This window comes from Anolis sagrei, chromosome 5 (genome assembly GCF_037176765.1).
Source record: "Anolis sagrei isolate rAnoSag1 chromosome 5, rAnoSag1.mat, whole genome shotgun sequence".
Classification (NCBI taxonomy): Eukaryota; Metazoa; Chordata; class Lepidosauria; order Squamata; family Dactyloidae; genus Anolis; species Anolis sagrei.
The window spans coordinates 196,565,596-196,625,884 of NC_090025.1; the positions used below are offsets into that span (position 1 = coordinate 196,565,596).

The window sequence follows — 60,289 nt, forward strand, 5'->3', positions numbered from 1 at the left end:
TTACTTGTGGTAGCCATTCATACCCGCAGACTTAACATACCACTGACCCTTTATCCAAGAGTTTGGGTATTGGTGGATTCAACCATTCACAGCTTGTTTTCATATTGAATGAAAATAAAGCTTCTTTGATTCCCCGTAAACAAGATCATTTTTATTGATAATCTGTGCAGATGATCCGAAATTGCTCGTTGCTATGAATCTTGGCTTGTTGTTCAAGTTGAGATAATAGGAAAAAGTTAAGGTGTGTCTGATGGGAACCAGCCATTAGCTGCTCAATGACTGGTCCAAACTGGCCATTAGCTCATCTGCCATTGCTTCATGCCATTCTGTTTGGACCAAAGGTTGTCAGAATATTGACGTTTGTCAGTGGAAGGATTGCTAGATCAGCAGACACTGTGTTCCAAAATAAGGACTCTACAAGCTTTCAGTTACAACAGAAAACTAAGTTTACTAAGTACATCTATACACGTCTATTCACAGCAAGCTACAGACAGGAACTCCTAGGCATAAACAACAGTCTCTGAACATCTGCTTATCTGACTTCTGGCTGAGACCAGTTCCTCCCTCTTCTTCCCAGCCAGAGAACACGTTATCTCATTTCTGTCAAGGTTCGTTTCACTGCCTCAGCACAGTATTTTCTAATACACAATAGAGCAGAATAGAATCCATCTTGAAATGCATCTTAATCCATCTTGAATTACATAGAAACACATTGAAAAACACACATGCATAACTAAATAATCCTGACAAAGGTGATGTTACAGGGTTGTCATTTCCTATTCATTGGGAGGGATGGGGACGGATCCCACAAGTGCCCAGATCCTTGATGGCCGAGATGGACCATAGAAGGAAGCTGCAACGAACTCTCCCGGATCCCCTGTTCTCTTCCTTCAGGATCAAATGAGACCGATCTCCAGCCCCTGGTTCTGCTACATGGGCCTCCTGGTGGCAAGCCTTTTTTTCAGATGGGGAGCCTGCTATCGAGACATTTATCAAACTGACTGCAATGGCGGTAAGTCGTTTTTCATTTTAGGTATAACATGACATTACCACTTCTGATTGTCAGAAATTAGGTTGGAAGACAACTGGTGCTCTTCTACACTGCCATATAGTCCAGAATATCAAAGCAGATAGTCTGCAATATATGATCTGTTTTGATGGGTCTACACTGTCATATAATCCAGTTCCAAGATGATAATATGGATTTTATATTGTTAGAGACCCTAAATTGGGTTTTCTTAGGCCCACATCACGGGAACACATAAGGAAGGAGACAGTCCCAAAAAAAGATAAAAAAACAAGGTTTATTTTAGTTTCTTCATGAAGAAGACAGAGAGCCTGGCAGCATACGCAGATGCTACCCTTCAAGAGACTGCTGCGCCCCTCCTCTGCTTCTGCTGACTTTTATACTCAAGTAATAGGTCATGGAAAGTACTCTCTTTCCAGCCCCCCTCCCTTGACCTTTTGATGGAAATTACCTTCTTGTACCTGCAGACTCTGTGCTTAACCGCAACCTTTGGCTTAACCACAACACATAGACCCTTTCAATATGGCAATGTAGAAGGGGCCTGAATCATTATAGAACTCTTCTTTCTCCCAGTCTCCTCCTCCTGCCTGCTTCCTCTTCTTTTCTCTCTCTTCATATCTCTTCTTCCATGTTTCCTTCTCTTCTTCTTCTTCTTCTTCTTCTTCTTCTTCTTCTTCTTCTCCACCTTCTTCTTCCCTCCTTCTCCTTCTTCTCTTCCTCATTTTCCTTCCCCTCTTCTTCTCACTACTCTCCTCTTCCTTTTTTCCACAATTCTCCTCCTCGTTCCCCCTTCTTATCCCTCCTCCTCTTTCCCCCCTCTCTTCTCCAGTCTTCTCTTCTTTCTCCTCCTTCTATCCCTCCTCCTCCTCTTCACTTCATCTGCCTCACATCTATCTCATCTTCTTCCCAATCTTCTCTTTCCTTCTTCTTCCTTCCTTTTCCTTCTCCTCTCTCTTCCTCTTTTTTCATCTTCACCCTCTTCTGTAATACTATGCGAGGTTCTGGTTAAACAAACAACATAAGATTCAAACAAAGTCCTGAAATTGACACATAGAAGGTCCAAAGCAAAATTCTTTGTAGGCTTATAGTGTTAGAACACAGTAGCAGTTGGGAGTGAAAGAAGAAGGAAGGAGTTTCCACCACACTCTGAACGGTCAGAGAAGCGTTAGCAGCCCTCAGAATGTCTCATCCCTTTTTATTCTCAGTATGATAAAAACTCAAAAAAATGCACATGAGTCAGTGCATTAGAAACAAAAATATAGCTCTATTCACTGTAGGTCAAAAACACAAAGCAAAAACAGAAGAATTGTTCTCACCAATATACAACAAACAATATCTCCAGTGAGTCTTACTCTTTACACCACGATATGCAAACACATAGCAAATTAATACAGTCTCTCTAGTTATCAGTAGAATGTCCTTATCTTGCCATAAACAAGCAGTTTCCTTGGCACTCCAAACGGCTTCAGTCTTCAGCTTCAGAATGCTGCGTAACCTCTCCCAGCAACAGCAAAGGTTTCTTCAGCTCAAAAGAGCCATCAAGCTAAGCCAACTGCAAACGCAAAGCTTGCAAACTTAATGCCTTTTTGTATGCTGAAGCAGATAACACACCCAATTAACTTGTGCCACTTGAAAAGGTTCTGATCATCTCTGTTACTTAGAAAAAGCCTGTTGTAAACCCCTAGTAGCAACTAAATTCAAACAAAGTCCCGATATCAACACCTAGACCATCCAAAGCAAAAGTCCTTGTAGGCTTATAGAATTAGCACACAGTAGCAGTTTGGAGTGGAAGAAGAAGGAAGGAGCTTCCGCCACATTCTGAACAAGAAATCAAACTTGCTATCAGAGTTGCATGATAGAAAATGACTGTTCCAGAATGTTATATTCAAAAACAGCTGAAGCAGCAGAGAGATTGCACAGACAGACTACAAGCAGAGGCATAACAGCGTTGCTCAGATAATTCATTGGAACTTGTGCCACAAAGACCATCTGCCTGTGACAAAGAATTGGAAAGCCGGAAAAAGTTACAGAGACTGAACACGTCAAGCTACTCTGGGACTTCTGGATTCAGACAGACAGAGTTCTGGAGCACAAGACTTCTGACCTCACGATCGTGTTAAAAAACAAAGTGTGGATTGTCATTGCAATCGCAGGTGACAGCAGGATTGATGAGAAACAACTGGAAAAGCTGACATGATATGAGGATTTAAAGATCGAACTGCAAAGACTCGGACACAAGCCAGTCAAGGGGGTCCCAGTGGTGATGGGCACACTGGGTGCAGTGCCCAACAACCTTGGCCTGTACTTAAACACAATCAGCGCTGACAAGATTACTATCTGCAAGCTGCAGAAGGCCACCTTACTGGGATCTGTGCACATTATTCGCCGGTACATCGCACACAGTCCTAGACACTTTGGAAGTGTCCGACGTGTGATCCAATACAACAGCCAGCCGAGTGCCTGCTGTGGACACATCTTGTTGTGTTTCTAATAATAATAATAATAATAATAATAATAATAATAATAATAATAATAATGTTGTTATGCATTTCTGGGCTTGGCCTCGTGTATACAAATATAGATAATAATAATAATAATAATAATAATAATAATAATAATAATAATAATGCTTCTCTGGGTGCAGGCTGCAGTTTCCCTCTTTTAGTCCATACACAGGAGCCTCATCTCTTATTAAACATTGCAACTATGCTCCTGCTCCCAGCTGTGCAAACGAATAGCTTTTTCTCTCCACTGTTTTGTGTTCCTGCGCTTTTACTTGTATGCCAATAAATATATATTTCATTACAGTATCCAACTGCTACAAGCAATGTCCCAACGGGTGGGTGTTCTATAAGGACACCTGCTACGGATTCTTCCCCGACAATGTCCCCTGGGCTGAGGCGGAGGTAAAAACCTGCTTCGTGGAGTTTTGTCTGTGTGTTTCCAAATAAAAGACAAGGGCAGAGCACAGTCTGACACCATGTTAACTGATACGGGATCCTGGGAGTTGTAGTTTTACCAGGTCTTTAGCCTTCTCTGCTAAAGATGGTTGATGCCTCACCACACTACAGCCCCAAAGATTCCATTCAGGGGGATCAAACTGCATTAATACTCCAAACTTGAAGTCCAGGTGAAATGTTTTATTCAGAGTCTACCACGTATACTGTCTGCTTCATTGCTTAGAGTCACAGAATCCTAGAGTTGGAAGTCATCTAATCCACCTCCCTTCCGCCAGGCGGGAAATAACAACTCAATCATCATATTGTTGAAGGCTTTCATGGCTGGAATCACTGTCTTGTTGTAGGGTTTTTTGGGCTATATGGCCACAGATATATAAATACAATTTTCCTAGTTCCAACAGACCTCACAACCTCTGAGGATGCTTGCCATAGATGCAGGCAAAACATCAGGAGAGAATGCTTCTAGAACATAGCCATATAGCCCGAAAAACCTAGAACAACCCAACTCAGTCATCCCTGCCGATTGGCAAATGGCCATCCAGCCTCTCTTCAAAAACTACAAAGGTATTCACACTGAGGCTGGTATAAGTTGATAATAATAACAAGAACGTTTATTGAACAGGCTTGAAATATTCAGGTACAAATTCTTAATGGTTTCAATAAAAATACTGGTATAAAAAGCTTGTGGTTGCGTAGAGTAAAGATCTTTAAAACTTCTGGGTTACAAGTCTTAAAAGTGTCAACACAGAAAATTACTTCAGGAAATAAATCTCTGAAAGCAACTCCCAAAAATCCCCCTTGGGAATCTAGTCAAAACCCCTGAACAAGACTTCCTTAGGAAAAGAACAGACCACTAACAGGGTGCTGCTCCACACAGCATTCTAGCTATATTCTCAATAGCTATTCTGAATACTACACACAAAAGACTGACCCAAACTTCTTCAAAACCCAAACTGCTCTCGCTAACACCCACACTTCTTCTCTCTATTATTTCCAAGCTCCAACTGGCAAACTGGGACCTCAAACCTCAGTTTTAAAAGACATTTTTTCCTTCAGATCATTTAGCCTTTACCCCCATCTTTCTAACCAATCCTAGCCTTCTGATTTTCCCTCCTAGACTAGAACAAACCCTCTCAAGGCAAACCTAACTTAAGATGGCTTCTCCCTGTTTCCCTTTTCCAAAATGGATGCTGTAGCGAGGGAGAGAGACTATTTTCTTATTAAAAACCTCTTTACTCTTATAATGATTCAGTTTCTTCTTTTATATTAGCTGGGACTTTCTGTGTGCTGTTTAACCTTTGTACAGACACTGAGACACACTTCTGTATAACAAAGTAACACAGTTTATTTATAACTTCTGGCTGCAACGCTTGTGGTTACATTTGTGTTTTGTTGCAATCTTGAGGCTTACAGTCAGTATAATATACTTGGTTTACTTTTCTGAAATAGACTTTCAGTGTTTCACATTCACCAACATGTTACTTGCTTTACACACTCTTGACTGAAATTATTTTCTGACTAAAGCACCACTGGCTTTCTTTATGTTCCTAAAACTTGAGCTCTATTTAACTAACTGCTTCTATACATCAGAAATCTTTAACACATCTTCATAACTGCTTATTTCTAACAGGAGTTCCTAACTCTTTTCTCTCACAGAAGTTCCTAACTGTCTCTCACAAACAGGAATCCCTAACTCTCTTCACAAACAGCAATTCCTCACCGTCTCTCTTGACTCTCTAACTGCCTATTTTTAAACTTTGGCTCCGCCCTTTTGGAATGTTCAGCTCTTCTCTTTCTCCAACTGTCATTTTGGCCTAGCAACCTGTACAAATCCTGGGCCTACGCTAATCTGCATATGACCAATCAGCTTCCATATGCAAATGAATCCTATCTCTGCTGTTGCTACCCTGTCTGTGCCTATTCTTCCCTATCTGCCATATGTAAACATAGAGCTGTACACCAAAAAATTAACATAGAGTAGCAATTCCGCTACAGATGCCATGGCTTCACCAGGCCCACTTCCCTAGGCTTTTGCCAGCTAGCTAAGGTAAGGGATTCATTACACCATCCTGCCCAACCGTTGTCATGGAGGAAAACACACTCCTGACAGATGGCCATCCAACCCCTATTTACAAACTTCCAAAGATGGAGACTCCACCACTATCCCAGACATTCTAAATTGCACTACCGTTGGATGGGACCTCCAAAGGCCACCCAATCCAACCCTCTTCCATGCAGGAAGACACAATGCAAGACTTCCCAACAGATGGCTATCCAGTCTTTGTTGAAAAATCTCCAGAGAAGGAGATACCACCAGAATCCAAGGCAGACACAGATTCCAGGGATAAACATTTCATACTATCAGGAGGTTCTTCCTAACGGTTAGGTGGAATCTCTTTTCCTGCAGTTTGAATCCATGGTCCCATTGGGTCTTAGTCTCCAGAGCAGCAGAAAACAAGCTTTCCCCTTCCTCCTCAATGGGACCTCTTTCAATATGTCCATCATGTCTACTCTCATAGAATCATAGAATAATAGAATCAAAGAGTTGGAAGAGACCTCATGGACCATCCACTCTCAACCTTGTCTTTTCCATGCTAAACAGGCCCAGCTCCTGCTCCTCAAAGGGATCCATGGCTTCCACACCCATTTTGGTGGCCCTTCTCTGGACCCCACCCATCTTGTCCACCTCCTCTTTGATTTGCATTGCCCAGAACTGGACACAGGGTTGTTATTATTCCAGATGAGGTGTGACTAAAGCAGTGAGACTAGAACTTAACTTGATGCATCCTACTACACTCCTATGGATGCATCCTAGAATCACGCTATTGATTCATGTTCAAATTGTGATCTAAGACTCCTAGATCCTTTCCACATGGATTGTGTTCCAGGTGAGGTCTGTCGTCTGTTCTCTTCCATCTCCTGCAGGTCAGGTGCTTTCAACACAACTATGGACACCTCGTTTCCATCCTTGATAAGGAAGAGATGAAAATTGTAGGCAAACTCGTCGACTCCAGAAATGAAGATTCTGATTATATTTGGATTGGGTTGCATGACCCCCAACAGGTGCGTCTCTGTCCTAGTGTGATGCTAAGTGCCTTTTCCAAGAACATATTTACAAATGTTTTGGTCCAGACACAAAGGACCTCATCACATTGAGAGGGGGAAGCATGGGTGACCATCCCTCAGCACCGAGATTAGGGTGCAGTGGGCTGTGTGTCAGCTGCATTAAAATCACTTCTGACCAAAAGGTCATGAGTTTGAAGCCAGCCCGGATCAGAGTGAGCATCCAACTAATTGTGTAGCTTGTTGTCAACCTTTGCAACCTGAAAGACAGTTGCATCTGTCAAGTAGGAAAAATAGGTACCACCTATGTGTGGGGAGGCTAATTTAACTAATTTACGAGGCCATAAAAAGACTCCAGCAAAGCACTCCAGCTATTGCAACTCAGGGTAAGCTTCACCTTGCTTCCAAACACCACCACACAAAAGCTGGAGTTTTATAGTTTATTGAGGAAAAAATCCAAGTCAAAATAAAGAATAAGCATTGCAAAGTTCCAAAGATTAAGGTAAAATAGTTCCAAAGATCTTCAGGTAAAAGTAGGAGACACAATCCTATTGGCAAAGTTTAAACCAGAGTCCCAGGTACAAGCAATGAAACAATTGCCTCATGAATCACAATGCAAGAAATCCCAAGCGTGCCGCTTTCCAGGCTAAGGTTATTCCATGAAGCTTTCAGGCTAATAAGCTACATTGAACTGACACTTTCCCTTGGTTTGCAAGAAGCCTACATACCTTTCTAACATGAAAACATTACATGAAATCATTGTGATGACCTTTCACCGAGCTGGCCTCTCGTCTGCCAGCCAGGCGAGAACTCCGCCTGACCTGGAGATCAAGACGAGCTTGCCGGGTCAGGTCACTGTCAAGGCTTTCAGTACTTTCAGTATCAGTGTGGGAAGGAGGTGAATGCCTCCCCACCTGTTTGCTATCTCCTTCGTTAAAATTCCTTTTTTCTTGGGAACCGCTGTGTTGATGTTGACTCTGCACTGTCTGTGCTGTCTGTGGGAGCCGCAGGCCCAGAGATCTGAGGCACAGAAAAAGAGCCAGGGATATGAATCCCATCATCCTCATCATCACAGAACATCTCAGCCACAACACCAGCAAAAGCATGCAGGGAATGCGGAAGTACTTCATCAGTGTCGCAAATGGATGATGAAAGCGACAGTTCCCCTGGCGGCCAGAAAAGTTAAATAGCCTCTGACTGTCTGTCTATGTCGTGTGTCTTTGGCATTGAATGTTTGCCATATATGCGTACATTGTAATTTGTCCTGAGTCCCCTGTGGGGCGAGAAGGGCGGAATATAAATACTGTAAATAATAAATAAATAAATAGGCTTCACCTTGCTCAAGCACTCACCAGGAAGCCAAGTGTTGTAATAAACAGTTTATTGAAAAAGCGCACACAGTAAAAGAGTAAAACATCCTAATATGGAAGAGAGAAATAGTCCCAAAAGCCAGAGATAAATCTCCAATGAAAAAGTTAAAGCATGAATATTAATCCTTTCTCCCTCCTTGGAGAAGCACCTGTTAAGGCCAGACCCTGCTTCCTTGCAGCCTGCCAACGCATAGTTCCATAAGGCCATAACTTCAAAATGCTAAAATGCATCCTTTCCCTAAGCACAATGCCAGGGACCAGATCTCTGTTTTCCATACAGCAGAACCTGACTCCCTGCACAAAATCTAAGACTCCAAAAGTGCACTTCTTCCTCTTCCCTTGAGAAAGAAGCCCCAAAGTGTCCAGAATCATGCTTTTCCATAGCATATCCGACACTCTCCAAATACACCATCTCTCTCCTTTCCATGGAGTCGAGCATGGCAGGTGGAACAGACTCCTCAGGTCTGCCACACTTTGAGCATTATTAGACTGAGTCTTTTATAGGAATATTCTGCTGATGTTGTCCCAAAGTTGTAAATGAATGATAGATGTCTTCCATCCTGGCTCATTCTCAGTTTCCTGGCCAGATGTTGATCTTCTTGATTGGTGCTGACTGTGTCGGTGTGGGTGGCGCTACCTGTGTGTAGAACTTTAAAGTGCAAAGGTTTAAACTGTATAACTGTATAACAAACTTGCCTAGTTTATAAATGTATAGTTGGATTTATTGGTTATTTATAGCTGTCAATCAATGTTGTTTGCACCAGTTATATTGCTTCCTCAGCCTAATTGCTTGGCTCCACCTCTTCCTGGAGGAGGGCAGAGCTTTTCCTTTTCCATTCTACCATCAAACTTTCAGATAGTCTTGGCTCTAAAGCCCTTAATTAAGTTACCTCTCATCACCAATTCTAAGGTTTTAACGCTTGGGACTCATGTTTCATGTCCAGATCACTCTGGACAACGTTGAGGAGACCCAAGTGCCTTCAAACCAGTCCTTTGGTATCAAAAGGAAGACTCTCTGCCTTCAACATAGGCCATTGGACTGGGGGTTGTGTTTGTTCCGACCTTCACAGCCATTGAAAAAAGAGGGAACAGGAAAAGCTTCTCAGCTGCGAAATCTCCTTGGACCCAAGACAACCAGAGACTGTAATGAATATTTCCTTTACCTCCTTTGAAACTTCCAGCTTATTGCCTTAAAGGGATAACTCCTTGTGAACAATAAAACTTATTTTGAGTTATCTACAGTGTTTTGGTCCTTGGGAATTCCAGTTCTCTAAAGGAAGGCAAGAAGCAATCCCCTGGGGAAAGATGTCACGTCTATGTCTCTTTCACTAAGAGTTATAGCCCCCAGGCGGAATGGCATACTGACAAACACAAGGCTTGTGTTGACTTCCTTCTTAACATAAGGAATGTTGCAAACATTTCTGTTATCACTGTCCCAGTTCTTATCACAGCTTACTTTTAATTCTGGTTAGTAGGTCTTAATCACAGTCCAGAAAGCAGGTAGTTAGTCATTGCAGGCCTTAATATTTTACTGGTGTCTCCAAAATTATTAACTCCACTCATACAACTTCCATGCTTCCATTCATTCCCACACATCATTATTAAATTCACATTTCTCAAATCTCCACATTGAATGTCTTATTACAGGATGGCCCAGCAGGTCTCTTCCAACTCAAGGATTCTATGATTCTCTGACTTGCTCTCTTTCTGTGTCCTTGCAGAACAGGCGTTGGAGGTGGATAGACCAGTCCATCTCGTCCTATCGGGCGTGGGGTTGGAATGAGCCAGACAACAATGGAGGCAACGAGTTCTGTGTCTCTTTGAGCAGCAACAGAGGTGAGGGGGGTGCCCCCAAGGCAACCGGGTTGTACAATATAGGTCTTTCCAGTACCCCAAGGAAGGAAAAAGGGAGAGAAGAAGGAGGAAAGGAAGGAGGAAGGAGGAGGAGGGGAAAGGGAAAAGGAGAGAAGGGAAGAGGACAAAGAGAGGGAGGAGAAGGAAAGAAGGAGGAAGAGAAGGAGGAAGTATAAAATGAGGAGGAATGGGAGAAGGAGAACGGAGGAGAAAGAGGAAGAGGAGGAAAAGTTGAAGGGGAAATAAAGAGAGGAGGAAGAGAAGGAGGGGAGAAGGAGAATTTGGAAGAGGAAGAGAAGGAGGAAGAGAAGGAGGAAGTATAAAAGGAGGAGGAAGGGGAGTAGGAAAAAGGAGAGGAAAAAGAAGAGGAGGGAAAAATAAAGAGAGGAGGGAAGAAGCAGAGAAGGTGAATTGGGAGGAATAAGAGAAGGAGGAAGTATAAAAGGAGGAGGAAGGGGAGAAGGAGAAAGGAGGGGGAAAGTAGAGGAGGAAAAACTGGAAGAAGGGGAAATAAATTGAAGAGGAAGAGAAGAAGGGGAGAAGGGGAATTGGGAGGAGGAAGAGAAGGAAGATGTATAAAAGGAGGAGGAAGGGGAGAAGGAGAAAGAGGAAGAGGAGGAAAAGCTGGAGTAAAGGGAAATAAAGAGAAGAGGGAAAAAGGGGAGAAGGTGAATTGGGAGAAATAAGAGAAGGAGGAAGTATAAAAAGAGGAGGAAGGGGAGAAGGAAAAAGGAGGGTGGGAAAGTAGAGGAGGAAAAACTGGAGGAAAGGGAAATAAATCTGGGAGGAAAAACTGGAGGAAAGGGAAATAAAGTGGGGAGGAAGAGCAGGAGGGGAGAAGGAGAACTGGGAGAAGGAAAGGAAGGAGGAAGAGAAGGAGGAAGTATAAAAGGAGGAGGAAGGGGAAAAAGGAGAAAGGGGAGGGGAAAGAAGAGGAGGAGGAGGAAAAGTTGGAGGAAGGGGAAATAAAGAGAAGAGGAGGAGCAGACGGGAGAAGGGGAATTGGGAGGAGGAAGAGAAGGAGGAAGTATAAAAAGAGGAGGAAGGGGAGAAGAAGAAAGGGGAGGGGAAAGAGGAAGAGGAGGAAAAGCTGGAGAAAAGCAAAAGAAAGAGAGGAGGAAGAGAAGAAGGGGAGAAGTAATGAAGGAGAAAAAGAAGGAGGAAGTATAAAAGGAGAAGAGGGGAAGGAGAAAGGAGAGGAAAAAGAAGAGGAAAAGCTGGAGGAAGGACAAATAAAGAGAGGAGAGAAGAAGGGGAGAAGATGAATTGGGAGGAATAAGAGAAGGAGGAAGTATAAAAGGAGGAGGAAGAGGGGAAGGAGAAAGAGGAAGAGGAGGAAAAGTTGGAGGAAAGGGAAATAAAGAGAGGAGGAAGAGAAGAAGGGGAAGAATAAGAAAGAGGAAGAGAAGAAGGAAGAGGAGAAGGAATTATTGGAGAAGGAAGAGGAGAATGGAGGAAGGAGAAGAGAAGGAGGGAGATGGAAAGGATAGAGATGAGGAGAAGAAAAGAAAGGAGGAAGAGAACAGAAAACGTGAGAAAGACAGAAAGGAAGGAAAGTACAAAGGACTGAATATGTAGTAGAAGATAGAATATGCATTGATTCTGCAGTGTAGATGCAATCATGACGAGGGGAGAAGCCCCGGAGTCCTCTTGAGTCCATTTTGGTCTTGTCTTTTAGGATTTAAGTACTGGAATGACGCCGACTGTTCTTTGGAAATGGCCTATGTCTGCAAATATCCTCTCTAGCCGAAGCAGGCCTTTGTGGCGAAGCGCAGCTCTTGGAAGCACCGATCCCTGAAACTTGGGCACGCAGAACTATTGGGGTCCTCATCCAAACCTCTCTCTCTCTCTCTCTGCAGAGAGTCAAGTTAACTTTCCTTTGGTGAGAAAACGAATAAAATTCCATGCAACCTACCGTGTTGTTTCTCTCCCTGTTTTGCCAAAGTGTGGCCCGAATGGCCCATCACAGTTTTTGTTTACTTATTTCAATATCCTTGCAATTTTTCCCCCAAACAAATGCATCCAGAAGGTCCAAGCACAAAATTTGGGGAAGTTATTTATTTGGCCCACAGACCCATCATCCCTTTTGTTCCTTTTGTTCCAGCTTGGGAGTGATCCTGGACTCATTGCTGAGCCTGGAACCCCAGGTTTCAGCAGTGGCTGGGAGAGCTTTTGCACAATTAAAACTTGTGCACCAGTTGCGCCCGTACCTTGGGAAGTCTGATCTGGCCACAGTGGTCCACACTCTTGTTACATCCCGTATAGACTACTGCAACGCACTCTACGTGGGGTTGCCCTTGAAGACGGTTCAGAAACTTCAACTGGTCCAGCGAGCGGCAGCCATATTACTCACTGGAGCGACATACAGGGAGCACACCACCCCCCTACTGTGTCAGCTCCACTGGCTGCCGGTTCAGTTCCGAGCCCAATTCAAGGTGCTGGTTTTGACCTACAAAACCCAGTATGGCTCTGGTCCAGTGTATTTGTCCGAACGTATCTCCCTCTACGTCCCACCCCGGAATTTAAGATCATCTGAGGGGGCCCTGCTCTCGACCCCACTGCTTTCTCAAGTGAGGCTGGTGGGGACGAGGAGCAGGGCCTTCTCGGTAGTGGCCCCTCACCTGTGGAACTCACTCCCGGGGGATATCAGGGCATCGACATCCCTCCTGTCCTTCAGGAAGAAGGTAAAGACGTGGTTGTGGGACCAGGCCTTCGGGCAATCTGCTAACTAGGTAAGGACAACCAGACAAATAGGACCGACAGGACTGATAATTGCGGAATGGAAACTTTGAACTATGAGATAGCAAACATGGACCAGCAATAAGGAGTAATTGGTTTGTATGGGTTTGTATGAAATTTTTATTGGTTTTATTGGTTTTATCGGTTATAGATGTAATGTATTATTGTTGATTGCTAATTTATGCTATTTTGTTTTATTACTGTTGTATGTTATGGGCATCGAATTGTGCCTTGGATATGTAAGCCACCCTGAGTCCCCTTCGGGGTGAAAAGGGCGGGGTAAAAGTAAACCAAATAAATAAATAAATAAATTATGGAAGTTGTAGTTTAAGAAAGGCAGTTCAAGTGGAATCAAACAGAAAGGCTCCGTCTTCATCAGTGGTTCTTAACCTTCCTCAACCTTTTGTGACCCCTTAATACAATTCCTCATGTTGTGGTGACCCACAACTGTAAAATTATTTTTGTTGCTACTTCATAACTCTAATCATCCTTGTGGGAGGCTTCTCTCATGTCCTCGCATGAGGAGCTGGAGCTGACAGAGGGAGCTCATCCGTGCTCTCCCTGGATTCAAACCTGTGACCTGTCGGTCTTCAGTCCTGCCGGCACAAGGCTTTAACCCACTGCACTGTTGTAGAGCTAAAATTTAGGGGTCTTTGCCAGGAGGCAGAGACCAATTAGACTCATCAAAGAGTTCTTTTTTCCCTGGCGAGACAGAGAAGCATCCCATATTTTTCCCTGATTTCCCAATGAAAAGTCTCACCAGTTGAAGAAGAGCCATCGAAGATTAATGCGATTCAGCTGAAATCGGATGCAAAGCTGCAATCATTCGCCAGCAGAGCATGGGGAGATTACAGCAATGCAGTCATATTTATAGCAAATTCAAATTTGCAGAGTTCAAACTCCCCACACCGGCTTCCCTGTTGTTCCCTGCTGTGATTGGGTGATGGGCGGACACCTGGGAGGCGGCCCTCCCGCCCCCGGCGCCTCTGGACCAATCAGGAAGCTCCAGTGGTCCGTAGGATCCAATGGGGAGACCTCTGCCACCTGGTGGCGACAGCCAATCAGGAGAGATGGAGGCGGGATGATGGAACGCAAAGGAATCTGAGAAGGAATTTTTAAACAAAGGAATGCAGTGTGCTCTTGTGAGACAAAGAGCCCATACAGGGCTGTTTTGAGTGTTGTGAATCAACATGTGTCCTTCCTGGCTGTGAGACAGGGGAACAATGCCTGGGGTTAATGCTATCAATGGGAAGTAAACAAAAAGCAGGGGGGAAGGTTTCCCCTTATCTTACAGAAACTTTTGTCAAACAATTGTTTAGGCCAGGTGGTTCCCTTACATATTTAAATCATATGCAGCTATCTTCCCATCCAGGACCCCAGAGAGAGATTAATAATACTAATTATAAAAAGCAGACGATATGAGGACACAGCATGAATTCATAAGTTGTCTTGAAGAAAGTTCATGGGTAGAGAGTGAGTCCTTGAAGAGAGTGAAGTCCAGGAAAGTAGCAGAATTCAAAAAGTCCCCAAAGGGAGTCTATGGAGTTCCACTGGGCCAAGACACAAAGCCCTGCAGTGCTGGGATGGGAGCCGGTCCCATGGTCCTTGGAAAACTACAGCTCTCTCTCTCGAGAGAGAGGCAGAGACCCCAAGGTCTAGCCATTCCCAAAGTTTCATGGGGTCCTCATTGTTGGTTAAGGCCTTGACAAATTGACCAAGACTTAACCCCTATTGTGCAGTCTGGTACCTTTGTCCTTTGCAGAACTATAAGTCACCATCCCTTGTTGGGGGGGGGGGGGGTCATGCTCGGCTTCATTATCATCCTTGTGGGAGGCTTCCCTCATGTCCCCGCATGAGGAGCTGGAGCTGACAGAGGGAGCTCATCCGGACTCTCCCCGGATTCGAACCTGCGACCTGTCAGTCTTCATCCTGCCGGCACAAGGCTTTAACCCACTGCGCCATCGGGCATCCCCTGGGCAACGTCCTTGCAGACGGCCAATTCTTTCCCACCAGAAGCGACTTGCAGTTTCTCAAGTCGCTCTTGACATGACTTTTTTTTAATAACTCTAATTTTGCTACTGTTGTGAATTGTAATGTAAATATTTGATATGCAGGATGTATTTTCATTCACTGGACCAAATTTGTCAGAAATTCCCAATATGCCCACATTTGAATACTGGTGGGGTTGGGGGTTGATTTTGTCATTTGGGCATTGTAGTTGCTGGGATTTATAGTTCACCTCCAATCAAAGAGCATTCTGAACTCCACCAATGATAGAATTGGACCAAACTTGGCACACAGTTCTCCCATGACCAACAGAAAATACTGGAAGGGTTTGGTGGGCATTGACCTTGAGTTTTGGAGTTGTAGTTCAACTACATCCAGAGAGCACCGTGGAGTTAATAATGGATCTGGACCAAACTTGGCACAAATACTCAATATACCCAACATGGGTGGAGTTTGGAGAATATGAATCTTGACATTTAGGAGTTGTAGTTGCTGGGATTTATAGTTCACCTACAAGCAAAGAGCATTCTGAACTCCACTAACTATGGAATTGAACCCAACTTGGCACACAGAACTCCCATGACCAGGAGAAAACACTAGAAGGGTTTGGTGGGCAATGACCTTGAGTTTGGGAGTCAGAGTTCACCTACATCAGTGGTTCTCAACCTGGGGTCCCCAGATGTTTTTGGCCTTCAACTCCCAGAAATCCTAACAGATGGTAAATTGGCTGGGATTTCTGGGAGTTGTAGGCCAAAAACATCTGGGAACCCCAGGTTGAGAACCATTGACCTACATCCAGAGACCAAACTTGGCATGAATACTCAATACACTCAAATTTGAACACTGGTGGAATTTGGGGAAAATAGACTTTGACATTTGGGAGTTGTAGTTGTGGGATTTATAGTTCACCTACAATCAAAGAGCATTCTGAACTCCACCAATGATAGAATTGAACCAAACTTGGCACACAGAACTTCCATGACCAATAGAAAATACTGGAAGGGTTTGGTGGGCATTGACCTTGAGTTTGGGAGTTGTAGTTCACCTACATCCAGAGAGCAGTGTGAACTCAAACAATGATAGATCTGGACCAAACTTGGCAGGAATACTCAATATGCCCAAATATGAACATGGGTGGAGTTTGGGGAAAGCAGACCTTGACATTTTGGGAGTTGTAGTTGTGGGATTTATAGTTAACCTAAAATCCAAGAGCATTCTGAACACCAATGATGCAATTGAACCTCACTACCTCTGAGGATGCTTGCCATAGATGCTAGGCTTGGGTAACCACGGAAAAATTTGGTTCTAAACTCGTTTCATTTTTAGGGGGCCCTTGCGTTTTGTTTTTTGTAATAATTCTGAAATTTTCCTTTTAAAAATTTCAAAATATACGAAATTTCGTATAATTACGAATCGATTCGTTAATGGCGGACGCGATTGCGCAATATGCTAAAAAACCCTCCAAATGGGACAGGGGGAACTTCTGAAGCTTCCCTCTCCCTCTGTTGTTGACTGTTGGTGTGATCAAACAAACAACAACTATAAAACTTGCACCAGACATGGGAAAATAATTACGAAATAATTACGAAATAATTACGAAATAAATTGAAAAAATTGTTTCGAATCTAATTTACTCCTCACACTATTCCTGCATGGCTCAATATCGGATCATAAGCTAATTTAAATACGAATTAATAACGAATTATGAAATTAACGAACGAAACTGCCCAAGCCTAATAGATGCAGGCGAAACGTCAGGAGAGAATGCCTCTAGAACATGGTCATATAGCCTGAAAAAACCTACAACAACCCAGTGATTCCGGCCGTGAAAGCCTTCGACAATACTCTGCATATCCTTCTTGAACATGGCAACCGTCTTAGAAGGTGTTAAAGGACAGACACACGGAAAACCCAGTAAGCATAACTGGAAAGGAATTTATTCATTTGTATCACAGCCCAGAAAGGAGAACACCTGCTGACCCACAGACCCTCCGTGGCTCTATCATATGACAAGATTGTCAGCTAGAAAGGCTTGGATGGTCACAAAAGGGAGGCTGTCATGCGGCAATCCCATAGGTCAAGGTGTCAGGCATGTTGGCATCTTATTATGACTACGCAGGTTGAAATTTGCATATGTAGGATTGCTTTATGTAACAGTCCTTGTCATTCATTAAATCGAAATCTAGAAGGCAACAGAGACAACGTTACTCAACTAACTAACTTGGAGGTTGCTTCTGTCTCGAGAATCATAGAATCCAAGAGTTGGAAGAGACCTTCTGGGCCGTCATCCAGTCCAACCCCATTCTGCCAAGAAGCAGGAATATTGCATTCAAATCACCCCTGACAGATGGCCATCCAGCCCCTGTTTAAAAGTTTCCAAAGAAGGAGTCTCCACCACACTCCCTCCGGGGCAGAGAGTTCCACTGCTGAACGGCTCTCACAGTCAGGAATCATAGAATCAAAGAGACCTCCTGGGCCACCCAGTCCAACCCCATTCTGCCAAGAAGCAGGAATATTGCATTCAAATCACCCCTGACAGATGGCCATCCAACCTCTGTTTAAATGCTTCCAAAGAAGGAGCCTCCAACACGCTCCAGGGCAGAGAGTTCCACTGCTGAACGGCTCTCACAGTCAGGAATCATAGAATCAAAGAGACCTCCTGGGTCATCCAGTCCAACCCCCTGCCAAGAAGCAGGAATATTGCATTCAAATCACTCCTGACAGATGGCCATCCAGCCTCTGTTTAAAAGTTTCCAAAGAAGGAGCCTCCACCACACTCCCTCCGGGGCAGAGAGTTCCACTGCTGAACGGCTCTCACAGTCAGGAATCATAGAATCAAAGAGACCTCCTGGGCCACCCAGTCCAACCCCATTCTGCCAAGAAGCAGGAATATTGCATTCAAATCACCCCTGACAGATGGCCATCCAGCCTCTGTTTAAAAGCTTCCAATGAAGGAGCCTCCAACACGCTCCGGGGCAGAGAGTTCCACTGCTGAACGGCTCTCACAGTCAGGAATCATAGAATCAAAGAGACCTCCTGGGCCATCCAGTCCAATCCCATTCTGCCAAGAAGCAGGAATATTGCATTCAAATCACCCCTGACAGATGGCCATCCAGCCCCTGTTTAAAAGCTTCCAAAGAAGGAGCCTCCACCACACTCCCTCCGGGGCAGAGAGTTCCACTGCTGAACGGCTCTCACAGTCAGGAAGTTCTTCCTCATGTTCAGATGGAATCTCCCTGTTTGTAACTCTGTCTTAATTCTAATTTGTTTTGGTCTCTAACCCTCACCCTAACCCCACCTCTGCCTGTCACTCTAATTATGTCTCTCACACTAGCACTACACCTCCCTCTATCTCTGTCTCTTTGCCTGCCTTTGACTTGAACTCTATCTATATAAATAAAAATGTAATGTTCGTTTGTGGTATTCACAGAACTCAAAAACCACTGGGGGAATTGACACTAAATTTGGACACAGCACCTAACAACCCAATGTATATCCTTCACTCAAAAAATTGATTTTGTCATTTGGGAGTTATACTTGCTGGGATTTATAGTTCACCTACAATCAGAGAGTGGATAATGAGGAGGGAAATCAGTCTCTTGTTGCTTCTGATGTGGGGGATGCTGGGGCTGACTCTGAGGCGCAAGATGGAGACACTTTGGTCAATGAGTTTCGTGCAGACACTGACAGAGAGGCTTCGGTGCAAAGGGCAGATTCTCATGGGAATGTTTCTGTCAGGCTCACCAACGATGGAATTGAAACAAACTTGGCACACAGTTCTCCCATGGCCAACAGAAAATGCTGGAAGGGTTTGGTGGGCAGTGTCCTTTGATGTTGGAGCTGTAGTTCACCTACATCCAGAGAGCACTGTGCACTCAAACAAGGATGGATCTGGACCAAACTCTACATGAATACTCAATATGCCCAAATGTGAAAACTGGTGGAGTTTGGGGAAAATAGAATCTTGACATTTGGGAGCTGTAGTTGCTGGGATTTATAGTTTGCCTACAATCACAGAGGTGCAAGATGGAGACACTTTGATCAATGAGTTTCATGCAGACACTGACAGAGAGGTATCGGTGCAAAGGGCAGATTCTCATGAGAATGTTTCTGTCAGGCCTTGGGAGAAAGGTTTACTCCCTCCGCCTGTGAGCTCTCCAGATTCCAGTTTAGAAAACAGTCTGACACCTGATAAAGTTAATGAGGAGTCAGATAAGCAGAGTCGGCGGCTGGAGATTAGCCAGAATCGACAAGAGATCCAATGTTTACGTAGATCCGAAAGAATTTGTCAATTAAGGTCAAAGACTGGGGGAAAACAAAACCAGTTTGGGGGATTTAAGGTTTGCCTTTAGAAAATCTTGTCAGATCAGGCATCGTTTGGAAACCAGTCACAAGCCTAATGGAATTCCTGCTCAAGAGATCTCGTCTTCATGTTTTTTTCTAGCCTTTCAACTTGACTAGCAGCCTCTGGTCTGTTCTTGCTTCTTGGTTGATTCCTGTCTGGATAATCATTGACTTTGATTGAATCTTCATGCTTTTTGGACATTGCTTTTGATTGCTACGTTTGGACATTGCTTTATCTTGCTGCATTTGAATGCCTTACTGCTTTTTGGAATCCTATCCCTTTTTACAAGCATCTATTTCAACTGGATTTTTTGGCTAAGCTTTAATAAAAAGGATTGTTCCTTCACTCAACGTGTGGTGTGTTTATAGTCAGAGCGGCTGTTCCCTGTTCTGGAGTGCAACAAGGGGGAGTATAACTCCACAGAACACCGGTTGCCACCCTATAACCCGATTGGCTTCACAACTGACCTGGAGAACCTCACTCTTGTCTGGATTAGGTCTCAGCTTGTTAGCCCTCATCCAATCCATTGAGTCTGGTCCAACTTGATATCCCCCAAGGAGTCCTCAAAGACACCTTGAACTGCAAATGCCCACACAGCTGCCTGATGTTTTTTTGGAGAGATCTTCCCAGGGTGTCAGTCCAGCCTCTTTTTTCCAAAGAAGGGTACACCAATCAAAGGGGGGCATTTACACTGCAGAAGGAATGCAATTTGACTTCACTCTCCACTTTGTCTACCAGTCTTGGCTGCAACTGCCAATTGTCCCAGAGGTTGGATGGCTCACAAAAACGGCGTAGATGCACCCAAAGAGTATCCTTCTCATCCCAGGTTATTACAGAATGTGCATATGTATGCTAAGTCTTTACAAGGATCATTGCCTGTATGGGTGCGTGTTGAGGAAGAACACCTGGACAATTAAGCAATTAAGCTTGAGCCACTCCCTGAATCGAGTATAGTGCTGGGGTTCAGCCTGATCCTGATCTGTGTGAACCGGAGTCTCTGATAGTTTTTCCAACTGAGCAAGCTCTCCCTGACCCTGACAGTGTGGAATCTGTTGTTGATGCTGAGGTCAGCGGGGATGAAAATGAAACTCAACAGCTGGAGGAAAATGTTTTGGAAGCTAGCCGTGATATCTCTCCACCTGGGTTTTTTAATGAGAACCGAAGAGAACTGATAGTTAGAGACAGAAATGTTTCACAGTTTCTACGAAGGTCAAATCGTTTACAGGAGAGACAGGCCAAGGCTTCAAAGTCAAGGGGCGTTTCAAAGAATATCTTCTTTGGTTTAAGGGGCCTCCTGCCAGGTGTCTCTTTAGATCAAGCAACGTTTGGGACTGTGGCTGTGCCTTGGCAGAATTCCTGTGTTCCATGGCCGGTAATCCCAGAGGCTTCTAGTTTTCAAGTACCTGGTTAGCGAGAGGCTAACAGGTTCCTGGTTCTTGTATTGTGGTGTTTGGAATTTTGCTCAAGTTCAGAGATTCTACTGACTGCTGTGTTTCTATTGTGGCTTTTTTACTTTGCATTTACCTTTCTTTTGTAACCAATTTTTCATCAATAAACAAGGATTGTTTTTTCCTACAGTCCAGTGTAGTGGATTTAATCTTATGGTCTCGTTTCTTGATCTGGGGTGCAACATATATCATGAGAAGTTTTCTTGATGTATTCAGGGTGATCAGATTATTGAGAAGAGACTGGATGGGACTTCTACACTACAGGACTTGCTGATGTTCTGAACAATTTACTACAAGACTGCTTGCAACAAGGAAGAAGCAGAGAATGCATGATTTTAATGCATTGGATTTTGTGAGTTATTTTGTTGCAATGGACTAAGTTTATTTCCAAGGCTGGTTATTTTGTAAAGCTGCATATTTACCTCTGACTACTCAAGAGTAAATTTTGTTTTTCCTTTTATTCTGACTCTGTGTGATTCAACAGAGGGCTGGGAAGATTGCTGGGTAGCTTCCATATAGACTGATAAACCACAACACAGGTATGGGGAGAAATGGGAAATTTCAGGAGGCTAATGGTGGATTGATTTATGGGACCAGTTACCGCATGCTCAGAGAAACGTTGTTTTTCCCTGAGTCGCAAAGGGGGGAACTGAGAGTGACAAGATTTATGGATGCCTCAGTTCCTGAACCATTGCTGGCATCCATTGCCCTCAAGGCAAGGCTCCAGAGGCAAGGGTCATTTTCAAATCCTTTGGTATGAACAGCCACCTTCTTCTTGGAGAACTAGATTTTGGAAAGGCTCCTCACCTTTACTTAGCAGCTCCACACAGTGCTCAATGTTGTTCCAAATGTTGGGTTCTCCTGCAGCCCACGGCATATACAGGACCGGGGATTCATCGGTCCATTTGAACTCTCGGTTCTGTGGAGAGAGCAAGAAAGAGTGGGTCTGAGCTGAAGGGATGCCCTTTGACACTGTACAATCAATGCACTCGGAATCCTGGAATCTTGTCGTCTGGAGAAGCACCAGTACAAGGGTTCCCTAGCATTGAGCCATGGCAGGTCAAGTGCTTTCCAAACTGCATTAGTCATTCAGTGTAGATGCACGCTACATCAGCTGACTTTTTCTGTATAGAAAATGGCATTTTCTGTTTTTAAAAAGTTCCCTGCAAAAAAGAGAGGGGAAAATCAGAGTTTTCTGGACAGAAAATAGCCATTCTGGGCAGAAAGCAAAGTGAATATTTCAGTGAATATTTATTTATGTATTTATTATTTATAATTCGAACTTATATGCGGCCACTCCCCTGGGGCTCGGAGCGGCTTGCAAGAACAGGCTAAAATCTAACACAATTTAAAAACACCACCTGATGAACCAGCCTGGACACATCATATTATTTGAGAACACAGAAATGCTGGACCACACCAACAACCACCATGTCAGACTACACAGAGAAGCCATTGAAATCCACAAGCATGTGGACAATTTCAACAGAAAGGAAGAGACCATGAAAATGAACAAAACCTGGCTACCAGTATTAAAAAACTCTAAAATTATAACAGCTAAACAACAGAGAGGAAAAAACCAGGCACAGATTAACACCTCCCAGCAACAGATTTTCCCAGGCTCAGGCAGGCCTTCAAATGCTAATGAAGGTGATCAGCTAAACATTCACACCTAACTGCAGCAGGGAAGAGCTCCTTGCCCCACCCCAGCCATTCCACAGATATCTAAACCCATTTTTCCTACTTCCAACAGACCTCACAACCTCTGAGGATGCTTGCCATAGATGTAGGCGAAACGTCAGGAGAAATGCCTCTAGAACATGGCTCTACAAGAACCTAATTTAAAAACAATTTAAAACCATTTAAAAACAGCAATATCAAACATTAAAAGCCTGTTGAAACAGGTATGTCTTCCATGCCCTGCGGAAAGCTGATAAGTCCCGCAATGCACGGACTTCAGGTGTCAGAGTGTTCCAGAGTGATGGTGCCACTGCTGTGAAGGCTCTGCGCCTTGTTGCTGTTAGACGCAAGGTCTTGACACTGGGGACTTCCAATAGATCAGGTCCTCAGAACGGAGGGATCTCTGGGGTTGGTAGGGGGTGAGGTGGACCCTCAGGTACATCGGCCCCAGACTATGCAAGGCCTTCAAGGTGAGTCCCATCCCTTTGAAAGTGATCCGGTGCTCAATCGGTAACCAATGTAGCTGCAGTCAGATTGGGGTGATGTGGCATCTCATCAGAATTCCCGCAAGAAGCTGAGCAGCTGCATTTTGTACCAACTTGAGCTTCCGGATCACCAACAGAGGAAGGCCAATGTAGAGGGCGTTACAGTAGTCCAGTCTTGAGATGACCGTGGTCTGGATCGCCTTAGCTAGGTTGTCCCTGGACAGGGAGGGGGCCAGCCATCTAGCCTGCCGCAGGTGGAAGAAAGAAGGCGGTTCTGCTCACAGCGGAGAGAGACCTGGGCCTCCATAGTCAGAAAGAGAGGGTCCAAAAGGACTCCCAGACTCTTGACCAACGATGACGGGCATAGCGCCTCACCATCCAGGGTAGGCAGCTGGATGTCCCCACTGCCCAGTCGACCCAGCCATAGGATCTCCGTCTTTGCTGGATTCACCCTCAACCTGCTGGCACGCAGCCATCCAGTCACGGCCTCAATGAGGCACTGATGGAAACAATCGGGTACAGAGTCCGGTCGACCTTCCATCTTCAGCACCAGCCGAGTGTCATCGGCGTACTGGTCACACTCAAGCCCAAAACCTCAAGCCAGCTGAGCAAGTGCTGAATATGTGCATATGCCTATATGTTCTTTTCTGAATGTTGGAAATGACCATCCCTGGATCATGACATACTTACTAGGCTTGGGCAATCAAGAAAAAAATTGGTCCTAAACTCGTTTCGTTTCTTGGGTGCGCTAGCGTTTCTAAATTCTGAGGACTTCTGAAATTTAAGATTTCAAAATTTCAAAATTTCCGAAATTTCGTAAATTACGAATGGATTCGTTAATGGTGGACGCGATTGCACAAAATGCTAAAAAAAACCTCCAAATGGGACAGGGGGAACTTCTGAAGCTTCCCTCTCCCTCTGTTGTTGACTGTTGGTGTGATAAAACAAACAACAACTATATTATATTATATTATTATAATATTATTATATTATATTGTTGTATATTATATTATAATATTATTATATTATATTATTGTATATTATATTACAATATAATAATATTATTATATTATTATATTATATTATATATTATATTATTATAATATTATTATATTATATTATTATAATATTATTATATTATATTATATTATACAATTATAATATAATATAATAATATTGCCAATATCCGCTGGATAATGGAGAAAGGCAGGGAGTTTCAGAAAAACATCTCTTTCTGCTTCATTGACTCTTCTAAAGCCTTTGCCTGTGTGGATCATCATAAATTGTGGCAAGTTCTTGGTGGGATGGGCATCCCAAGCCCCCTTCCCTCTCTCCTGAGGAATCTGGACAAGGACCAAGGAGCAACAGTCAGAACTGACCACGGAACAGGAGACGGGTTCAAGATTGGGAAAGGCGTACGGCAAGGCTGCATCCTCTCACCCAACCTTTTTAACGTGTATGCAGAACACATCATGCGAGGATGTGCGGGGCTGGAGGAATGCAAAGCTGGGGTGAAAATGGCTGGAAGAAACATTCACAACCTCAGATATGCAGATGACACCACTCTGATGACCGAAAGCGAGGAGGAGCTGAGGAGCCTTCTAATCAAGGTGAAAGAAGAAAGCGCAAAAGCCGGGTTGCAGCTAAACGTCAAAAAAACCAATATTATGGCAACAAGAATGATTGACAACTGGAAAATAGAGGGAGAAAATGTGGAGGCCGTGACAGACTTTGTATTTCTAGGCGCAAAGATGACTGCAGATGCAGACTGTGGCCAGGAAATCAGGAGACGCTTCCTTCTTGGGAGGAGAGCAATGTCCAATCTCGATAAAATAGTGAAGAGTAGAGACATCAGACTGGCAACCAAGATCCATTGCCTAGTCCAAGCCATGGTCTTCCCTGGAGTCACCTACGGATGTGAGAGCTGGACCTTCGGGAAGGCTGAGCGAAGGAAGAGAGATGCTTTTGAACTGTGGTGTTGGAGGAAAGTTCTGAGAGTGCCTTGGACTGCGAGAAGATCCAACCAGTCCATCCTCCAGGAAAGAAAGCCCGACTGCTCACTGGAAGGAAGGAGACTAGAGACAAAGTGGAAGTCCTTTGGCCACATCATGAGGAGACAGACAAGCCTAGAGAAGGGAATGATGCTGGGGAAAGTGGAAGGCAAAAGGAAGAGGGGCCGACCAAGGGCAAGATGGATGGATGGCATCCTTGAAGTGACTGGACTGACCTTGAAGGAGACCCTGGGGGTGGTGACGGCCGACAGGGAGCTCTGGCGTGGACTGGTCCATGAGGTCACGAAGAGTCGGAAACGACTGAACAAATGAACAACAACAATAATAATATAGTAATAAAATATATAATATAATAATATATACAATACTATAATATAATAGTATTATAATAATATAATATAATATATTATAATAATATTATTATATTATATATTATATTATAGTATTGTATATTAGAGTGAGGCAAGAAGAAGCATGAGGAAAGAGGAGGGAAGCAGCAGAGCAAAGGGACCGGAAGTGGGGTAAATGCAAGATTGTAAAACTTGCACCAGACATACGAAAATAATTACGAAATAACTACGAAATAATTACGAAAATTGGAAAAATTGTTTTGATTCTTAATTACTCCTCACACTATTCCTGCATGGTTCGATATTGGATCGTAAGCTAATTTAAACACGAATTAATAACGAATTACGAAATTAATGAACTGGATCGCCCAAGCCTAATACTTACATGTCTTGAAGAGCCTTTCTTGGTGTCATACATTCCTATCCAGGTGGGTATGCCATCGGTATTAACTTGCTTAATATATTTTGTGATGACCAGTAAGTCCTCACGGTCATGAAATGAGGCAAGGTGTCCAGTCTCTCCGAACTTCTGGCATGCCACCTGAAAGAAAAAGCAAAACCACAGCAGTGGTGCTACTGGTTTGAATGCAGTTGACCGGCCAAACCCCAAAGATGCTTCTGTCCAATGGCTCCTCTTCTTCCTTTTTTTCCAAACATTTTTTAAAATTATTTTATCATGGTTTAATACATTTGTTATACATTTTTTTACAGCAGATACATATTATTCAATACAACCTACCATACTTTTGGCATCTAGTGTTATTTTTCTGCTTATACATATTGTCTATCTCTCACCAGACGGAGACATCAGACTGGCAACCAAGATCCATTGCCTAGTCCAAGCCATGGTCTTCCCTGTAGTAGTCACCTACGGATGTGAGAGCTGGACCTTAGGGAAGGCTGAGCGAAGGAAGAGAGATGCTTTTGAGCTGTGGTGTTGGAGGAAAGTTCTGAGAGTGCCTTGGACTGCGAGAAGATCCAACCAGTCCATCCTCCAGGAATTAAAGCCCGGCTGCTCACTGGAGGGAAGGAGACTAGAGACAAAGTGGAAGTCCTTTGGCCACATCATGAGGAGACAGCAAAGCCTAGAGAAGGGAATGATGCTGGGGAACGTGGAAGGCAAAAGGAAGAGGGGCCGACCAAGGGCAAGATGGATGGATGGCTTCCTTGAAGTGACTGGACTGACCTTGAAGGAGCTGGGGGTGGTGACGGCCGACAGGGAGCTCTGGCGTGGGCTGGTCCATGAGGTCACGAAGAGTCGGAGACGACTGAACGAATGCACAACAACAACATCTTTCACCACTGTGCTCCCATCTCAAGCCACAGCTTTTACATGTCATCTGTCCAAAATTTCAATTCTTCTTGTGCAGGTAACTTTCCTTCTCTGTTTTCATAGAATCAAAGAGTTGGAAGAGACCTCCTGGGCCATCCAGTCCAACCCCCTGCCAAGAAGCAGGAATATTGCATTCAAATCACCCCTGACAGATGGCCATCCAGCCTCTGCTTAAAAGCTTCCAAAGAAGGAGCCTCCACCACACTCCGGGGCAGAGAGTTCCACTGCTGAATGGCTCTCACAGTCAGGAAGTTCTTCCTAATGTTCAGATGGAATCTCCTCTCTTGTAGTTTGAAGCCATTGTTCCGCATCCTAGTCTCCAAGGAAGCAGAAAACAAGCTTGCTCCCTCCTCCTCCCTGTGGCTTCCTCTCACATATTTATACATGGCTATCATATCTCCTCTCAGCCTTCTCTTCTTCAGGCTAAACATGCCCAGCTCCTTAAGCTGCTCCTCATAGTGTTTGTTCTCCAGACCCTTAATCATTTTAGTCGCCCTCCTCTGGACACATTCCAGCTTGTCAATATGTATAAATATGTGAGAGGAAGCCACAGGGAGGAGGAGGGAGCAAGCTTGTTTTCTGCTTCCTTGGAGACTAGGATGCAAGGGAACAATGGCTTCAAACTACAAGAGAGGAGATTCCATCTGAACATGAGGAAGAACTTCCTGACTGTGAGAGCTGTTCAGCAGTGGAACTCTCTGCCCCGGAGTGTGGTGGAGGCTCCTTCTTTGGAAGCTTTTAAACAGAGGCTGGATGGCCATCTGTCAGGGGTGCTTTGAATGCAATATTCCTGCTTTTTGGCAGAATGGGGTTGGACTGGATGGCTCATGAGGTCTCTTCCAACTCTTTGATTCTATGATTCTATGATTCTATGGAGGGTGAGAAGAGCAGGATAGAAAGGCTGTAAATAAATAAAATAAATAGTGAGGTGTTCTCACAATTAAAAAACACAGAACAGCAGTCTATAAATTTATTTTTGTTTGGATTTTTTGCCATCCCTAATCTCTGTGAGGAGCCCTCCCTGGCCCAGCGGGTTAAAGCACAGATCTTCTGATCTTGTTGACCGAAAGGTCGCAGGTTCGATTCTGGGGAGTGACATGAGCTTCCGCTGTCAGCTCTAGCATCTGCCAACCTAGCAGTTCGAAAACATGCAAATGTGAGTAGATCAATAGGTACCGCTCTGACGGGAAGGTAACGGTGCTCCAGGTAGTCATGCCGGCCACATGACCTTGGAGGTGTCTATGGACAACACCGGCTCTTCGGCTTAGAAATGGAGATGAGCACCACACCCCAGAATCAGACATGACTGGACTTTATCTCTGTGAAAATGGTGGGCCTCCTCTCGTTATTGGAATTCTTTTTGTCTTTATAGCAGGGGCGCTAAGGAACCCTCTGAGACACAATAGCACATAGTTTTGCTCAGGAATTTCTGAGAAGCAAACTGTTGCTTGTCAGATTCCGGGGAAAGACCGTAGATAAATAAAACAAAGTACCATAAAATCAAATGACACAATTCCCTCTCAGAAGGCAGCTTGTTTCTTACCTCTGAATCCCCCCAAGTCAGCTGGAGACTGAAGAAGCCAAAACAGCTCCTCTTATAAGACATCCAACCTCTGGGACATTCGGCCAAGGCTGCGGCTGGGAAACAAAGAGGAAAGGACTTTCAGGAGCTCAACAAGATTTAGCTTGAGCTTGTTTGGAGGTTCTATCTAACACAAGAACAAATATCAACATTTAACAAAAGACAAACCGATGGGAAGACAAGTGGTTAACATACAACGACATCTTGAAAAAACAAGACAGTGTTGGGACTCAGCCTGTGTTTCAGCCTGAATCTGGGTTGTTGTAGGTTTTCCGGGCTATATGGTCATGTTCTAGAGGCATTTTCTCCTGACATTTCGCCTGCGTGGTGGAACGTCAGGAGAAAATGCCTCTAGAACATGGCCATATAGCCCAGAAAACCTACAACAACCCAGTGATTCCGGCCATGAATCATAGAATCATAGAATCATAGAATCAAAGAGTTGGAAGAGACCTCCTGGGCCATCCAGTCCAACCCCATTCTGCCAAGAAGCAGGAATATTGCATTCAAATCACCCTTGACAGATGGCCATCCAGCCTCTGCTTAAAAGCTTCCAAAGAAGGAGCCTCCACCACACTCCGGGGCAGAGAGTTCCACTGCTGAACGGCTCTCACAGTCAGGAAGTTCTTCCTCATGTTCAGATGGAATCTCCTCTCTTGTAGTTTGAAGCCATTGTTCCATTGCGTCCTAGTCTCCAAGGAAGCAGAAAACAAGCTTGCTCCCTCCTCCTCCCTGTGGCTTCCTCTCACATATTTATACATGGCTATCATATCTTCTCTCAGCCTTCTCTTCTTCAGGCTAAACATGCCCAGTTCCCTAAGCCGCTCCTCATAGGGCTTGTTCTCCAGACCCTTGATCATTTTAGTCGCTCTCCTCTGGACACATTCCAGCTTGTCAATATCTCTCTTGAATTGTGGTGCCCAGAATTGGACACAATATTCCAGATGTGGTCTAACCAAAGCAGAATAGAGCATGGGGAGCAGGACTTCCCTGGACCTAGACACTAGGCTCCTCTTGATGCAGGCCAAAATCCCATTGGCTTTTTTTGCCGCCACATCACATTCCTGGCTCATGTTTAACTTGTTGTCCACGAGGACTCCAAGATCTTTTTCACACGTACTGCTCTCGAGCCAGGCGTCCCCCATTCTGTATCTTTGCATTTCATTTTTTCTGCCAAAGTGGAGTATCTTGCATTTGTCACTGTTGAACTTCATTTTGTTAGTTTTGGCCCATCTCTCTAATCTGTCAAGATCGTTTTGAATTCTGCTCCTGTCCTCTGGACTATTGGCTATCCCTCCCAATTTGGTGTCGTCTGCAAACTTGATGATCATGCCTTCTAGCCCGTCATCTAAGCCTTCGACAGCCTGAATCTGTTATAGTGTTTTCCCCTTCTAATGTTTCTGAGTCTGACTTGGATGAGGAACCTACACCTCCCACAGCCAACCCAAGAAGTACGCTCACACATGATGATGGGATGAACAATGGCCACAACTCATTTATTGATAACAGGAACAAGGGTTGGCAGCCACGCATGGGTCCTGGATCACGATTGGGCAGCCCAATAATGCCCGATCATGCACACGCCAGGGTGCCACCGGCACAATACAGGGCAGACGCAACTCGGCACCCCTGGGACCACCGGGCATCCCCCCTTTCTGCTAGGGGGGGGGGGTACCAAACCAGATCCAGGTCCCATGCCCCACACCCAACAAGGAGTTGTGACAAGGAGCATATAACAACAAGTAACAGTTAACAGGTAACCAGGACAAGGTAAACAACCACAAAAGATAACTGCCAATGAAAACATAAACCGCATGCAGGGTGGGTGGGATGGATCACTCTATTCTGCTTTGGTTAGACCACATCTGGAATATTGTGTCCAATTCTGGGCACCACAATTCAAGAGAGATATTGACAAGCTGGAATGTGTCCAGAGGAGGGCAACTGAAATGATCAAGGGTCTGGAGAACAAGCCCTATGAGGAGCGGCTTAGGGAACTGGGCATGTTTAGCCTGAAGAAGAGAAGGCTGAGAGGAGATATGATAGCCATGTATAAATATGTGAGAGGAAGCCACAGGGAGGAGGAGGGAGCAAGCTTGTTTTCTGCTTCCCTGGAGACTAGGACGCAATGGAACACTGGCTTCAAACTACAAGAGAGGAGATTCCATCTGAACATTAGGAAGAACTTCCTGACTGTGAGAGCCGTTCAGCAGTGGAACTCTCTGCCCCGGAGGGAGTGTGGTGGAGGCTCCTTCTTTGGAAGCTTTTAAGCAGAGGCTGGATGGCCATCTGTCAGGGGTGATTTGAATGCAATATTCCTGCTTCTTGGCAGAATGGGGTTGGACTGGATGGCCCAGGAGGTCTCTTCCGACTCTTTGATTCTATGATTCTATGATTCTATGATCAGCTGTTGCAGTCACAGTGCCTGCTGGGGTGCCTGGGGCAGCCTTATAAAGGCTGCCCACATGGAGGGAGAGGCCAGCTCAGGCCTCTCCCGCAGCGGGCGTGGTCAGTTGTCCATTGGTCAATTGACCCGCCAGCGGGAAACCTTATTGTCCAAAGTGTCTCCAAGATGGAGACACTTTGGACAATAAGGTTACTATAGACTCTGATTGAGAAGAGTCAGGGAAAAGGCTAAGTTCTCATGAGAAAGTTCCTGCCATGGGAAGGCGGGAAAGTTTACTCCCTTTTCCAGGCTCCAGTTTGCAAGATAATTTCACACCTGCTGCAGCTAATGAGGAGATAGATATGACCAGTCACCGTCTGGAAATCAGCCAGAACCATAGAGAGGCCCAATGTTTATGCAGGTCAGAAAGAATTAAGGTCAAAGACTGGGGGGAGTAGAAATCAGTTTCTGGGACTTAAATTGAGCTTTTAGGGAATTTCCTTTAGACCAGGCATTGTTCGGTTTCAAGGAGATTCCATCTCAACATGAGGAAGAACTTCCTGACTGTGAGAGCCGTTCAGCAATGGAACTCTCTGCCCTGGAGTGTGGTGGAGGCTCCTTCTTTGGAAGCTTTGAAACAGAGGCTGGATGGCCATCTGTCAGGGGTGATTTGAATGCAATATTCCTGCTCCTTGGCGGAATGGGGTCGGACTGGATGGCCCACGAGGTCTCTTCCAACTCTTGGATTCTATGATTCTATGATTCTATAAGTCAAGTCTCCTGGATATTCTTGTTTCATGTGGCCTTGTCTCCAAGGTTTCCTGGCTTTTCAAGTGGATCAGCAGTGGCTATGCCCATGGTTATATATTGAAGGCTTTTGGTATTTCATTACATTTGGATCATTACAGCAAGCTTTTGGAACTTTGGTTATTATTCCTATGTTTGGACACTGTTTATGTTGCTGCTTGTTTGGCTTTTTGCTTTTGGACTTCTATCAACTTTAGATTCGTCTCTTTTAGTGGCTCCAATTATTCTTCAAATAAAGATGACTCTTCTTTCATTCAAGGTGTGGTGTAATTAATGATTAGAGGGTCCTGTTCCTGCTCTAGGGTGAAACAGATAAGGAGTATACAATGAAAATACAGGAGGAGCTAAGTATTCCAGACAAAGATATATCTTGGTTTCAATATAGACTAATTAGAGAATACTACATAAAGGACAAAAAACTGGATTTATGGACAAAGAAACTTTTTGGGACATGATATTGACCTCAGAAAATAAAACAATAAAGAAAATAATTAAGAAGTTACTAGAATGGTCTACAGAAACAGAGTTAGTTAAAGATTGTATGGTTAATTGAGCAGCAATCATTGGACATACAATTAATTTAGAAGACTGGGAGAAAATTTGGAATAAGAAAATGAAATACATATATGCATTTGACCTAAAAGGAAACTGGCTAAAATGATGTATAGATGGTACATCACGCCTCAGAAATTGGCTAAATGCTATCCAAAAACTAACGATAAATGCTGGAAGCGTGAAGAGCAAACTGGCTCCTTTTATCATATGTGGTGGACATGCAAAATTGCCAAATCATATTGGAAAAACATCCATGAAAAAATAGAGAAGATATTAGACATAAAGTTAGAATTAAAAGCAGAATATTTCCTTTTAGGAATAATAGATTTTGAAATGGATCTAAACAAAGATAAACTTTTGAACTAGAATAAATTACGCAAGATTGTGGAGAACGAAAGAGACTCAATCTCAAGAACAATGGTTAATGAAAATCCTAGATATTATGAATATGGATAAACTAACCCAACGGGTGAGTATAACAGACACACTATAATATCCTACAGCCGAACACCAGTATAACAAATCCCTATATAATATATCACCAAATATTACACCGCTGGACACCACTATAAAGGAATGTATGTGATATCACACCACTGGACACCAGTAAGAAGGAAAATATCACAACCTTAAGTTCTTAAATTTTCACCAGAACTTTAGCAACACTCCAGTGCCCTCTAGTTTTCTAAGTACTTTAGAACCATTTCGAACCATGGATTGCCCATGCCTACTATTTAATATTATTATTAATTTTTCCCTTCCCTATACTGTAGAATGCATGTTGTTGGACACCACTTTTAACTTCCATGGTTCACTGCTATGAAATCCTGGGAGTTGTAATTTTACAAGGTCTTTAGTCTTCTTTGTCAGACAGGGATGAAGCCTCACCAAACTACAGCTCCCAAGATCCCATAGCATTGAGCTAGGAAAGTTTGAGTGACACTACGTCATTCATTCTACAGTGTAAACCCCAAGTTCCATTGGATTTACTGACATGTTGACTTGCTGCACAGCCATTAAATCCACATGTTGAGTCTTCATTCAAGATTTGACTCAGTGGGTCAATTCCAGTTGGAAGCCTTCTTCAAAGATGAACAACTCCTGGGAGTCCTTCTGGTTCTGGAGAAGGTTCTCCCTTTTGGACAACCAGTCTTTGCTTGGCTTGGCTAATTAGGAGAGCAACATTTGGAGAGCTCACCTGGGACCTACCTGGTTGAAAAAGGAAGACAACCCATAAACCCGCAAGGAAGAGATAGGAGGTCAAGTCCAGACCCATCTGCACCTGAGGAGAGGGAAGAAAGAATAAAGTAGTTGTTGGAAGAAAAAGAGGTACTGCATTTGGGCAGGTGACTTATGATGCATTGAACTTTTCTCTGCAATTGAGAAGTCTTGATTAGGCTTGGGCGGTTTCGTTCGTTAATTTCGTAATTTGTTATTAATTCGTATTTAAATTAGCTTACGATCCAATATTGAGCCATGCAGGAATAGTGTGAGGAGTAAATTAGATTCGAAACAATTTTTTCAATTTATTTCGTAATTATTTCGTAATTATTTTGTAATTATTTTGTAATTAATTTCGCATGTCTGGTGCAAGTTTTATAGTTGTTGTTTGTTTTATCACACCAACAGTCAACAACAGAGGGAGAGGGAAGCTTCAGAAGTTCCTCCTGTCCCATTTGGAGGTTTTTTTTAGCATATTGCACAATCGCATCTGCCATTCACGAATCGATTCGAAATTTTACGAAATTTCATATATTTCGAAATTTTTAAAAGGAAAATTTCAGAATTATTAAAAAAAACGAAATGCAAAGGCCCCCTAAAAACAAAACGAGTTTAGAACCAAATTTTTCCATGGTTACCCAAGCCTAGTCTTGATGTTTCTTTTAGGAGGAACAGAAACTTGCCGCTGGCATCCTATTGGTTAGTCCAAACTTTGATGGATCCTTTCAATGATCTCTTGAATTGTGAATCAACATGCAATGCATTCATTCTTAAAAAGCTCTATCAAAGGTACCTCTAGACCAGTGGTTCCCAACTTTTTTTTGACCAGGGAGCACTTGATCAGGGACGACTTGACCAGGGACCACTTGACCAGGGAGCACTTTGACCAGGGAGCACTTTGACCAGGGAGCACTTTGACCAGGGAGCACTTTGACCAGGGGCCACTTTGACCAGAGACCATTTGACCATGGACCACCTTGACCAGGGACCACTTTGACCAGAGACCACTTGATCAGGGACCACTTTGACCAGGGACCACTTTGACCAGGGACTACTTTGACCAGAGACCACTTTGACCAGGGACCACTTTGACCAGGGATCACTTGACCAGGGACCACTTTGACCAGGGACCACTTTGACCAGAGACCACTTTGACCAGGGACCACTTTGACCAGGGACCACTTGACCAGAGACCACTTTGACCAGAGACCATTTTGACCAGAGACCACTTTGACCAGGGACCACTTTACCAGAGACCACTTTGACCAGGGACCATTTGACCAGGGACCGCTTTGACCAGAGACCACTTTGACCAGGGACCGCTTTGACCAGGGACCACTTTGACCAGGGACCACTTTGACCAGGGACCACCTTGACCAGGGACCACTTTGACCGGGGACCACTTTGACCGGGGACCACTTTGACCGGGGACCACTTTGACCAGGGACCACTTGACCAGGGACCACTTGGCCAGAGACCACTTTGACCGGAGACCCCTCTACAATATTAGTACCAAAAGAGTTACAAATCAGTTTTTGGTCAACTTGTTATGTATCATGTTACGCAGTTGATGGTGGTTGGTGGTGTCAGGCTTAGCAGTTGGTGATGGAAAGGGTTAATGCAAATCGTTCTAAAGAGCTGAGTAATCTGTAAATAAGTTTACAGGTGAAAGCAATCAAGGGTGGAGGTATGTCAGGGATAGGTCGCAGCTGGGTTTTACTGGCTATAAGGAGCTAGCCTAGAGACTGATCTCGGAAGGAAAGTTTTTTTTCCTATTTTGGTGGTGGATGCTGCTGGTTTCCCCCCAGGTTTGTGGATTTTCAGTATCTTGACCTGTTGCCTGAACTCTTGGAACTCTGGAACCTTGAATCTCTGGACTGACTTTTGACTACAGAAGACTCTTGATCCCAGGACTTTACTCATTGAATTCTAGGAGTTTGACCACTGGACTGGACCCTTTGAATACAACATTCTCTTGAACCTGCATCAGCGTTTGCTATCAGTCTTTGTTTTATATTCTGTGGCTGAGTGCTATCTTTTTGTTTTGCTTTTGCACTATGAAAACAGCCAGAAAGTAAGTGCTGCTTTAATTAAAAAGTTTGACACAAGCTGGGTATTTGTTTTGGTTCATCTCTGCCTGCATACCGGCGGAGCCCTGCAACGTGTCACAACGTTAGATTCAGTTAGGGGTGCTGTTTTAGAAAATTGCATTGGATATACCACATCAGCTCTAGTTTCTGATACATAACATACACAACGGTCAGTGACAGGGAGTGCGAAAGGAACAGAAATAAAATAAAGTAAAGAGGAAGGAGGCTCGTAGACCAGATTTTTGTCCTCGTGGCCCACTGGTGACCCACAGCCCACAGGTTAAGAACCACTGCTCTAGATTGTAGAATGAACCTTTAGATCAATTGTTGAATCATGAATCAATATACAATCCATTCACTGGATTTAGATCATCAAATGTTGAAAGAGTGAACTGAATAATTTCATTTAAAATACACCACAGATGCTAAAGAGCTAAATAGATATTCATAGAATCATAGAATCAAAGAGTTGGAAGAGACCTCATGGGCCATCCAGTCCAACCCCCTTCTGCCAAGAAGCAGGAATATTGCACTCAAATCACCCCTGACAGATGGCCATCCAGCCCCTGTTTAAAAGCTTCCAGAGAAGGAGCCTCCACCACACTCCGGGGCAGAGAGTTCCACTGCTGAACGGCTCTCACAGTCAGGAAGTTCTTCCTCATGTTCAGATGGAATCTCCTCTCTTGTAGTTTGAAGCCATTGTTTCGCATCCTAATCTCCATGAAAGCAGTAAACAAGCTTGCTCCCTCCTTCCTGTGGCTTCCTCTCACATATTTATACATGGCTATCATATCTCCTCTCAGCCTTCTCTTCTTCAGGCTAAACATGCCCAGTTCCCTAAGCCGCTCCTCATAGGGCTTGTTCTCCAGACCCTTGATCATTTTAGTCGCCCTCCTCTGGACACATTCCAGTTTGTCAATATCTCTCTTGAATTGTGGTGCTCAGAATTGGACACAATATTCCAGGTGTGGTCTAACCAAGGCGGAATAGAGCATGGGGAGCAGGACTTCCCTAGATCTAGACACTCTGCTCCTCTTGATGCAGGCCAAAATCCCATTGGCTTTTTTTGCTGCCACATCACATTCCTGGCTCATGTTTAACTTGTTGTCCACAAGGACTCCAAGATCTTTTTCACACGTACTGCTCTCGAGCCAGGCATTCCCCATTCTATTCATTTAAACATGTTGCCTAGACAGAGATGAGATCAATCTTTGAATGAGATCAATCTTTGGAACTGTACAGCTGGATTGGGTCCATTTCAACCTGACCTATTGCTGGACAAAGGATGGGTCAGTGGGGCTGATGCAGTCTTGACCCAACCGGACACCAAAAGGGTTCTGCAAATGGTTTTGTGACCACTATCATAGTTGATCTGGAACCAATCTGGAACTTGATGCTCCAGCCCACCCCAGATGAAGCATATGTGGCCAGAATCAATGCCCTGGAAGAGTGAAAGAAGGCAACACACGAAGACCACTCACTTGCTTGTCTTCTCTTCTGTCTTCTCTGATGACAACTTGTTTTCTTCCTCTGCAGGACAGAAACTTTTCAGATTCACTTACAGACTAATTGCCAAGACATGCTATGTGCCTCTTTTATAGACATCAAACACAAAATAACTAATATCCCAACCCACAGATAATATTCATCTGAGAAATTCCAGTGGGTGTCCCTCAGAAGTCACCAATAAGTACGAACAAGCTGGACACCGTGGGTGGAATCTTTAATGCCATATCTCTTTTCTCCTGGTCTTTTTTGAGATGCTTCTGGGTGATATATGTGAGGCGAGGAGCATTAATGGGAACAGAGAGGGTTGGAACAAGCTCATGAAGGTATCAGGAGCTGGATGCCCAGGGCAAAACAAAGAGATGAGACAAACAGTCTTCAAGGAACCTTGTCTCACTTGGAGCAAAGACCTTTAGTCCCAGAGGGTCCATTGTGGCAAGCTTGTGAAAGAGTTTGTTGAGCTAAGGTTGTGGTCTTTTTGGAGGGCTTGTTTGTGTGCATTGGTGGAGGGCTTCTTACGTCATTCCTTGCTTGATAGGGTTCTATCATTCTGGTCTGAATTGCCTCAAGTCATCTACCTGGGCAACTGGTCTCAGGAAGAAGAGGCATAGAAGTAGATTAAAGGTTGTTTGTGGGAGGAGCTAATTGACACTGTTTTTCTCCATACAGCACCAGAGCCTGGAGATCAGCATACAGAGATGTTGTCCTGGGCAGCTCTGACAGTGAGGACAAAGGGTTGTTGGAAGGACTAATGATGGAGTTGGAAACCATCATCTCCCAGCCTTCCTCCCAGCCTGGTTTAGTTATTGCAGAAGAGCCTTCAGCAGTAGCCACCTGTTCTGGGACAGCCGCACCAGGAGCTCCAGCTTATCTTGCTATTTGTTGATTGCTGCATGTATTTTTAAGTTCTATACCTTTGCAGTTAGATGGCTTTCCTTAGTTTGCATTTATGGGATCTATGACCTGTCAATTATCATTAGGTTCCCTGGTCCTGCCCCCTTTTTGGGTTTTGGAGGGAATAGGAGCCATTTTGGGCCAGTCCACACAGAGAAGCCTTTCATACAGGACATAAAACCAGGAGCTCCTGTAGAAAGCTTCGTCTTCTACAGCTTGGCCGGGGAGAAAAGGCCCCATAGCTTGGCCAGGGAGATATACAACCCTACAGCTTGGCCATAGCTCTTTTGCTGAGGATTTTACAGCCTTACAGCTCCTTTGCTGAGGGAATCCGGTCCCACAGCACTTCAGCCAGCCATCACTGAAATTTGAACATCTTCTTTTCCCCTGGAAGTCTACAAAGCTCTGCTTGGTAAGGGTCACTCACGGCAGCCAGAAGCAGTTGGTACTGGGTGCAGGGGCTCCACGCCAACAGAGGCAAAGACAGACTGTCCAGATAAGAGGTTAAGGATTTCCCCATTAGTTAAAATACATTTGTATTGTCGAAGGCTTTCATGGCTGGAATCACTAGGTTCTTGTGGGTTTTTTCGGGCTATAGAGCCATGTTCTAGAGGCATTTCTCCTTTCTCCAGGAGAAATGCCTCTAGAACATGGCTCTATAGCCCGAAAAAACCCACAAGAACCTAGTTAAAATACAGTTATGAAGATAGTGCCTGTTTCCTGTGGACAAGATTGAGAGAGCCAATAGACTATTAAGAAAGCCTTAAAGTACCTGTTTGATTTAAATAATAAAGAACTTTGTTGAACCTTTAAGCAATCTAAAGACTCTGTTTAAGGAAATCCAAAGGCCTTTAATCTGAGGCAGCCCCGGCGTCCCGTTGGGCACACAGAATTTATGTCCTGTCTACAGTCTTTTGTACAGGCCCAGCGTGCGACAGCACACCACCACTTTCCAGCAGGAGAAATAAGCAGAAACCAGTCCATCAGGGCAGGCTACAGAAGGGTAAAGCACTCCGTTCCTTTGCCAATTCAGAGGAAAGTGAGCTGCAATCCGTAGGTTTGTCTGATTAGCAGAGAAACAAGCAACACCTGAGAACATGGGCATCGAACATAAAAATGAAGAAAATGAAGGGAAACCGTCATTTCTAAATGTCCTAATCATCTGCGAAGCCCAATCAACAATTGGGCCACACAGTTTGCATAAAACTTACACACAGATAGATACCTAGTCCTACATAAACACTCCAACCACCACCCAAGTCCAAAAAAGAAGCACAATTAAAGCCCTGGCAGACCATGCAAAAATAATGTGTGAACCTCATCTCCTAAACCACCTAAACTGGGCTCTACAGGCCAGTGGAGACTCCACCACAGATACTGGAAGAATTGCAAGACCAAGAACAAGCCACGAGAGCAAAGACAAAGCTCCACCTAGAGAAAAAGTGTTCTTACCACTGACTGCATAGGGAAGCTGATGAAGAAACACAACCTACAAACTACCTACAGACTTGTTGAAAATCAGTCACCAGAGTGTTGGAGCTCAGCCTGTGATTGTGTTTAAGGATCAGGGTACTTTGGGTATGGGGAATCATGACAATGAGGTTCATGAAGGTACTGGTGTTTCCAATGATATTGATGTAGAGAATGACCAGGAGATCCCTGTTCAAAGTGTATTTTCTCATGAGAATGTTCCTGGAGGGTGGAACTCTCTGCCCCGGAGTGTGGTGGAGGCTCCTTCTTTGGAAGCTTTTAAACAGAGGCTGTATGGCCATCTGTCAGGGGTGATTTGAATGCAATATTCCTGCTTCTTGGCAGAATGGGATTGGACTGGATGGCCTAGGAGGTCTCTTCCAACTCTTTGACTCTATGATTCTATGATTCTATGGTATGGGGATGATGGTGTACTCCCTGAATGGCTACCAGGGAATTCCCATGATTTGGAGCCTGGGAATAGCTTGGCACCTGGGCCAGCTGAAGAAATTAATGAGCAAATAGATAGACAGGATGTTATTAGTCAGAATAGAAAAGCAGACCAGTCTCTCGGGTGTTCTGCCAGGCTCAAAGAAAGAATGATAAGGGATTCAAGGCTAAAATAAAATCCATTTCTGGCCGCTAGGACATAACATAACGAGGAGATAAAAGTCCCAAGTACAGGATCTGTAGTCAGATGAATCATTGTTTGGAATCAAGTCAAGACCTCCTTTCTGTTCCTTGGAAGCCTTGCTTTGGAAAGATTCATGTGTTAAGTGCCTTTGTTTCATGTTTCTAGTTCTTGGATTTTACTATCATGTTAAGTGCCTTGGATTCATGTTTCCAGTTTTTGGATTTTACTATAGAAGTTTATGCCTTTGTTTTTCATGAACTTTGATGGACTTATTTCCTAGACTATTTGTTCCGGCTTATCTTCTTACCTAATTGGATTTACCTATTACTTTAAAGTGCTTTTTACTACAGCTGCTTTTATAATAGCTTCAATGAATGGATTGCATTTCTACTCAACTGTGTGGCGTTTAAAGTCAGAGGGCTTTCCTGGTCTGGAGTACAACACAGAGGCTGATGGTTTAACTGATGATTTAGAGAGGAGCTTTCCTGTGAATTCAGAGAGGATTGTCCTCAAATCTGGGAAAGGATGGTTCTCTCTGTGATAAAACCAGCTCAGAAAGTGCAGGATCTCAAGGGCATTCAGGGGAGTCAGAAGTAGCAACAGCAGATAAGGAATCGAGTGAAGAGCTGAGTGCTAAGGAGGGTTCCCATGGGAACTCACCTGCAGCTACGGAGATCAGCAAAAGTCTTTGTTTACAAATCAGAGCAGAAAATAGATTGCATTGTTCAGAGAGATTATGTGGGAAAGTTGGGAAAGAAATTTATGGGAAACTGAATGCTTTTGTTGGGGTTCAGCCTGAGTTTGAACTTGAACCTGATTCTCTGTTTGTTCCTCCTGATGCTAATGAAAGTATATTTACTGATGCTAGTGGAAATGTACCTTTTGATGCCAATGCTCCTGAAATTAGTGAGGAAGAAATGGCTGTAGGTTTGGAAAATGCCAATGTTCCTGAAATTAGTGAGGAAGGAACTTCTGTAGATTTGGAAAATGAAAGTACCAGTGTTCATGAGAATGTTTCAGAGGGAAGCCATGACCTTTCACTCCCTTCTGCACCTGGTAACTTTAATGACAACAGAAGGGGCCACATTTGGGAAGACAGAAGTAAATCACTCAGTTTGCGTCGATCCTCCCGAATTCAAGAATTAAAAACATTGGCTTCAAAAAAGAAGGGCGGTTCACGGAACCAATTCTTGAATTTTAATTGCCTTACGCTGGGCTGACTGTTTCAGTTCAGGCATCGTTTCAGAATTGATGAAGACCTTGGCAGTTCTCCCGGTTCCCTGGCCATATTTTGGGAAGATTTCTAGGATATCAAGTACGGTTAGTGGATTGCTAACAGATTCCAGTATTTTCCCAGTGAGGCTTTTGGTTTTGCTTTGTCCATTTAAATTCATGTTTGCTGATTTTGCGGTGGCTTTTGACTTGCATTTTTCCTTTATTTTGTAACCATTTTTCTTCAATAAAAAAGGATTGTTTTTCACAGCCAAGTGTGGTGGATAGTTATCTGAGGGCCTCGTTCCCTGCTCTGGATTGCAACAGCTTTCATGTATGTCTATTAAGCAATAAGTTATTTACCTTAAGATCAGTTCAGGCAACACTGCGTTTGAGTGAGAAGCTAAGTCCGAGTTCTCTTGCTCCTGGTTCAAGTCAAGCTTCGATTTAATATATCCTGGAAGTTTTCTATCTTCCTGATCATGTACTCCTGTTCAAGTCTTACTAGTTATATCTTCCTGATTGTGGACTTATGCTGTATCTGTGATACCTGGCTATTCCTGGACTTTGTCACCTTTAGAACTTTATGAGACATTTGGAATATTGTTAGGTTCTCACCTTTTGCTCATCCATTTTGGATTTTTATGTGTTCTTTTCTTACTCCTGATGTTTTAATGACACACACACACAATAAACTGCTTATATTCCTGGACTCTTGTGCGGTACAGTGGTCATAGGTGATTCCAGGCCTAGAGTTCAACAGCACCTCCTCTACTAACAGTTTCCTTTTACTACAAACTTTTGCGGGATATAGCCAAGCTGCTTGTGATAACTGTTTCATGACCATAATTATAATTTTCTACTCCTGGATTTGCTCTTATCTAATTATTCTGCAAACCATACATCTGGTTGTGGATGCCCATGAGTCACATTCTGGGTGTCCATTCATTCTCCAAGCAGCGTGGAAAGGAGCTTGCAACCCATGACATCTTATGCTGGAATATATTAGTCTTAAATGAGAATTAATGCAAGATGACACTCCTTGAACTGCAATGGCTCAATGCTATTTGGCAGAAGTCGGTGCCATGCTCTTGTTACATTCCGGATAGATTACTGCAACGCATTCTACGTGGGGTTGCCTTTGAAGACTGTTCGGAAACTTCAATTAGTCCAGCGGGAGGCAGCCAGATTGCTCACCGGAGTGTCATACAGGGAGCATACCACCCCCCCTGTTATGTCAGCTCCACTGGCTGCCGATCCAGTTCCAAGCACAATTCAAAGTGCTGGTTTTGACCTACAAAACCCTATATGGTTCTGGCCCAGCGTATCTGTCCAAACGCATCTCCCTCTACGTCCCACTTCGGAGTCTGAGATCCTCTGGGGAGGCCCTGCTCTCGGCCCCGCCTCTGTCACAAGTGAGATTGGCGGGGACGAGGAGCAGGGCCTTCTCAGTGGTGGCTCCTCACCTATGGAATTCACTCCCCGGGGAAATTAGATCAGCAACATCCCTCCTTTCCTTCAGAAAGAAAGTAAAAACATGGATGTGGGACCAGGCGTTTGGGCAATCTGGCAGATGAATAAAGGCAGATGAATAAAGGACTGTGACAACGGATAGGAATGGACAATGTGGAACGAAATATGGACTCTGAGTTGGCGAACGCTGTGTCTGAGATTGGCTATCGATTGTGAGATATATTGTTGTTTTAATTGTTTTAACTGTTGACCATTTAATTGCTGTTTTTATATGTTATTCTATTTGTGTGGGCACCAAGATGTGCCTTTTTGTAAGCCGCCCTGAGTCCCCCCTCGGTGGCTGAGAAGGGCGGGGTAGAAGTATACGAAATAATAATAATAATAATAATAATAAGCTTGCAAAACTACAACTCCCAGGATTCCATAGCACTGAGTCATGGTTGCCAAAGTGGAACCAAATTGCATTAACTCTATAATGTAGATCCACCTTTGTCTCTGCCTTTGGACTCTCCATGTCATTCTTGAACATACCAACAGTCTCGTTTGCAAAACAGTGGTGGAGGCCCCAGGAAAGGGTTAAAGGACGGACACACAGAAAACCACGTAAGTGTATTTGGAAAGAAGTTTATTCGTTTCACAGCCCAGAAAGGCGAATGTCTGCTGACTCTGAGACCCTCCATGGGTCTATTGTATGAGAATGTTGCCAGCTGCAAGGGCTTGCTCGATCGCGGAGGGAAGGCTCTCTTGCCGCAATCCCATTGGCAAAGGTGCCAGGCGTGTTGGCATGTTATCCTCCCAAGTTGGTCCTGCACAGGTAGGGCTGCTCTATTTCACACCTGATATCAGCCCATCCCTCAAACCCTGGAAGACAACAGGGACAACGTTACCCCATTAGCTCTAACTCTGCTTTTGTCTCTAACCCTAACTCTAATTTTTCTCTGTCTCTAACACCGACCCTTATTCTGTCTCTCACCTTACTCTGAATCTATCCGAAATTCTACCTCTGTCTGTAACTCCAATTCTATCTCTAACACTATGAACAGAATCATAGAAGAATAGAATCATAGAATCATAGAATCAAAGAGTTGGAAGAGACATTGACAAGCTGGAATGTGTCCAGAGGAGAGCGACTAAAATGATAAAAGGTCTGGAGAACAAGCCCTATGAGGAGCGGCTTAATGAGCTGGGCATGTTTAGCCTGAAGAAGAGAAGGATGAGAGGAGATATGAGAGCCATGTATAAATATGTGAGAGGAAGCCACAGGGAGGAGGGAGCAAGCTTGTTTTCTGCTTCCCTGGAGACTAGGACGCGGAACGATGGCTTCAAACTACAAGAGAGGAGATTCCATCTGAACATGAGGAAGAACTTCCTGACTGTGAGAGCCGTTCAGCAGTGGAACTCTCTGCCCCGGAGTGTGGTGGAGGCTCCTTCTTTGAAAGCTTTTAAACAGAGGCTGGATGGCCATCTGTCAGGGATGATTTGAATGCAATATTCCTGCTTCTTGGCAGAATGGGGTTGGACTGGATGGCCCAGGAGGTCTCTTCCAACTCTTTGATTCTATGATTCTATGAGACCTCCTGGGCCATCCAGTCCAACCCCATTCTGCCAAGAAGCAGGAATATTGCATTCAAAGCACTCCTGACAGATGGCCATCCAGCCTCTGTTTCAAAGCTTCCAAAGAAGGAGCCTCCACCACACTCCGGGGCAGAGAGTTCCACTGCTGAATCGCTCTCACAGTCAGGAAGTTCTTCCTCATGTTCAGGTGGAATCTCCTCTCTTGTAGTTTGAAGCCATTGTTCCCTTGCGTCCTAGTCTCCAGGGAAGCAGAAAACAAGCTTGCTCCCCCCTCCTCCCTGTGGCTTCCTCTCACATATTTATACATGGCTATATACATGGCTATCATTGGAGAGTTGGGAGAGATCACAAGGGCCACCCAGCCCAACCCTTTTCTGTCAGGCAGGAAAAGCACAATCAAATCCTTCCAGATAGGGGGTCATCCAGCCTCTGTTTAAAAACCTCAAAAGATGGAGACTACCATGCAAAGAGACAGAATGGGGGACGTGTGGCTTGAGAATAGGACGTGTGAAAAAGATCTTGGAGTCCTTATGGACAACAAGTTGAACATGAGCCAACAATGTGATGCAGTAGCAAAAAAAAAAGCCAATGAGATGTTGGCCTGCATCAAGAGGAGCTTAGTGTCTGGATCTAGGGAAGTCCTGCTACCCCTCTATTCCACTTTGGTTAGAGTGGTCCAGCATTTCTGTGTTCTCAAATAATATGCTATGTCTAGGTTGGTTCATACCATGCAGCTGTAGACAAGTCTACATAGAGAGCACCAAACACAGCAATGCCCAGACACGCATCAAGGAACATGAAAGGCACTTCAGACTACTCCAACCAGAGAAGTCAGCCATAGCAGAGCACCTGATGAACCAACCTGGACACAGCATTTTATTTGAGAACACAGAAATGCTGGACCACACCAACAACCACCAAGTCAGACTACACAGAGAAGCCATTGAAATCCACAAGCATGTGGACAATTTCAACATGTATAAATATGTGAGAGGAAGCCACAGGGAGGAGGGAGCAAGCTTGTTTTCTGCTTCCCTGGAGACTAGGACGCAATGGAACAATGGCTTCAAACTACAAGAGAGGGGATTCCATCTGAACATGAGGAAGAACTTCCTGACTGTGAGAGCCGTTCAGCAGTGGAACTCTCTGCCCCGGAGTGTGGTGGGGGCTCCTTCTTTGGAAGCTTTTAAACAGAGGCTGGATGGCCATCTGTCAGGGGTGATTTGAATGCAATGTTCCTGCTTCTTGGCAGAATGGGGTTGGACTGGATGGCCCAGGAGGTCTCTTCCAACTCTTTGATTCTATGATTCAACAGAAAGGAGGAAACCATGAAAGTGAACAAAATCTGGCACCCAGTATTAAAAAACTCTAAAATTACAACAGCACAACAACAGAGAGGAAACAAACAAGGACATCTAATCACCTCTCAACAAAAGTTTGCTCCAGGCTCTGTCAGGCTATTATATGCTAATCAAGGTGGTCAGTTGAAACATTCACACCTAGCTCCAGCAGACAAGAGTCCTTTGTCCCACCCTGGTCATTCCACAGATATATAAACCCATTTTCCTAGTTCCAACAGACCTCACTACCTCTGAGGATGCTTGCCAGAGATGCAGGCAAAACGTCAGGAGAGAATGCCTCTAGACCATGGCCATATAACAAAAAAAAAACCTACAACAACCCAGTGATTCCGGCCATGAAAGCCTTCGACAATACAAAGGTTTCACAGAATCCTAGAGTTGGAAGAGACCTGGTGGGCCACCCAGTCCAACCCCATTCTGCCAAGGAATATTGCATTCAAATCACCCCTGACAGATGGTCATCCAGCCTCTGCTCAAAAGCCTCCAAAGAAGGAGCCTCAACCACACCCCGGGGCAGAGAGTTCCACTGTTAAATAGCTCTCACAGTCAGGAAGTTCTCCCTCATGTTCAGATGGAATCTCCTCTCTTGTAGTTTGAAGCCATTGTTCCGCGTTCTAGTCTCCAAGGAAGCAGAAAACAAGCTTGCTCCCTCCTCCTCCCTGTGGCTTCCTCTCACATATTTATACATGGCTATCATATCTCCTCTCAGCCTTCTCTTCTTCAGGCTAAACATGCCCAGTTCCCTAAGCCACTCCTCATAGGGCTTGTTCTCCAGACCCTTGATCATTTTAGTCGCCCTCCTCTGGACACATTCCAGCTTGTCAATCTCTCTCTTGAATTGTGGTGCCCAGAATTGGACACAATATTCCAGGTGTGGTCTAACCAAAGCAGCCTCTGCTCAAAAGCCTCCAAAGAAGGAGCCTTCACCACACTCCAGGGCAGAGAGTTCCACTGCTAAATAGCTCTCACAGTCAGGAAGTTCTTCTTAATGTTCAGATGGTTTCTATATTATATGTTTCTATATTATATTTCACTAAAGGAGTACCAAACTGGATTCATTCCACAGCACAGAGGCAGCCAGTGACTACCCTTCACCTCCCAGGTATGGGAAGGAATGAAAAATTTCACAAGTCCACTGCTCTCAAGGCAAGGCTCTGCAGGCATGGTCCACCTTCAAAGCCTTTGCTTCCTTCTCCTTGGAGAACTAGATTTTGGAAATGTTCCTCACCATCAATTGGCATCAAGCCCACACAGAACTCCTTCTCCCCATCAGCGTTGGGTTCTGCGGGTCCCCAGGACATGTGCCGAACGGGGCTTTTGTCGCTCCAAACGAACTGTCGCTTCTGTAGAGAGAACAGGAAAGGTTGGTCTGAGCTAAAACACAGAGTAGATTTAGTGCACTTTGACACTGTAGAATTAACCCCCCTGGAATGCTGGGAGTTGTGGTTTGGTGAGGCAGAAAAGGTTAAAGACCCTTTAAAGCTATAACTCCTGCGATTCCGTAGCATTGAGCAATGGCAGTTAAAGTAGTTTCAAACTGCATCAACTCTGCAATGTAGATGCACCCTTCATCAGCTGGGAAACCCAGGGATGAGGCATACAAAGGCTCTGCAACCTCTTTCACCAGATTCTTAGTGCTCAGGGGTGACACTCTTCATAAATTCTCGGCCTGAAATAATGTCTGTTTACAGTACATGCTCTCTGTATGCCCAATGGGATGCCGGGGTGCCTCAGCTGAAGGGCCCTTTAGATTTCCCAACACAAAGTTCTGTTGAGGCTCAAGATAAGTTCAACAAAGTTATTTATTTGGGCTTAATTCTTCAAACAAATGAATTGAACACTTCATAACTTTGGAAAACCAGTAGCTTCCTCAATCTGCCAACAAGGGGCAAGCAACTGGTGGTAAACTGTTCCTTTCTTCCTTAGGGAAATCCTTTGACCCCTCCCTGGGCAATCTCTCTTTGCTTTGCTGGTGTGAGGCCCCTACTCCTGGCTCCAAGCTGCTTTATGGATAGCCCAAGTGGTCCCTTACCAAGCAAGGTTCCTGTAGATCTGCCAAGCTGAAAGGAGTCCTTTAGTTTCTCCACGAAGGCTGTAGGAACTATTTCTTTACTCCTCAGCAGAGCTGTGGATCTATCTCTTTAACCCCCAACAAAAGCTGTGAGAAGTGAAGCCTTTGTGCAGGTGGGAGAGAGAGAGACCCACACATCCTGCTGTTAGGCTCCAAAACAGTGAGACTGTTCTGGTACGGCTGTATAGGAGCTCCAACTTTATTTGCTTTGTATTAAATGTTTGTTTGCAGTCCTAGGTTTCAGGTACTCTGCAGATAGGTGGCTTCCTTTGGTTGCAGTCATAGGACAAGTCACCTGTCCATCATCGTTAAATTTTGGTCCTGCCTCTTGCTCAGGGCAATTGGGAAGGGAAGGGAGCCATTTTTTAGTTAGTCTCACCAAGGAAAGCTAATGTACAGGACGTGTGCAAGCTTCCCCTGTACAAAAGCTTCAGCCCTTAAGACTTTCCAGGGGAAAATAGTCTTAAGAGAAAACCAGAAAGCTCCAGGGAAGCCTCCCCAAAGCTTTGAGGACTTTCTGGGGGAAAACAGTCTTAAGAGCATCTAAGACCTTCCGGGGGAAAAAAAGTCTTAAGAGTCTCCAAAAATTTCCAGGGAAACAGCCCTAAAGACCAAAGAACTCCAGCTGGAGAACATCTAAGCCTTTACTGGTAGGTCCACTCGGCGTTCGAGAAGCAGTTCGACCCGGTAGCAGAGCCCACATCAGTAAGGGTTAGATTGCAGTCAGCCTGGGAGAAGTTAAAAAGGGGACTTTCCTTTAAAGTGAATAAGAAGTTATTGAAGACAGTTGCCTGTCCTCCATGCTACCAGTTGCATAAAAACCTGGAATCATTTGTTTAGCTTTATTGAAGACAAGAGAAGTTTCTGTTTGATTGTTCATTAATAAAAGACTTTGTTATACTTCACAAGCCATCTAAAGATTATTTGTGGTGGAAAACCTCTGAAAACTTCTCCTTGGGCCCCCTGGCTTCCCGCTGGGCAAAGGTTACATGTCCTGTTCTAAAGACAAATATTTACAGGCCCAGTGTGCGATAGAACAGAGACTGAACAAGGGTCCTCCTTTGCCTCCAAAACCCTGGGAAAAGGGGCGGGTCTAAAGATTCTAATGATGATTGCCAAGTTGTTGGCCCTATGATTGCAACCTGAGGGAAGCTACCTTATTGCAAAATGCATGGCTTAAATAGATTCATGCAAACTAGCAGTGCAAGAAAAAGAGGTTAAAATCTCCTGGCACTACCATGCCAGCACAAATTCCATTCTATTCTTGCAAGGAGCGAAACATTGCTCTATTTTTTTCTGCTGGTTGGGAGGCAATAATGGGAAAAGAGGTTGTTTTAAAAGACTGTGTGCAAGAAAATGGAGAAAAAATGGCATTTCCTGTACAAAAAAAAAATCTTCACAAAAAGGACGAGTTCCAGAGAATTTTTTTGACAGAAACAAATAACCATTCTAGGTAGAAAATAGGTCTCCTTGATTTAATGAACATTTAATGAACATTAACAACAAAACTAAATGAGGCAGAATATAAATTGAAACAAGATCCAAGAAACTCAAAACTGACATTCGAAATCGAAACATTACACAGGAAGAGGACAGAATTAGAAACTGAACAGATGGCGAAAAAGCTGAAATATGCGAAACAATCACATTTCTACAATGCAAACAAAGTAGGAACTTGGTTGGCAAGGAGGATTGGAAGAATGAAACAAAAGCAATTTATCACGAAAATCATCGTAGACAAAACAGAATATACGAAGGATAAAGATATAATAAAACAGTTTAATGATTACTATGGAGCACTATACTCAAAAGGGGAAACTAGGATGGAAGAAATCACGCACTACTTGGGAGAACAAAAGCTGGAGAAGATCTCCGAAGAACATAGAGAAAATTTGAACAAAGAGATAACGAACCAAGAAATCCAAAACGCGATTAAGAAATTAGATGCCTCAAAAACACCGGGACCGGATGGGTTCACAGCCACTTTCTATAAGACATATGATAAAGAATTAACACCAAAATTGAAGAGACTAATAAATCAGGCACTGGAAACGCAAAAAATCCCAAACACATGGAAACAAGCAAAAATAACGATGATCCACAAAGAAGGGACAGATAAAACAGATGTAAAAAATTACCGGCCTATATCATATAATGTTGACTACAAAATTTATGTAAGCATAATTGCCCAAAGACTGAAACAATTTCTCAAAGAGTGGATTGAAGAAGAGCAAGCTGGCTTTCTCCCCCACCACCAAATTAAGGACAACGTTAGAACAATTGTGAACATTATAGAATATTATGAAAAAAATATAGACAAAGAGTGTGCACTGCTCGCATTGGATGCCGAAAAGGCTTTTGACCGAATCAACTGGGAGTTCTTCTTAGCCTTGTTGAAAGAAATAGATATGGGGTACCACTTCATCAACTCAATAAAAGCAATATACAATACCCAGGAAGCCAAAATATGTGTTAATGGAGGTACAACAGAAAATATAAAAATACAAAAAGGCACTCAACAAGGATGTCCATTGTCCCCATTGCTCTTTATAATGACACTTGAGATACTCCTAAATAACATCAGAAAGGATAATACACTTAAAGGAACGAGAATAAGAAAACACTCCTATAAGTTAAGAGCATTTGCGGACGATGTAGTTTGTATGATAGAGGATCCAATACAAAACCTAGAAAAGTGGATGAACAAAATTGAAGAATTTAGCACGCTGGCAGGATTTAAAATAAACAAAAACAAAACAAAACTGTTAACAAAAAATATAACGAAAGAACGTCCAAAAATATTAGAAGAAAAAAGCGGGATACAAGTGTTTGAGGAAATAAAGTATCTGGGTATAACCTTAACTGCAAAAAAAAATCACATTTATTGAAGAACAACTATGACGTAAAGTGGAAAGAAATTAGCAACGAGATGGCGAAATGGAAACATCTAAATCTCTCTATGTTAGGCAAAATTTCAGCCGTTAAAATGATGGTATTGCCAAAACTCCTCTTCTTATTCCAAACTATCCCAATAATCAGGAACATACAAGTAATTAAAAACTGGAATAAAAAAATTACGAGATTCATATGGAGAGGAAAGAAACCCAGAATAAAATTCACAAGCTTGATTGACAACAAAGAAGAAAGCGGATTAGGACTCCCAGATCTACAAACATACCACGATGCATGTGGCCTTACCTGGGTAAAAAAATGGGCTAACATAAATAAACCAAAAATTTTGGCGCTAGAAGGACACGATCTGCACAGCGGCTGCACGCATACCTCTGGTATGCCAAAAGGAAAATAGAAAAGAATTTCGGCAATCATTTTGTTAGATCTTCGCTAATCAAAATTTGGGAGAAATATAAAAACAATTTTTTATCAAAAAACGCCTCTATGGATCTCCCCGTTAGAGGCATCACAAAGAAGAGAGTGTGGATGGGAAAACTGGCCTAAATACAAGGACATCTTGAAAAAAGACAGAGAGGGATTCAAGTTAAAGACACTGGAAGAGATCAAAACAACGTACGGAGAGATCTCATGGTTCCAACATAGGTAAATGAGTGAAGCCTTCAACAAAGATAAAATAGAAGGATTTGAAAACAGAGAAAAACACTGGGAAAGGATTATGGCAACCGAGAAAAAAGGAATTACCAAACTATATAAAATTCTGCTAAATAGGAAAATGGAAAAAAATAATATAAATAGTAGGCTTGGGTAACCACGGAAAAATTTGGTTCTAAACTCGTTTCGTTTTTAGGGGGCCCTTGCGTTTCGTTTTTTAAAAGAATTCCGAAATTTTCCTTTAAAAAAGTTCGAAATATACGAAATTTCGTAAAATTACGAATCGATTCGTTAATGGCGGACGCAATTGCGCAATATGCTAAAAAAAAAACCCCTCCAAATGGGAGAGGGGGAACTTCTGAAGCTTCCCTCTCCCTCTGTGGTTGACTGTTGGTGTGATAATTTATTTTTTATCACTGATAACAACAACTATAAAACTTGCACCAGACATACGGAAATAATTACGAAACAATTACGAAACGATTTCGAAACAATACGAAATAAATTGGAAAAACTGTTTCGATTTTTAATTACTCCTCACAGTAGTCCTGCAGGGCTCAATATTGGATCGTAAGCTAATTTAAATACTAGGCCTGGGTAACAACGGAAAAATTTGTTTCTAAAATCGATTTGTATTTGGGGGGTTTTTTTGTTTCGATATTTAAAATAATTACAAAATTTTCCTTTTAAAAAGTTCGATACTTACGAAATTTCGTAAATGGTAAAAAAATTAACGAATCGATTTCCGAAACAATAACGAATCGATTCGTTAATGGCGGACGCGACCGCGAAATACGCTAAAAAACCTCCAAAACCTTCTGAAGCTTCCCTCTCCCTCTGTTCTTGACTGTTGGTGTGATATTATAATTTTTTTTTCACTAATTAAACCATAAAACTGGCCCAGACATGCGGAAATAATAACGAAACGACCTCAAAACAATAACGAAACGAATACAATATCGAAATACAAAGCATTTACAAAACGTTTTTGAAAATTCGTTTTTTTAAATAATTGCTCCAGAATGGTTCGTTATCGTTTTGTAATTGAAAAAATTAACGAATTATTAACGAATTACGAATTAACGAAACGAAACCGCCCAGCCCTATTAAATACGGATTAATAACTAATTACGAAAGCCATGGTATTCCCTGTAGTCACCTACGGATGTGAGAGCTGGACCTTAGGGAAGGCTGAGCGAAGGAAGATCGATGCTTTTGAGCTGTGGTGTTGGAGGAAAATTCTGAGAGTGCCTTGGACTGCGAGAAGATCCAACCAGTCCATCCTCCAGGAAATAAAGCCCAACTGCTCACTGGAGGGAAAGATACTAGAGACAAAGTGGAAGTCCTTTGGCCATATCATGAGGAGACAGGAAAGCCTAGAGAAGACAATTATGCTGGGGAAAGTGGAAGGCAAAAGGAAAAGGGGCCGACCAAGGGCAAGATGGATGGATGGCATCCTTGAAGTGACTGGACTGACCTTGAGGGAGCTGGGGGTGGTAACGGCCGACAGGGAGCTCTGGCGTGGGCTGGTCCATGAGGTCACGAAGAGTCGGAGACGACTGAACGAATGAACAACAACAAAAACGAATTACGAAATTAACGAACAAAACCGCCCAAGCCTAATGCCTACATGTTCTTTTCCAAATGCCTTCTTCCATTATGTCCATCTCTGAATCGTGACATACTCACATGTGTTGTGTAACTTCCTTTGTCGTCTTGCAATCCTATCCAGATATTATTACCAAACCTATAATTCTTGAAAATATATGATCCGACGAGTTTTGTCTCTTCCTGATCATGAATTGAAGCCAGATGCCCACTTGGTCCAAACTTCTGGCATTCCGCCTGAGAGGAAAAAGAGAAGACCAGCGCAATGAGGTTTCCCGCTTGCCTCCAACTGACTGTCCAAACCCCGAAAGTGCTTCTGCCCAATGGCTCCCCTTTCTTCTTCCTCCTGGAGAGGAGTGGCTATTTGGATGGAGGCATAAAGGATGGGGGCGAACAAATTGAAATTGAATCCAGACAAGACAGAGGTACTCCTGGTCAGTCGCAAGGCCGAACAGGGTATAGGGTTACAGCCTGTGTTGGATGGGGTCGCACTCCCCCTGAAGACGCAGGTTCGCAGTTTGGGTGTGACCCTGGACTCATCGCTGAGCCTGGAACCCCAGGTTTCGGCGGTGACCAGGGGAGTTAAAACTTGTGCGCCAGCTGCGCCCGTACCTTGGGAAGTCAGACTTGGCCACGGTAGTCCACGCTCTGGTTACATCCCGTTTAGACTACTGCAACGCTCTCTACGTGGGGTTGCCTTTGAAGACGGCCCGGAAGCTCCAATTAGTCCAACGGGCGGCAGCCATGATACTAACAGGAGCGGAGCGCAGGGAGCATACAACTCCTCTGCTGCACCAGCTCCACTGGCTGCCGATTTGCTACCGGGCTCAATTCAAAGTGCTGGCGTTGGCCTTTAAAGCCCTAAACGGTTCTGGCCCAACCTACCTATCCGAACGTATCTCGGCCTATCAGCCCACCAGGACCCTAAGATCTTCTGGGGAGGCCCTGCTCTCTATCCCGCCTGCTTCACAGGTGCGGCTAGCGGGGACAAGAGACAGGGCCTTTTCTGTGGTGGCCCCTCGGCTATGGAATGCCCTTCCCATGGAGGTAAGATCAGCCTCCTCGCTGATGGTATTCCGAAGAAGACTAAAAACTTGGATGTTCAAACAGGCATTTGGTTGATTCGGTGCAATGAATGTGTTGATTATGGATTGGTAATATGGATGATGCAATTGGACCACGATTTTAGTTAGGAGATGTATTGGATTGTGATTTTGTGATTTCGTGTAATATTATGTATTATTTTTTTATGGTTTTAATTGTATACTGTGCACTGTATATTTTGTTGTAAACCGCGTTGAGTCGCCAGTTAGGCTGAGAAACGGCGGTATACAAGGACAGTAAATAAATAAATAAATAAATAAATAACATTAAAATTTGTGCGCTAGCTGCGCCCGAATCTTGGGAGGTCTGACAGTGACTTGGCCACAGTGGTCCACGCTCTGGTTACATCCCGAATAGGTTACTGCAATGCACTCTATGTGGGGTTGTCTTTGAAGTCTACTCAGAAGCTCCTGCTAGACCAACGCTTGGCAGCCAGGCTGCTCAATGGTCAAATACAGGGAGCAGACAACTCCCTTGTTACGCCAGCTCCACTGGCTGCCTATTCACTTCCAGGCTTAGAATCATAGAATCATAGAATCAAAGAGTTGGAAGAGACCTCCTGGGCCATCCAGTCCAACCCCATTCTGCCAAGAAGCAGGAATATTGCATTCAAATCACCCCTGACAAATGGCCATCCAGCCTCTGTTTCAAAGCTTCCAAAGAAGGAGCCTCCACCACACTCCGGGGAAGGCAGAGAGTTCCACTGCTGAACGGCTCTCACAGTCAGGAAGTTCTTCCTAATGTTCAGATGGAATCTCCTCTCTTGTAGTTTGAAGCCATTGTTCCAATGCGTCCTAGTCTCCAAGGAAGCAGAAAACAAGCTTGCTCCCTCCTCCTCCCTGTGGCTTCCTCTCACATATTTATACATGGCTATCATATCTCCTCTCAGCCTTCTCTTCTTCAGGCTAAACATGCCCAGTTCCCTAAGCCGCTCCTCATAGGGCTTGTTCTCCTTGATCATTTTAGTTGCCCTCCTCTGGACACGTTCCAGCTTGTCAATATCTCTCTTGAATTGTGGTGCCCAGAATTGGACACAATATTCCAGGTGTGGTCTAACCAAAGCAGAATAGAGGGGTAGCATTACTTCCTTAGATCTAGACACTAGGCTCCTCTTGATGCAGGCCAAAATCCCATTGGCTTTTTTTGCCGCCACATCACATTCCTGGCTCATGTTTAACTTGTTGTCCACGAGGACTCCAAGATCTTTTTCACACATACTGCTCTCGAGCCAGGCGTACGTGTGAAAAAGATCTTGGAGTCCTCGTGACTTGGCTTGATTCAATGTGCTGGTGTTAACCTATAAAACCCTACATGGTTCCGGCCCAGTTTACCCTGTCCGAACGTATCTCCCTCTACGAACCATCAAGGACCTTAAGATCATCCAGGGAGGCTTTGCTCTTCATCCCACCACTATCGCAGTCACATTTGGTGGGGACGAGAGACAGGGCCTTCTCTGTGGTGGCCCCTCGGCTGTGGATCTCCCTCCCTTATGAGATTAGATCTGCCTCATCAGTCCTGATCTTCTGGAAGAAACTCATCTCTTTACTGTGGGATCAAGCATTTGCAGAATAGACCGATTTACTGGTGAAGATAAGGTTTTAGTGGACCGCAATGGACTGATTTTAATATATATATATGTGCTATTGTGATTTTTTAATGCTTATATTGTTTTGTTAATTTTATGTTTATGTTGTTTAAAAAGGTTAAAGGTTGACCCCTGACATTAAATGGGGGACAATGAGGCCTGGCTCAAGAGCAGTACGTGTGAAAAAGGTCTTGGAGTCCTCGTGGACAACAACTTAAACATGAGCCAACAATGTGGTGTGGCGACAAAAAAAGCCAATGGGATTTTGGCCTGCATCAATATAGGAGAATAGTGTCTAGATCTAGGGAACTAATGCTCCCCATGCTCTATTCTGCTTTGGTTAGACCACACCTGGAATACTGTCTCCAATTCTGGGCACCACAATTGAAGAGAGATATTGACAAGCTGGAATGTGTCCAGAGGAGGGCAACTAAAATGATCAGGGGTCTGGAGAACAAGCCCTATGAGGAGCGGCTTAAGGAGCTGGGCATGTTTAGCCTGAAGAAGAGAAGGATGAGAAGAGATATGATGAGAGCCATGTATAAATATGTGGGAGGAAGCCACAGGGAGGAGGAGGGAGCAAGCTTGCTTTCTGCTTCCCTGGAGACTAGGACGCAATGGAACAATGGCTTCAAACTACAAGAGAGGAGATTCCATCTGAACATGAGGAAGAACTTCCTGACTGTGAGAGCCGTTCAGCAGTGGAACTCTCTGCCTTCCCCGGAGTGTGGTGGAGGCTCCTTCTTTGGAAGCTTTTAAACAGAGGCTGGATGGCCATCTGTCAGGGGTGCTTTGAATGCAATATTCCTGCTTCTTGGCAGAATGGGGTTGGACTGGATGGCCCAGGAGGTCTCTTCCAACTCTTTGATTCTAGGATTCTATGATTCAAAGTCCAGTCGTGTCTGACTCTGGGGTGTGGTGCTCATCTCCATTTCTAAGCCAAAGAGCCGGCATTGTCCATAGACACCTCCAAGGTCATGTGGCCGGCATTACTGCATGGAGCGCCGTTACCTTCCCGAGAGAGCGGTACCTATAGATCTACTCACATTTGCATGTTTTCGAAGTGCTAGGTTGGCAGAAGCTAGGGCTGACAGCAGAAACTCATGCCGCTCCCCGGAATCGAACCTGCGATTCGATCAACAAGGTCAGCAGCTCAGCGCTTTAATGCTGAGTTGTTATTTATAAACAACGCTGAGATGTTGTTTATTCTGTATGTATTGGTGATGTTACGGGAAACTGCTCTGAGTCCCCTCGGGGAGATAGAGTGGTATATAAACAATCTGGCTGCTGTCCATTGGACCATTTGAAACTTCCAGACAGTCTTCAAAGGCAACCCCATGTAGAGCGCATTGCAGTAGTCTATACGGGATGTTACCAGAGCGTGGCCAAATCAGGCCTCCCAAGGTACAGGTGCAGCTGGCGCACAAGTTTTAGCTGTGCGAATGCTCCCCTGGTCACCACCGAAACTTGGTGTTCCAAGCTCAGCGATGAGTCCAGGCATGGCTGGACTATAAATCCTATCATCCTCATGAAGCTCAATGCAATAAAATGACATGCAGTCAGTTCAGGAGACTGCTTTTTTCTTACCTCTGACTCCTCCCAAGACATTGGGATGGTGAAAAAGCCAAAACAGCTTTTCTTGTGAGCCAACCAACCACTGGGGCAGCTGGGAGGTGCGGCTGAGGCTGGAAGGTGAAGAGGAAAGGATTGTTTGGGGCAACACAGCATTCGATAGTCAATTTATGAACGGAATAAATCACCAGCAGAACCATTACAATGCTTTAATCATTCATGCATTATATTTCTTGCTTTTATCCAATATGGGATAATGCTATGGTCCAATGCTATGTTATCCTGAGAGCTGTAGTTTTATATGATCTTTGGCCTTCACGTCCAAAGAGTTCTGGTGCCTCATCAAACTACAGCTCCCAGAATCCCAGAGCATTGAGACACAGCACTTAAAGTGGGGTCAAACTGCATTCATTCAACAGTGTAGACACACCCCAAGTTAAGGCCATTGAATCCATTGGATTTACCCTTACGTTGACACACCATTCAAGGATTGATTCAACGGATGAATTCTACTTGGGTGACTTCTCCAAAGGTTCCTTGGCAGTCCTCCTGGGCTTGGAGAAGGTGCTTCTGGTTGGACTGCCACTCTATTTTGCTTGGCTCTTCTAAACCAAGATTTGCAGAGCTCATTGAGGACCTACCTGGTTGAAAAAGGAAGACAACCCATAGGCCCAAAAGGGAGAGATAGGAGGATGAGTCCAGCCCCATCAGCACCTGGGGAGAGGGAAGAAAGAACCAAGAAGTTTGTTGTTGTTGTTCATTCGTTCAGTCGTCTCCGACTCTTCGTGACCTCATGGACCAGCCCACGCCAGAGCTCCCTGTCGGCCGTTACCACCCCCAGCTCCCTCAAGGTCAGTCCAGTCACTTCAAGGATGCCATCCCTCCATCTTGCCCTTGGTCGGCCCCTCTTCCTTTTGCCTTCCACTTTCCCCAGCATCATTCCCTTCTCTAGGCTTTCCTGTCTCCTCATGATGTGGCCAAAGTACTTCAACTTTGTCTCTAGTATCTTTCCCTCCAGTGAGCAGTCGGGCTTTATTTCCTGGAGGATGGACTGGTTGGATCTTCTCGCAGTCCAAGGCACTCTCAGCACTTTCCTCCAACACCACAGCTCAAAAGCATCGATCTTCCTTCGCTCAGCCTTCCCTAAGGTCCAGCTCTCACATCCGTAGGTTACTACAGGGAATACCATGGCTTTGACTAGGCGGATCTTTGTTGCCAGTCTGATGTCTCTACTCTTCACTATTTTATCGAGACTGGACATTGCTCTCCTCCCAAGAAGTAAGCGTCTTCTGATTTCCTGGCTACAGTCTGCAGTCTACTTTAGAAAACTAAATGGACCAGTACAACCAAGAAGTAGTTGGGAGAAAATGTAGGCACTCTATTTGGACAGATTGTGTAAGGAGTATTGAACTGTTCTCTGCAATTGAGAAGTCTTGATGTTTACTTAAGTGGCAACAGGAAACTATCTGCAAGCATCCTATTGGTTAATCCGAAATAGAATGGATCCTTTCGATCACCTGTTGAATCATGAATCAACCTACAAATGCATCCATTCTTTAAAAGCTCTTTCAAAGGTGCTTCTAGACTGTAGAATGTATCCCATGGCTTAATGCTATGAGACCTGGGACATGTAGCTCTACAAGGCCTTTCATTTTCACTCCCAAAGAGTGCTGGTGCCTCATCAAACTACAAATCCCAGGACTCTAGAGCACTGACCCATGGCAGTCAAAGTGGGTCCAATTGCATTCATTCTACAGTTTCGACAGCATCCCTAGAATAATGGTCCGCAAAGTGGCATCAGCTATTGCATGCTTCTCCTTTCAGACTGTAGGATCGATATAGCAATATTAAATAACCACTCACAAGCCGTTTTGCTTTGAAATGGATATATTGCTTGTATCTCTGCAGCAAAGAAAGACACTACTGACTTTTTCCCACCACCACTTCCTTTTATACACCTTTCCTGCCCATCTCCCCCTCTTCTCAGTTTCCTTATTAGAACTTGTTGCTTCACAAGTTCCAATACAAGGTTTCCAGCACCCTCGGTTGGCTTCAAAATGTCACAGAGAGAGAATTGAGTCAGCCAGGATGATTCAGCCAGGATGTCACGGAGGGGATTTGTGATGTCTTCATGCCGTCAGAAATTGACTCCTGACATCTCCATGAAGAACTTGCAGAAAATTGTGTGAAAATGAGAATCATATGACACAAATGAGACCCACTCTCTGGCACATCGAGGGGGAAAATATGGATTCTTGAGGACTGCTTTTTACAAAAATGGTGCAAACCCTTGAAAAACTGCACTGAATAATTCCATTTCTAATCAATTAAAAATTATTCTCTACGTGGAAAGTTATACTGCATATTAACTGAATAACTTGCAATATCCTAGAGGGCTGGATGGCATTATATTTACATATGGGGTTGGGATCCTGTTGCTTAGTCCAAGTAGAAATGGGTTCGATTGTTAAATGGAGAGTCAAATGTGATCATCAGGACAGCTGGATTGGGTCCAGTTCAACTTGACCAATGTTGGAGAAACGGATGGATCAGTCTTGGGTCCTATCTGCACTGCCATTGAACTGCATTATATAAATCTATACTGAACTATGTTGAAATGGATTATATGAGTCTACACTGACCATATAATGCAGTTTCAAACTTTATCATATGGCAGTGTAGATGGGGCTTTGATTTGTCTTAATGGTCTGGATACCAAACGAAAGTTTTGGTGGCCACCATCATAGTCAACCCAAGGCCACTCTAAACCATAGTAGTAACACTACTACTATGACTACTATTACAAATAGAACCCTAGAAGTGAAAGAAACCAAAATATGAAGACCACTCACTCACTCGTCTTCCTTTCCTTCTCTGTTCAGCTTTTCTAGTGACAACTTCTTTCTCTCCTCTGAGGACAAGATGTTTTCCAAGGACACTTATAGACTTACTGCCAGGGCATGTCATGTACCTCGTTTACAGGTATCAAAAATCAGAATAGCTTGACCCCAAAATCAGAAATAATGTTCACCAGAAAATCCCAGTAGGCGTCCCTCAAAAGTCTCCAAGAAGTACAAACAAGCTGGACACCGTGGGTGGAATCTTTAATGCCATATCCCCTTTCTTCTAAACTTATCTGAGATTATTCTGCAAGATATCTGTTAGGCAAGGAGCATGAGTGGGAACAAAGAAATGTCCCGAGGTTACATTAGGGTCACTTCGCATAGCCACAATAGCTCAGAGAAACCATCAAGGAGGACTTGGAGACTCAGATGTTGGAAGAAAAGTGGGATGGGATGTCCATGGACCTTCACCCTCAACTGATTGAGACTTCTGTTGTGCTTCC

At 44.1% G+C, this 60,289-nt stretch overlaps 3 protein-coding genes across 3 annotated transcripts in view; 1 reads left to right on the forward strand and 2 right to left on the reverse strand.

The window, feature by feature from the left end:
• The window catches only part of LOC137097140 (lithostathine-like), a 15,812-nt gene extending 3,792 nt beyond the window's left edge, over window positions 1-12,020 (forward strand). Inside the window, exons 2-6 of the mRNA XM_067468522.1 lie at window positions 895-1,012; window positions 3,836-3,933; window positions 6,913-7,050; window positions 10,142-10,256; window positions 11,953-12,020. Of these exons, the coding sequence (XP_067324623.1) occupies window positions 895-1,012; window positions 3,836-3,933; window positions 6,913-7,050; window positions 10,142-10,256; window positions 11,953-12,020 (537 nt within the window). The remainder of the gene's footprint in view (window positions 1-894; window positions 1,013-3,835; window positions 3,934-6,912; window positions 7,051-10,141; window positions 10,257-11,952) is intronic.
• A 4,915-nt stretch (window positions 12,021-16,935) lies between these two features.
• On the reverse strand, window positions 16,936-41,663 carry LOC137097141 (C-type lectin APL-like). The gene is made up of 7 exons (XM_067468523.1): window positions 41,649-41,663; window positions 36,796-36,879; window positions 33,213-33,285; window positions 28,217-28,311; window positions 25,726-25,881; window positions 21,621-21,732; window positions 16,936-17,202 (listed from the first exon to the last, which is right to left on the reverse strand). The coding sequence occupies exons 1-7, from the start codon at window positions 41,661-41,663 to the stop codon at window positions 17,132-17,134; spliced, it is 606 nt and encodes a 201-aa protein (XP_067324624.1). The 3' UTR covers window positions 16,936-17,131.
• A 1,515-nt stretch (window positions 41,664-43,178) lies between these two features.
• Window positions 43,179-59,938, reverse strand: LOC132775582 (C-type lectin BfL-2-like). The gene is made up of 6 exons (XM_067468404.1): window positions 59,800-59,938; window positions 57,585-57,657; window positions 56,959-57,056; window positions 52,764-52,919; window positions 46,668-46,782; window positions 43,179-43,364 (listed from the first exon to the last, which is right to left on the reverse strand). Exons 1-6 carry the CDS (start codon window positions 59,908-59,910, stop codon window positions 43,291-43,293), a joined length of 627 nt encoding a protein of 208 aa, XP_067324505.1. The 5' UTR covers window positions 59,911-59,938; the 3' UTR covers window positions 43,179-43,290.
• Window positions 59,939-60,289: the final 351 nt, after the last annotated feature.

Coding starts and splice junctions, on each gene's coding strand:
- LOC137097141 (XM_067468523.1), bottom strand. Junction 33,286..36,795: donor ACAGAAGAGAAGACAAGCAA/GTGAGTGGTCTT, acceptor CCCTCTCCTCAG/GTGCAGATGGGTCTGGACTT. Junction 17,203..21,620: donor TGTGGAGCTGCTAAGTAAAG/GTGAGGAGCCTT, acceptor GTTGCCTTCTAG/ATTTCGATTTAATGAATGAC.
- LOC132775582 (XM_067468404.1), bottom strand. CDS start 59,910: ATGACATGCCCTGGCAGTAAGTCTATAAGTGTCCTTGGAAAACATCTT. Junction 52,920..56,958: donor TGTCTTGGGAGGAGTCAGAG/GTAAGAAAAAAG, acceptor TTTTCCTCTCAG/GCGGAATGCCAGAAGTTTGG. Junction 43,365..46,667: donor GGGCTTGATGCCAATTGATG/GTGAGGAACATT, acceptor GTTGTCTTCCAG/GGTTTGAGGGATGGGCTGAT.